Raw genomic sequence first — 55,869 nt, 5'->3', positions numbered from 1 at the left:
TGTGTGACTGTACGAGTGTGTGTGTGTGACTGTACGAGTGTGTGTGTGTGACTGTACGAGTGTGTGTGTGTGTGTGTGACTGTACGAGTGTGTGTGTGTGTGTGACTGTACGAGTGTGTGTGTTTGACTGTACGAGTGTGTGTGTGACTGTACGAGTGTGTGTGTGTGTGACTGTACGAGTGTGTGTGTGTGTGACTGTACGAGTGTGTGTGTGTGTGTGTGTGTGACTGTACGAGAGTGTGTGTGTGTGACTGTACGAGTGTGTGTGTGTGTGTGTGACTGTACGAGTGTGTGTGTGTGTGACTGTACGAGTGTGTGTGACTGTACGAGTGTGTGTGTGTGTGTGCGACTGTACGAGTGTGTGTGTGTGTGACTGTACGAGTGTGTATGTGTGTGACTGTACGAGTGTGTGTGTGACTGTGTCTGCGTACGTGTGCATGTGTGCGCGCGCGCGTGTGTGTGTATTGTAAATTGACTCATTTATCACTTAATGTTTCTGCAACGTAATCAACAACTGTCGTCTCTAGGATGGGAACTGGTTATACGGAGACCACATTACAGTACCAACAAGGGACTGATTTAACCAGACTGTACTAACAGTGAGCGTGCATCCTGGCTGCTTTCTGAGTTATGTTCTGGGTCAAGATTTACACGCACTCTGGGAAATCACAGAGATATTTCAACCAATTGTGACCCAATTCAATTTGCAAGTAACATGTTTCTTGTGTAGGTGGCCATCACTTGCAAGCAAAAGATAACTATCACAATACGTGATATATTCTATGTTCAGTAGTTGTTGAAGATTATTAATCAAGCTAATTTGGCATAGCGTCGTAAATCGTATTAATAAGCCATATTGCAAATGGTTCCCCTGTCATTGACGGGCAATGAGCACGAGGTATCAGTTTGTTAATGAATGTCACTGGTGCGAAAGAACCTCATTTCAGAAGCATGTTTCCTCTAATAAATTTGGGCGAGACGTAGCTCAGTGCTACAGCGCTCGCCTGATGCGCGATCGATCTAGCATCGATTCCCGTCGGTGGGCCCATTGGGCTATTTCTCGTTCCAGCCAGTGCTCCACAACTGGTGTAACAAAAGCCGTGGTATGTACTATCCTGTCTGTGGTATAGTGCATATATAAGGTGCCTTGCTGATAATAAAAAAGAGTAACCCATGAAGTGGTGACAGCGGGTTTTCTCTCGCAATATATATGTGGTCTGACGCCATATAACCGTAAATAAAATGTGTTGAGTGCGTCGTTAAATAAAATATTTCCTTCCTTCCTCTAATCAATTTATTTATTTATTTATTTAAATTTATTTAAATTTATTTATTTATTTATTTACTTATTTATTTATTTAAAATACTAAAGTAAGTGACAAAAAGAAAAGAGAATATAACTACAGTCTTGTAATATAGTCTTCACCAGCTACATAAAAAGGACATTTTCAAACTAAAATGGGGATATTTTTGTATTTCATGAATGCAATTCCTTCTTTTAATTCGGTATGCGTGACTTTATTGCTGTAGAATACCACACCAGGAACGAAGATAATAACTGGTGTTTTATAGCGTTATCTAGTCTCCCGGGATCCACTGTTAGTCCGTACACTACAGCAGTCACAATCATGATTCTCATTGTGACCTTGTCCGTACTTCTCATAACCACACAGGTAATGTAATTCGTCTGTATGTTAACAAATGATCTTTCAAAATTGGTTAGCGTATCCAAAAATCGTCCTTTATAAACCTTTATAATTAATGCTTATATCTATCAAAGGTTCAAGCACAGTGTTCTGAACACGATTAAAAAATTGTAATGCAATTGTCGTCTATTTAAAGGGTTTGTTTTTTCTTATCCTTTAAAATTAGTTCTCTTAAATTTGAAAAAAAAAATATTCAAGCACACTACTCTAGGCACGAGACATTGTAATGCAAGTGGCGTCTATTTAAAGGCTTTGGGTTTTTTTGTTTGGTTTTTGGTTGTTGTTGTTTTTGTTTGTTTTTTTGTGTGGGTTTTTTTTTTTGGGGGGGGGGCGTTCTGATCCTTTAAAATTAGTTTGATTAAATCCAATAATGGTTCAAGTACGCTGTTATGGGCACGAGTCATCCTATTGTATTTATCGTTTATTTAAACAGAGTAGTCATCTGATCCTTTAAAGTTAGTTCTCGTATCCGATAATGGTTACACGGCGCTGTTCTGGGCACCAGACTTTGTAATGTAATTCCCAAATGTTTAACCAGTAGTTTGCTGATCCTTTAAGATTAGTTCGCACATCCATTAATGGTTGAAGCGCGCTGTTTTGGTCACCAGATGTTGAAATGCAATTCTCATTTGTTTAAACATGGGGTTTTTTAAACTGATCATTGACGATTAGTTGGCATATCCATTAATGGTCCAAGAACGCTATCCCTTCCGTCACTCTCCGAGCTATGGAATGAGCAATATCTTCCACAAACAGATTTGGTGGGTGCAGTATTTTAGTTGTGTATTTGGAGCTTATTCAGAGTCCCAGCTAGTGCCATTTTCGTCTAGCCTAAGAAGATCCTATATCACCGCACTGTGAGCCATCTCTTGCAGTGCACCCTCAGGCACTTTACTCTTGGATGGGGGCGGGACGTTGCCCAGTGCTAAAGCGCTCGCCTGATGCGTGCTCGGTCTAAGGTCGAACCCTGTCGGGGGGCCCATTGGGCTATATCTCGTTATATCCAGTGCACCACGAAAGCCGTGGTATGCGTTATTGTGTCTTTGGGATGGTGCACATAAAGGATCCCTTGTTACTAATAGGAAGAAAATGTAGCAGGTTTCCTCTCTAAGACTGTATGTCAGAATTACCAAATGTTTGACATCCAATAGCCGATAATTAATAAATCAATGTGCTCTAGTGGATCTTGCTATTGCTACATAATAAAGCAATGATTATTTCTAGTGTGATAGTCTTACTCTTCGTGTCTTGTGTGTACCAACCCCACCCTCCCCAGTGGACACATATTAGGCTACCCTAGCCTACCTTAGCCTACCTTGAACAAACAATAAAATATATGCAAAACAAAAGCCAGTTCAGTGTACAGTGGATCTAGATCGTATGTTAAATGCTTACTGCTGTGTTCTTTAAACACTATTTTAAATATACTCTTCAAAAATCCTAGTAAAGAACGTTCAGGTCTGTTTTTCAACACACTGAAACACATTCCATAATTTGCACCTGCATCACGCAGTTGCCCCGTACCCGTGCGTGGGGTTTCATTCCAATCTAATTAAAATTAGCTCCACTATTACATGTGGATCTAACACCAGCCAGTTGGAGCTCATGTCCACCAATCAAAACCTTACTTGCAGAATCCCAGTGATTTAAAACTAACAACACTGTGTAGTCCCCAATGTCCAGGTAACATTTCGTCTGTAAATAATAATTTAAATATTGACCAATCACACTTCGCCTTTTATAACGTTATTTGGGAGCATACAAATTATAAAAATATCGGGCGAGTCTATATTAGTGGCCGCAGTACAGCGAACCATACCAATACGTACGGGGTGGGTTATCAGTCTTCAATTTTACATTAAAAATTATTTATTTATTTATAAAAAAAACCCTAACTAAATCAGTCTTCAGTTTTACATTACAAATTATTTATTTTATTTATGTTTTAAGGCATTCGTAATTCACACGAAACATGTCTATACCCTCAGGATAATTCGGAATGTTTTCAAATTATTTTTAAATCACTGGCAGGATTCTGCAAGTAAGGTTATGATTGGTGGACATGAACTCCAACTGGCTGGTGTTAGATCCACATGTAATAGTGGAGCTAATTTTAATTAGATTGGGTTTCATTCTTGATTTTGACAATTTTCAGGAAGGTCCATTAATCACTGTGGCAATCTGATTAAAATTAGCTCTACTGGTTCTGCCAGTAGATCTAACAGCATTGATTGGTTTAACAATAGATCTAACAGCATTGATTGGTTTAACAATAGATCTAACAGCATTGATTGGTTTAACAATAGATCTAACAGCATTGATTGGTTTAACAATAGATCTAACAGCATTGATTGGTTTAACAATAGATCTAACAGCATTGATTGGTTTAACAATAGATCTAACAGCATTGATTGGTTTAACAATAGATCTAACAGCATTGATTGGTTTAACAATAGATCTAACAGCATTGATTGGTTTAACAATAGATCTAACAGCATTGATTGGTTTAACAATAGATCTAACAGCATTGATTGGTTTAACAATAGATCTAACAGCATTGATTGGTTTAACAATAGATCTAACAGCATTGATTGGTTTAACAATAGATCTAACAGCATTGATTGGTTTAACAATAGATCTAACAGCATTGATTGGTTTAACAATAGATCTAACAGCATTGATTGGTTTAACAATAGATCTAACAGCATTGATTGGTTTAACAATAGATCTAACAGCATTGATTGGTTTAACAATAGATCTAACAGCATTGATTGGTTTAACAATAGATCTAACAGCATTGATTGGTTTAACAATAGATCTAACAGCATCTCCAGGTGACATTTCATCTATAAATAACAATTTTAATATCGACCAATTACACTTCGCCTTGTATAGCGTTATTCGGGAGCATATAAATTCTAAAAATATCGGACGAGACTATTTATGCAATAGGCGAACTTGTTGGTCTATTTCAACATTGAAAAAACAGGGGAAATGTGCAGTAATAAACTCTGGATTGTATACTAGTATAATCACTGCGTGCGTAATACTTTAACATGCTCATATACCACGAAGGTTTCGAGCATGTCCGCCCCAGGGTTCAGTCTCTGGAAAGCCAGGGGCCCAATCCGGGGCAGAATTCAAATCACTGGCATGATTTTGCAAGTAAGGTTTTGATTGGTTGAATGAAAGGTCAACTGGACATGAGCTCCAACGGGCTGCTGTTAGATCCACATGTAATAGTGGAGCTAATTTTAATTAGATTGTCACTGTGGAACATTATTTCTATCAATTTGTTTCATTCTGTTGATCATACAGTTGTTATTGTGGGGTTTTAAGTCATTTTTTATTGTTTGAATTTGCGATTTACTGATACAAAAACGTCAACTTTCAAATTTCACTTCTGACCCCATTCGTCCTTCAAGATCTTTGGTGGTCATAAAACCTACTGTAATACTGAACTACCGGTTGTAATGTTTGCCCAATTAATTTACTATTACATATAACCATTCCCCACAGCTAATATACCTTACAATTTTGGCAATTGTAAATTCTTATTAAAGTTCCCCTACTTTTGAAGGGTATATTATTATTATTATTATTATTATCACTACTACTACTACTATTTTGTATTAAGCTATGCGCTCGGGTGTCATTAAACAAATATTCCTTTCTTTTTAGATATTCGGAGCCCTGGTGGCGCCATTCCCTCACGTCCGCACGTGTTACACTAATTCTGAATGTGGACCTAACGAGTGCTGCATCTTTCCCAATCGGTTCATAGCGAGCAGGAGACGAAGAGGACTTCTACCCCTTGATGTGAACCGAGGTAAAGCTGCTCTCAGATATATACAACATATGGCGGGGGTCGGGCCTCGGTGGTGTTGGCACTGAGTGGTGCACTCGGAGGCCATTATGCCGAGATCGTACTCACTAACCAGTAACCATTAACCTTAGTCCTATTGCCTTTAACTGGCAGTCCATGAAGTGTTTCTCAGATCAGTCAGTGGCGTATCCGAGTGTGTGTGTGTGGGGGGGGGGGGGGTGTACGGGGGCCATGTCCCCCAATCAAACATTTTTTTTTAACTATTAAATTTTATAAAATCATACGTAACTACATACATAAGGCGAGTTGCCCCTCCCCTCCCCCCCCCCCCCCAATTATGTGCCCCCCCCCCCTCCCCATATAAAATCCGGGCTACACCAATGATCAGTGTTAGAACCTTAACTGGATATAACGACGAAAATAAATTGAAAGTTGCAAGGCGTTGAGTGGGGACTTGAACTGTGGATGGTAGGTGTTGACAACTTGTTACGCTTGTTACGCATTAATCTCCCGTACCCTGGTAAAAAAAAAATATCGACATTGAGTGTGACGTAGATAACAAGTAGAACAAATGCCTATCGAAGAATGGCGAATCTGATTGAAATCAGTTCTACCAGTGGAGCTAATATATTTTAATCAGATTGGAAGAAAGGCGGACGACGATATGGAAATTAATGTGGATGATCTGTTCTAAATATATTGTTGGGGAAAAAAACATAAGGGACCAAATGTAATGCACTACAAGAGTAGTTATGCCTGCATAAAACACAAAGATGTCACGTGAGATTAGTGCACGGGGCACTATAAGTCAATACTTTTCTTAACGTGCACGGCCGGCTGCTTCCCTCTACTTAGCAAATTTAAAATGGCGGGGATATTTTTTAAGGCTGTCGTTGAAGCTTTATTTTGTTAATAATGATGCAAGTACTTGATGTGAGTACAGTATTTTTATACATTTTGGGTTTGTGTGTCCATTTGTTGAACTATATCGTCTGAAAAGCGGTTGAAGCATGATGCCACAAGTTCTGAATACAGTATATATATATATATATATATATATATATATATATATATATATATATATATAGGGTATGTAACAAGATCCGGACGTAGTAAAAACCACACTTACTACGTCCCTCCGCACTAACGTGAGATTAAATTTTAGTACTGTGAAATTAACTGTCAGTAACACGGGCGAGGGTTTTAGTTGCAGTCAATATTTTCTGTTGCTAATTATGTGTTCCCTTATTTCTATCCATCAGTATAGTCAAATGACAGAGACTATTGCCGGTGTGTTGCAGCTTTAAAGCCTACACTCAAGACTCGTCTCTCCTCTCTACTTAAAGCTGCGTTTCAGATTTGATAAATTGGGTCTCACAGGGTTAACGAAGTCTTTCCCACAAATAGCGTGTAGTTGAGATCTGAAGACTCTGAAGTCTGGACTTCAAAGTTTAATGAAGAAAAGACCCTGATTAAAACTGGTAGCTGGCTGACCCATAATGAGCGGACTTCGAAATCGTGTACGTCAGTCGGACGCTCTTGATCTATCACCGAGATAAAAACGCGCTCCAATTAAAAAGAGATACGGTACTTCAACACCACTCCCCAGGTATTAATATCACCTGGTGAAAAAAAAAATCGGTATTCATTGAACAACAACAAAACAAAAAGACGAAGAAATACAGACATTGTTTGTCTTTCATAATTATAAATAGGTTGATCTTTGTAGCAGCTAAATAATCCAGTGTTTTGAAGTTATTTGTTACTGTTATTATTTTCAAATCAACAGAAACTGTTAATTTGCTATACTGTGACTGGGAATGTAAAAAAAAATGTTTTCTCTAGAGATTAACCTGGATATTGATGTTTTGCACGCCGTTTTGCACGACATTTATATTAGGAGCCACCCATATAGGGGGAGGGGCTTACACTGTTTATGAGACCTGTTTTGGGGCGACGGGCAAATATGAAAGATGATGGGGAACATTAGGTACGAATGGGGGTGGGGGACATGCGCCAGTGTTTAAAAATAAGCAAGGTCACGGTCGGGGCCTTGAATCATTGCTGTACATGGTATTATTGTATATACATAAACGATACATAATTAAAGCTATACAGTCGTATATAATGCACTTATTAGACAATATGTGTATACATATGCATCTGCGTGTGTGTGTATGAGAGAGAGAGAGAGAGAGAGAGAGAGAGAGAGAGAGAGAGAGAGAGAGAGAGAGAGAGAGAGAGAGAGAGGCAGGCAGGCAGGCAGGCAGGCAGGCAGGCAGGCAGGCAGGCAGGCAGGCAGGCAGGCAGGCAGGCAGGCAGGCAGGCAGGCAGGCAGGCAGGCAGGCAGGCAGGCAGGCAGGCAGGCAGGCACGCACGCACGCACGCACGCACGCAGTAACAGGGATGAAGCCGAAAATAGACGAAAGGGAAAGCAAAGGGCGCGAGCCGTATGCGAGTGTGATATTATTTATTATACATAATTTAGTCTGACACTGTGCACATATGAATGGTGTATCAAATTCATCGATTTGGCCTACAGTTTCTTCGAACGCAGGATTTAAACAACTTTTTAAACAATAATCTACGATCGGTTGGGTTTAATTTGATAATATAGGATCTTCTCTAGTTAGAATAGAGAGGTTTCTTTTAAGCTTCAATCACACAGTCAGGCTTTTTTACTGCCGTCCTTGGTAGGACCATTCCCGATTAAAATTTGTCAAAAGTCTGATCAAGATCCTGTGATTCGTAGCGGGAAATCACGACAACAATCAGATATTGTTCAGGAAGCGTCCCGATTCAGCCGTTTCCAGCCGAATTCGTCCCGATTCTCCAGTTCTCAATCCAATTCTGATCCGATTTGTATCTTTCGCATGGTAAAAAAAACCCTACCAAATCTGTCCCGACAGCGTCCCGATTCTCCCGAATGTGATCCGACAGAGATCAGACAGTGACTCGACAGTGAACCGACGCTGACGGAAGACATCCGTTAGAAAACCGTTAGTCACGTAATAGTCCAGATCATGCCCGTTCATCACGACAGCGTCCCGATCCACAGGACACAATCGGCTGAGTTTCCCGAATATTTCCTAACTGTCGGGAGTGCTTGGCCGACCTCTCCGGACCATTCCCGATCCGTAGGACTCTGATACGAACGTATACGACTGCGTTCAGACAATGATAGGACATTCCAGATCATTGAGGATAGTAATCCGACTTTTTCACTTTTCGTGTCGTAGCGCTGTCTGATCTCAAACGGGAGCCATAATCGGCACTGTGTGAACACCGCATTAAACCAATAAGTGCTCTTATTCGTATAAATGTATCGCTAGGTACGGGCCAGTCTGCTATCTTTCTATACTTTTCTTACGTGATTTATAGTATAGCCTCTATTAGAAACATACTTATCTGCCCTTGATTTGCATGTGCGCTAAGCTCCCAAACATGCGCTAAATTACTTCCGGCCCGTTCACGCTCCTGTCGCTTGCAACAAAGGCTCTTTGTTACTACTGAATCGTGAAGTAGCCGTCGACTTGTTCTTTTGTTTTTTGACGTTAATAAAGTTTCCTATTTCTATTATTGTTTGTCAGATTGTATGCAATCTCCTTCTTTTACAGAAAAGAAAATGTACAATATTTTTTTTTGTATGATCAACAGAAGTACTTACGACCACGTCTTAGAGAGACGAAGAAAAAGGGGCTCATTGATCAATGATTGACTCGGTAAAACGGCATCTTCATAAAGTTTTGATATTTGCAATTAATATGCATGTGTTTGTGTATATATCAATGTGCATGAACGGAAGGGTACATTAATTTGACTAAATAACTAGCTGCGAGTTTCTGTACCGCTAACTGCATTATTAACTACGACCATAATGTGTGTGTGTGTTATATATATATATATATATATATATATATATATATATATATATATATATATATATATATACCAACTATTAGTATTAGAGAGTAGTCAACATAAATACACATCACGCAGTCCAGTGTGACTGCCATTGTCAGGCAATGTGTAATGGACACAATTTTACACGTATATATACGATGCAATAACCCCCAGCAAATAATATCTATCTAGTCGAAAAGCACCATGATAACCAACGTTTTTCTCACATAATTGCCAGGATGGATCCTTTTGAAATAGTTTGCGATGTAGAAACATGCTAATGATTTGAGAAATGTCAGCGATAAATATGCATCAAGGCTAGTCCGGCCAGTCTGTCTTCTCACATGGTGTTTCGTAAATAGGTTTTGACACGCCTGTAGTCAAAAGAAAGCCCCCAAAATAATACAGATGCCATTAATGTTTGCCATTGTTACGGCGCTGTATATCACTTTTCTTCATCCAGTAGCAGCAACGATGAAATATGTACATAGATAAAAAAAAAAAAATTAAAACCCCATTTAATGTGCGTGTTCGTCTAGGTTATATTTTTAGTTGTGGTTGTGGTTTGTGGGGGCTTGTTTTGTAGGCTATTGTTTATTTGGGGGCAGACTTGTTGTTATTGGTGTTTTCTTGGGGAGGGGGGGGGGGGGGTGTTAAAAAAAAAATAGGTTTGTTGTTTTGCCTCCCACTTACGCTTATAATCATGTATACAACAATGTCTTCATTTTAACATGTTGGTCATCTACCTACCTTAAATAATCGGCGTGCAAGACTAACATAAATGTGTTTATACAAATATTTTGATGTAAATAAAACAAATACTGTTACTAGGTAGATGTGTTTAGGTTAAAGGGACCGACCCCAGTTTCAGCCTATGAAAATTAACACTAAGTTTAGTTAATCTACAAACCTGTAACACATTTGGATACAGTTACAATTGAGTGAAACATGAGTCTCTGACTTTGAAATTGTGAAATGCCCTCTAAAATAGACTAAAACTCAACTCCATAACTTTTACTTTTCAAACGCACGTGCGTTTTTTTAAATATGAGAAATACATTTTGTGATATTTAAAAACACCAGCATGACCAAATAAACTTTGGATGTTCGGAAATTGATAATCTGAACAATAAAATCTAAGTAAAGTATGATTTTAGTTATCAAAAACGGCTCTAATAGTAAAATAAAATAAAAAATATATGCCTTAGTGTTTACAAACTAGGGTGTGTCCCTTTAAATTATATATTTAGCTGTTATTAAAGCAAAATTTACACTTTATAATGCAATGTATGTAGGCCTAATTAATTTGAAGCAAACGAAATATTTAGTTAAACAGGCGCGTGTGCAGGAAATTGTGTAGAGGAAGTCTAGACTGGGTAGTACTGGCTCCAGCCCAGAGCGAGTTCTTAATATCTCAGTGGGTAAGTGTAAGGCCTCTACACCATCTTCTTTCTCACTAACCAACTAACAACTAACCCACTGTCCCTCCTATCTCCTACAAAACTGTTGTGGAGGGTTTTTTTTTTTAATAATTTCAGTTTGGTTTGACGTAAAAATAAAAATAAAAGTGTTTTGGAAATAACAAAAATATACTAATTTTGTGTGTAATTTAGAAAACAAACGACTCAGAAATAAATAACTTGTAGTAAATTCAATAGTATGAAAGCAAAATCTGTTCCCCGTGGGACGGACTATAAACATATATTTCTATTATCTAACTATTACAACTGTGTTACTGTCACACACAATTCATTAAAACTATTGGTGTGTTTGTATGTTTAAATGAAATTATGATAATTAATGTGAGGCGAGACTGCAGCTTTTAAAGAAAATCCAAAATGTCCATGCAAGAAACCAAAACAATCAAGGTGGGTGACCTTAACACATGGTTAATTATAACAAAACGCAATTTCAGCTACTTTATTTTTACCTGTATTATTCTTTATATTTAAAGCATAGCTGGGGACATTTATGATGCCATGGGCTGGCATGCATAAATCTCAGCTGAAGATTCACAAATAACTGTGGTCATCGGCCATGCTTGCTGTTAACGGAACGCTCCGGAAAATGGAGAGCGGTTAGGGGACGTAACACTGCCTAATTTTTCTCGTAATTTCTAATAGAGGCTATATATTTTACTCAATTCTCTTTTCAGGAGAATGCCGTAGGAAATCCAAACTGAGAGAGACGTGCTTGAACGTATACACCTGCGGATGTGAAGATGGACTCCGGTGTGTTCCCGATTCGTGGAAGAGAGGAATGATGCTTCCACAGCACTGCGAGCAGGCGTAGTACATAATCTGGGCCATAGAACTCTAGATATATCCTTGTACATGTGTATGTACTGTGTTTGAATAAAAACTTCTACGTTCTGATTTAGCTGATTGCCTGGTGTTTCTTTCCAGTAAATTTCGTAGAGCGCCCGTTGTAGCATTTGGGGTCTAATCTCCACTATGTCTGACTGGTTGGGTTTGTTGTTTGCTTTTGTTGTTGTTGTTGTTTGGGGTTTTTTTTGGGGGGTTGGGTTGTTGTTGTTTTTTGTCCACACAATTTGTATAACAAAGTTCGTGGTGTGTCCAGGGCCTAATTTCACAAAGCATCGTAAACCTACTTTTGCACTTAAACGTAAATCTACGACTAAACCACAATTCTTTATTAATGTTAAAAGTACAATAAATATACTATTTAAGTTTCGTTTGTCATAAAAATGCTCCATCTAAAGTAATGATGTAATGTTCTGCATGGAATAGATGCCAAACACACGTAAACGTCTGACCGGTATAATTGCTAGCTGCAGACGTAAACTTAAGATGTAATGGGAAAGTGCATATATAAAAGATTACAGTGTTTCGTCTGAGACTATCTATTTTTAACATCCAGTGGCCATGGGAATGGGGTTGTGGTATTCTTTTGTTATTGTTCTTGTTTTGTGTTGTTTTGTTTTCTGAACCGTTGGTTTTATTTTAAGACTTGCACTGTAATGTCGTCCTTTTAAATGTCATCCCAGGTGATAATGCCATGTTACAGAGAGTACATGTAACTGTAGACGAAGTCGCTCTGGCTTCCTCGTACGCTTGGAAACGGACTTTCTTTCGTGATTTGTAATGATGTCCAATTTTACTCTTGACGATGCCATACTGATCAAAGAACATCTGTCGCTATACACTTTCGGTTTCAAATTAGTGTACTATTATCTATTTCCGACAGGCTCCCTACCATCCACAAATACACATCCATACTCAGAACATTGTAGATGGCCACATTCATTAGAACAATCTTTAGCTCTGTTTTCGGCCAGCTATTGTTTAATGTTTCATATTTTTCATATTTATTCCAATTCACTTTTGACGGTGTATATTCAAAAATATAAAGTTCAAGCACTGTTAGGTCTTAAGATAATAGATTACAGCTTTGCACAGGCGCGGATCATAAGTTTGTAATGGCTGTCACAAAAGTCTAAAACGGGTAAGTTTGAGGTTGTCGAATGCAGGGCGGGATTTAACTCAGTCGGTTCAGTGCTCGTCTGATGTGCTTGCGTCACAGGATCGAACCACCTCGGTGAATCCATTCAACTGATTGGGTTTTCTCGTTCCAACCACTGCATCACAACTGGCCAAAGGCCGTGGTATGTGCTTTCCTGTTTGTGGGAAAGTGCATGTAAAAGAGTCCATGCTACTAATGTAAAAAGCGGGTTTTCTCTCTAAGACTATATGTCAGAATTACCAATGTCATCCAATAGCGGGGGAACGTAACCCAGTGGTAAAGCGCTCGCTTGATGCGCAGTCGTTTTAGGGTCCATCCTCGTCGGTTGGGCTATTTCTAGTTCTAGCTAGTGCTCCACGACTGGTGTAACAAAGGCCGTGGTATGTACTACCCTGTCTGTGGCATGGTGCATATAAAAGATCCCTTGAAGCTAATCGAAAAGTGTAGCCCATGAAGTGGCGACAGCGGATTTCCTCCCTCAATATCTGTGTGGTGCCAGTTAGTTTACATCCATAATGCTAATGATTTCTAGCGCTCCTACCCAGCCTAAGTACTGTGGGCTACCTTTAATCTTGTATTTTTTAAAATATTATTATACGTTTACATTTTCACAAAGAGAGGCGTCTGTTAACACTCTGAATGACACGAGGCATCGGTTATTGCGACAGACAGCAGCAATGTTACGGCAAACGAGTTACTGGCCAACTCCAGACTTGTTATCAAAGCATTTCAAAAAGACATTCCAATAATCCATTTGCGTTCCATTTCTGGAAACCAGACTTTGCAGACTGCGTCGTCTTGATTAGTTTCGTCTGTGCGTCTAACAAAACGAGAAAAAGAAGACAAGAAAAACCTTGTTAAGGAGAAAACCTACTTATTAAATGCGGATCTTAAGAGCATAGTGGTATAGACTACAAGGTTCGTTTTGACGTAAACTCACGGATTCTACTTACTGGGCAGTGTAATGTAATTTCATTTATTGTAGCTTTTATCGTTTAATTATATACGAGTTACAATATTTTTGCATTTGCATTTAGTATCAATGTTGACAAATCTTGTGTATGTTAGCCTATAATCCTGGTATTTGTAATACAAAATGCATTTTAGAATGAAAAACAGAAAGGTTTCTCGGCCCAAGGGGGTGAGCGTCCTACCGACTGTAATAGTCCCCACCCCCTTTAATAATGGATTGTAAATAAAATTTACATTCACTTCATGGATTTTGATTTTCTTCTGTTTACCGTTCATCGCGGTTTTGTTGTTGTTGTTTCTACGGCAGACTAAAAGTAAAATCCATACATTCCGGCTTTCGACAGGACAGGGGCTGGACGTAGCCCAGTTGTAAAGTGCTTGCCTGATGCGCGGTTGGTGTTTGATCAATCCCCGTCGGTGTGCCCACTGGGCTATTTCTCGTTCCAGCCAGTGCATCACGATTGGTATATCAAAGGCCGTGGTATGTGCTATCCTGTCTTCGGGATGGTGGGGTGAAGCGCACCTCAGTACCGTTGCAGTGGATTTCCTCCCTCCCTCTCTCTCTCTTTTGTTCGACCTTTTGTCGAAACAGCCATCATGTTAAACACCAAAGCCGTAGTTTATAATGTACAGAAGTGTCGTGAACACATAGTTATTTCCTTCCATTAATATCTTAGTATATGTAACGATGTTACAGAAGTACGTGCACACAACTCCTACGCGCAAACCATTTAATCGTATTATTAACAGGACAATCTTTGAGTTTGCAATCATTGTAATATATGTTCCAAACTAACAGACCCCTTTTAACGACGACAATCACATATTGGACACTTTTTCTTTCTTTTTTTTCTTTTTTTTAGAATATCACTATGTGTATAATTAATGTGTTTCTGGTCATGGTAATGTTTGTAATAACTAAAACTTTATTTTACTTCCTAATTAATGTATACTTGTTCGTGCGTACGAAATGATTTCGAGGTAAAATCCCGTTTGAACCACACTGTATTTACACACACCAATATTCTAAAGAAGAAATGTATTGAATGTTTATTTTTAGTCGTCAAAAAGCTCTAAAAGTAGCAAACTCAGGACAGTTTCTTTAAAAGTTTGTTTTTGTTTTTGTTTAACGATACCACTACAGCACATTGATTTATTAATCATTGGCTATTGGATGTCAAACATATGGTCATTGAGGAAACCCGCTACATTTTTCCCATTAGTAGCAAAGGATCTTTTATATGCACCATCCCACAAACCGGATAGCACATACCACGTCCTTTGATATACCAGTCGTGGTGCACTGGCTGGAACGAGAAATAGCCCAATGGACCCACCGACGGGGATCGATCCCAAACCGACCGACCGCGCGAGCGTTTTACCACTGGACTACTATCTGTGATATTTGTATTTTTGCAGTTCTTTACACTGTTTTTATTTAAATCTTGAATTTTTATATTGATGTTGAACATCACTTTATTTGTTTGCATTACCATAGTTTGACACCCAATAGCCGATGTATTTTTCGTGCTGGGGTGTCGGTAAACATTCATTCATTCATTCATTCACGTCCCGCCCCGTGTCTAACACAGCTGAAAGCATGACAGAGTGATTTGATTAATGCTACTCGCCCACTTACACGATCTGGCCGCCGATTTTATCACGATATGTGAAATATCGTAGTAGTATAGATATTATTGTTTACACAAGACACTGTAACGATGTTGTACGATCACATCACGAACTTACTAAGAATATGATACGACATTTCTGCGATGTTAATACGATAAAGAATAGTTCTGCACGTGTTGTATACGAGGTTTTTACGAGTTTACTAAGACATTAACGCGATCTCTACGAGTTTGTCACGATGTAAATACGACTCTATTGGGTACAAACCGGAAACCGGAAAACATTGTATTTTGGCGCGTTTTTCAAATCGTCACAACACCGTTAACTTTTAGCAAAATGGCATATCAACAGCAACATGATTTTCTGTATAGAAGTGTTATAGTTGGAGTAGTGGCGGCCACCACACTGGTTGTACGCAGACGTCGACGAAGGGCGGAGGGCTACCGCCGTCAAGTCCTGCGAAGGTTTTGGTCAAGGACCTGGCTTCTTCGTCGGAAAAATTACGGGTTTTATAATACCCTGCAGCAGGAGCTGGCGCGAGAAGACCATACTGGCTTCTAGAATTTCCTACGGGTGGACTCGGCCTTGTTCCAAGAGATTCTGGATCGTGTTGGTCCTAAAATTGAAAGACAGGCGACATTCATGAGGGAACCACTTGAACCCGCTCTACTCTTGGCCATCACTCTTCGTTACCTGGCGAATGGAAACTCATACAAGACCCTTGAGTACGAATTCAGGGTGGCTAACAACACAATTTCCCGCATTGTACCAGAAACACGCAACGCAATCAACAATGAGTTTGCAGAGGAATTTCTGAAGGTATGAATAAAAAGTAAAGAGTAACATGTATGCAACTGTTTAATTGATTAATATATGGCAATCTGTGCGTATACCATAATTTGGTAATTGATATGACCAGATTATACACTTTACTATTTCAGTGTCCATCAACACCAGATGAGTGGAGAGCAGTGGCTGAAGGGTTCTCAAACAAGTGGAACTTTTACAACTGTTTGGGGGCTCTTGATGGCAAGCATGTAGTGATCAGAGCGCCCAGTGCTTCCGGATCCGTATATTACAACTACAAGGGATTCCACAGTATTGGACTTATGGCTCTTGTGGACAGCCAGTATCGCTTCCTATATGTGGAAGTGGGTGCAAATGGCGGGCAAGTACAATTTACCGAATTGCATTTAGTGTTGTTTTGGTTTGTTTAATAACGCAATGGTGTATTGATTTCAATGCATATAAAAAAAAATTGTTTGACACTAATAATATTGTGATAAAGCAAAATGTTTTGTGAATGATCACACATTCTTATCGTACATTCATTCATATGATTTCAGAGCTTCGGATGGTGGCGTCTTTGCGGGGACGCCATTGTGGGCTGCGCTGGAGAACAACACCCTTGGCGTCCCCCCTCCCACACCTTTTCCCAGAGACGACCAACCTATGCCATACTCCATAGTGGCAGATGACGCCTTCGCCATGCGTACCTATTTGATGAAGCCTTACCCCCAGAGAGGAATGTCCCGGGAACAACGTCTCTACAACTACGGGCTGTCGCGCGCACGACGCGTTGTGGAGAATGCTTTTGGCATTCTTGCATATAGGTATTGTTACTACTTAATCTACATAATATGGCTAATCAATGTGTTTCGATTCTTGGAATATTCTATAATTCATTACACATTGTATGATAATAATGTAATCATATTTTGTGTTTCACTTGATGTTTTCAGATTCAGATTCCTTCTCGCCCCAATGGCCCAAAGGACTGAGAACGTAGAGACTATAGTCCTAGCAGCGTGTGTCATCCACAACATACCGAGGACTAGGTTCCCGCGCATTATTGACGGTATTCATGAAAATTAACATCAGCTCTAGAAATAGAAAATAGAAATACATATATTTCGCGGTATTTTCATTACCTGCACGCGCTCACGTGACAAATATGGCATTCGTCGTAAGCTCGTTTTCAGTACGTGGCTATCATACTAAGCTCGTGTTACTGTCGCAACTAGCTCGTGTTCTGCACGTGTTCAGCTCCTGTCATACACGTTTCAAGGACGCAGTCAGCTCCTGTCAATCGTACACAAATCGTGTCTATCGTGTTTATCGTGTTCAATAACTGATTACGTGCAAACTACGATCAATGCCGAGCACAGCACGAGCATAACACGTGAAAAACACGATGTCATACGAGCATTGCAAAAGTTTTCAACATGTTCAAAATATTTTTTCTATCGTAGAAAATCTACGACCCCTCACGAAGTGTCGCGACTACATAAGTAGCTCAGTACGAGTACGTTGCGAGTTAATGAAGAACTATGACGAGCTTACACACGATATTAATAACGTGATATATCGTAGCTCACATCGTGTAAGTGGGCGAGTAGCATAACACACCAAAAATAGCGTCATTATCGTTATCACACGGATGGTGCCACCACTTGCCTTTAACTCAAATGTCGTTTCATGTCATTTCAAATTACTTTAGTAGATATATCGAATTAAGCTTAAAGTACACTGTCCAATAAAGGTTTGCGCACGCTGTCTGGAGCACACACACACTGCGGTCACTTAGCTAGTTGACCTGAGGCCTAATTCACAAAACTCTCTTAGGCTCTGCTAGACAACAAAGCATCCTCTTTGCAAGTCTTTTAGCATTGCACTGCGATATCGCAAAGTTGCGAGAGTTTAGTGAATTAGCCCCAGGGCCCCGTTTCACGAAGCGATCTTAGCTCTAAGATCACCTATAGTGGACAGGTACCGTATGCATTTAAGGCGATCTTAGTGCTAAGATCGCTTCATGGAACGAGGCCCTGGGCGGAGGTTTGTCTAGTGGTCTTTATTAAAAGTTCAAGTTTGTTTTGTTTAACAACACTACTAGAGCATATTAATTAATTAATTAATCATCGGCTGTTGGATGTCAAACATTTGATAATTCTGACGTATAGTCTTAGAGGAAACCCACTACATTGTTCCTTTAGCAGCATGGGATATTTTGTATACACGCTCCCAGTAGTATCAGGGCCTGTCTGGGGTCATGACCTACTTTCCGTGACCTTGACCTACTTTCCGTGACCTTGATGACGTCACGTGACCTCGTCCTACTGGCCCTGACCTACTTAGACTGACCGTGACCTTGATGACGTCACGGGCGTGTCACGTGAACTCGTCCTACTGGCCCTGACCTACTTAGACTAACCTTGACCTACTTAGACTGGCCTACTGTGCCATGTGCAACGTCCTACTGACCCGGCCCTGACCTACTTAGACCGGGCCCTGACCTACTTAGACCGGCCCCTGACCTACTTAGTCTAGTCCTGACCTATTTAGCCCGGCCCCGATCCGTCGTATTTAGCAACGCCCGTGCTATCCTGTCTGTAGGATTCCTTGCTACTAATGGGAAACTGTAGCGGGTTTCCTCTCTAAAACTGTCCAAAAGTATGTTTCACATCCAGCGACTTCGCGTCTAGCGCTGAGGGTACGTCGTTCGTATCTCATGTGGGGAAATTCTAAAACTGTCCAAAAGTATGTTTCACATCCAATAGTCAATGATTCATAAATCGAGGTGCTCTAGTGGTGTCGTTAACCTACCACTTCTAAGGACTCGGCCCGACGCGAGGTAGTGTGTTTAATTTTAGCGCACTGAATGATGAATGGTTATCACTGTTTACATCCGGGAAGCGGTGGTATCCTATTTTATTGTTGGTGGCAATACTGAACTAGAAGTTACATTCTTAAAGACGTGAAATAAGAAATGATTTAAATGGTGTAAAATAGAATTCTCGTTCTACGATATCTGATAGCGCATTCACAAGATTATTATGAACTGACCTATTTCATCACTTCATTCCGCGCTTCGCCGCTCGCACATATAACGGTTTAAATGACAGATGTTGTTAACATGCGTTTAGTAGTCAAGTGCGAACGACTTCGCGTCCAGCGCTGAGGGTACGTCGTTCGTATCTCATGTGGGGAAATTATATTTTTCTATTATTTTTTAAACCAAAATAATAATTTATAGTTTGTTTTTATTTTACTTATTTACTTACTTATTTATTTGTTTATTTATTTATTATGTTACGATTTTTTTTTCAAGCAGCCTCTAATAACCCTGTGGGGACGGGACGTAACTCAGTGTTCTCTTGATGTGCGGTAGGTCTGGGATCGATCCCCGTCGGTGGCCCATTAAGCTATAGCCAACTAGTGTATTATGTCTGGTATATCAAAGATCGTGGTATGTTCTGTCTTGTACACACAGCTCTTGCTACTATAAAGTAGCGGTAGTAATATCCAATCACAAATCTAGTCATAGAGTAAAAAACACAAAAAACAAACGCAATGTTTTGGTTTTTCATTTATTTCTAAATTACAAATCACTGACACATATATAAAATGGACACACACTGGGTTACATCGAGAGGCCTTAAGGGCGACATGTGAATAATATGAGTGTTCATTTCTCTTCATCATCGTCGTCCTCCTCATCGTCGGTATCGTCGTCGTCTTGTTCATCCAAATATTCGCCGATCCATGAACGATACTGATTTAATTTAGAACGAATCTGTGGTCTCACATCTTTGTCTGGATTCACAAACTGTAAAATTTTTCTGGTGTTGGGACCTTTGTCAAAGTAATGCATATAGGTCAGGAAGCGAGAGTACGTGTCTTTAAATAACTTCCATTGCAATGTCTTCATGTTTCTTTCAATGGCATCTTGGGACATTTTTTTTTCTTCGTAGCGTTTCCTCTTGCTTTGGAGATAGTCACGATTCATGTCGAATACACGTTCCACCATGAGACGAATGCCTTCGTTTTCCAGGTCGGGCGACGGCTCTTCTTCTTTTTCATTTCCCTCTTCGCACGTTTTCACGTGTCGCTGCAAGTCGCTTCCGTCTTTAAAGACCAGACCACACACGTATCGCAAGACTGCATTCTCTTGACTTTTTTCAGATAGGGTTCTACCTCATCATCTTCCTTCGTCGTCACTTTCGTAGGCGGGTATGCCTGGTAGTTTTCTCTTGAATGCGTTTCTTTGCATGATTTGCATGTAGAGCTCTTTCTTCGTCGGTGGCTGCAACTCTTCTGAGACATTCGCCGTTACGTTCGTGCTTTTATACCATTCGGACGGCCCCGTCTCTAAACCATTAGGCCGAAGACGCCAATGTTCGGGCGTGGTCGGTTTCAAGTCCACCAAGAGATGTCCGTAGGGCCTGTGGGTAGCTTCCTCAAACTGATGCATGAAATGACGAGTATTTCCAGGATACATCTGCCGTGCCAAAGTCAGAACTTGCTGCTTGTCGATGGGGTTGTTGAACAGCGCTAGATAATGGCAGTTTCTTCTCTGTGTCGGGTCCTTGCTGTGATACAAGTTCTGGTTGATGGCAATCACAGAGAGGTTTCTGTGGTGACTTCCTTCCGTGAACAGGTCGGTGATGCGAGGGTCTTTTCCAGCTGTAGACATCAGGTCGTCCAACACGATGAGATTTCTGACTCTCGAATCCAAATAACGATCCTTTTCCAAATTCTCGGGTATGCCTTGAACAAATTTCACTCGAGCAACCATTTTGATCGTATCATAGAGGGGTTGCCATCGTGTGTAGAGCCAGATGACGCGCTGGGGAGGCGGCTGGATTTTACCATCCCTTAGCAGTTTGTACAACAAAACTGTCTTTCCACACGACGTGGGTCCCGACACGATCATGGTGAACGGATGTAACAATCTTAGGGGCTGCTGCTGCAGCGGAGCAGGAGCTATAGGAGCCCTATGAGCAGGAGCTATAGGAGCCAGAGGAGCTATATGAGCTAGAGGAGCCAGAGGAGCTATAGGAGCCAGAGCAGGAGCTATAGGAGCCAGAGGAGCAGGAGCTATAGGAGCCAGAGGAGCAGGAGCTATATGAGCTAGAGGATCCAGAGGAGCTATAGGAGCCAGAGCAGGAGCTATAGGAGCCAGAGGAGCTATAGGAGCCAGAGGAGCCGGAGCCAGAGGAGCTATAGGAGCCAGAGGAGCTATAGGAGCCAGAGCAGGAGCTATAGGAGCTATAGGAGCCAGAGGAGCAGGAGCTATATGAGCCAGAGGAGCAGGAGCTATATGAGCTAGAGGAGCCAGAGGAGCTATAGGAGCCATAGGAGCCGGAGCCGGAGCCAGAGGAGCCGGAGCTATAGGAACCATAGGAGCCTGGAGTTGAGCTGAATGGAAGGTCTTCCAATGACGTAGCATATTTGATGGTTTTGAAAAAGTCTTTGGACATACGGGACACGATCTTTTGTCCATGACATGTTCCGGAATAAACCAATTCTGATTCATGATGTTGATTGTTGAAGTGTTCGACGTGAACTGACGATGTTGAAACTGCCATGCCCCCTTTTATAGCCTTCTCAGAAATGCTTGTGCCGTTTTTGCCCAGTCTGCTCTCGTCGTTTCTGTTCCACGCCACTCTCTTGACGTTTCCGTTTCTGCTCGGCCTTGGCTTGCTCTACCACTTGTTGTGTTGGGGAGACCATGACGACTTTGGGTGTCGGGGACTTGTTCTGTTCCTCTTTTTCTTTTTTCCACGTGGGATCGTAGAGTTCTAGACATCGATCCACACTGTACATGATCTGACTTTTCCCACCACGTTGCACTGGAAAATGAGGTTGAAGTTTACCTTCTGCCTGCAGTTTATAGAAACGGGTCCACTTATCCACGTCGGGTACATATAACTTGTACTGGTCTGACATGTTGCTCCTCTGAAAGTTCTACCTAAAATGACGCGAGTCCTTAGATGTGGTAGGTTAACGACACCACTAGAGCACCTTGATTTATGAATCATTGGCTATTGGATGTGAAACATACTTCTGACAGTTTTAGAGAGGAAAACCCGCTACAGTTTCCCATTAGTAGCAAGGGATCCTACAGACAGGATAGCACGGGCGTTGCTAAGTACGACGGATCGGGGCCGGGCTAAATAGGTCAGGACTAGACTAAGTAGGTCAGGGGCCGGTCTAAGTAGGTCAGGACCGGGTCAGTAGGGCGTTGCACACGGCACAGTAGGTCAGGGCCAGTAGGACGAGGTCACGTGATGTCATCAAGGTCACGGAAAGTAGGTCAAGGTCACGGAAAGTAGGTCATGACCCCAGACAGGCCCTGATACTACTGCTCCCTCCCACAGACAGGACCGCACATATCACAGTTTTTGAATTACCAGTCATGAAAAACTGTTGGGAAAGGGAGGTGTAGGGATGGGGGAATTTCAAAGAATAGATCTACAATAGATATTAATTTCATCCTTCTACCCAGTGAGTAGCTCGTGTGTCCTTTCATTATTTTTAGTTTAGTTTAGTTTATAGCCAATTACAGTTCAAGCACACCGTCGTGAGCACAAAGCTCAGCTATGGCCAGGACAGTGGTTTAATGAATGGAGAGAGAAAAGTCAGGTAGTGGCTTCAAACCTTCCTAGTGAGCTGTTAAAACTTGCGAAACAGTACCAACCAGCCTTACGTCTGATGACATACTTATATGTGAGGATATGGTGTAGTTAGTGTATTCAGTGCTAAAGACTTGGTGTCTAAAATAAATTGTTCCTAAAGGCATCATCTTAATATACCATAATTGTGAGAGTTGCTACCCCACCCCCCGCCCCAACATGGCATAACTTAATAGTAATATCAGTTCTGAATCTAGCAAGATCACTAAGCATTACTAGAGTATTGTTAAAGCAATACATGTCCCTTCAGGGCCAAACAAATTTGCGTATCGCCAAAATTCATGGGCCATAACCGTCTAAAATAAGTAAATCACCATGAAACTTGAACTGCATCTGTAAAGCTATACAAAACATTTTACCGCAATATCTTGAGGCATTCTAAAATAAGAAGTCTGGAAAAACAAATTTGCACATCTCCTAAGTTCAAGGAACATAACTCTGTGAAAAATGGGTAAATCGCCATGAAAGTTGAACTTCATCTGTAACAGTACATGGTAAAGCTATACAAAACATTTTACCGCAATATCTTGAGGCATTCTAAAATAAGAAGCGTTTCTCCATTATCACATGTGTGTGTGTTAGCGTTTCTCAATTATCACACGTCATTGAACGAGTAGTAAGGGTTAATTAAAAATTAACCAGTTAGGAATAGAGTGTAATTCCTTTAATCAAGTTCTTCTGGAAGCGTTTCTCAATTATCACACGTGTGGGTGTTGTGTTACGGTGAAGTGATTAGCATATTGTGTAAACTAGACACCTAGAGATTAACTAATTAAGTGATCAGTTCTGGGTTGTTATTGTTTGTTGTTGTTAATTAACTACTGCGGCAGTACATTTATCAGCGTAGGTTAATACAGATTCCAAAGTGTATTGTGTTTTTGTTGTGTTTTCTAGTGAACTAAACGTGCTATAATAATATATACTTTATATAAGATCGTATCTCTGATCATACCTAGAGACGAGCCACAGCGGGTATAACTGCCTGTTACAGAGAGATCTAATAGATATACAGTTAGGAGAGATGTTTGGACAATTGTGTTTCATTCAGTTACGGGTATTATAGAATCCCCGTGACAATTGGCCATTCTCAAAGAGAATGTTACACCCCTGCACCACGGTGAGGTTACAGCACACGCAGGGGCCTAAAATAAGAAGTCTGGAAAACAAATTTGCACATCTCCTAAGTTCAAGGAACATAACTCTGTGAAAAATGGGTAAATCGCCATGAAAGTTGAATTTCATCTGTAACAGTACATGGTAAAGCTATACAAAACATTTTACCGCAATATCTTGCGGCATTCTAAAATAAGAAGTCTGGAAAACAAATTTGCAAATATCCTAAGTTCAAGGAACATAACTCTGTGAAAAATGGGTAAATCGCCATGAAAGTTGAATTTCATCTGTAACAGTACACGGTAAAGCTATACAAAACATGTTACCTTAGCATCTTCAGGCATCTAAAACAAAAAGTGAGGAAAACAATTTACACATCTTCTAAGTTTAAGGGCCATAATTTTGTCAAAAATGGATAAACTGCCATGAAAGTCAAACTTGATAATTCTGTAGCTGTACATCATAAGCTATACAAAATATTTCAGCTCAATATCTTAAGGCATTATGAAAATAAAAATGCCAGAAAACTATATGTGGGACAGATGGACAGACAGATAGTCGGAGATGAAATCTATAGTCCCCTCCGATTGGACCAGTAGAGGACTAATAAAAGGGGATCTCTTTTTAATGGAATTAAACACAAGCCAAAGTAGTGGTATGAACACTATTATGCAAACGTTTTTCGTGATCTGAATCCAATACATTTATACTAAAACCCTTATCTGTTCGAGGGTAGGACGTACCACACTGGTAAAGTGCTCGCCAGATGCACGATCTGTTTAGAATGGATCCCCCTCAGTTGGCCCATTAGGCTATTTCTCACTCCAGCCAGTGCACCACGACTGGTATATCAAAGGCCGTGGTATGTGCTATCCTGTCTGTGTGATGGTGCATATAAAAGATCCATTGCTACTAATGAAAAAATTTAGGTTTCCTCTTAAGACTATATGTCAAAATATCTAAATGTTTGACATCCAATAGCCGATGATTAATAAATCAATGTGCTCTAGTGGTGTCTTTAAGCAAAACAAACTTTATCTGTTCGTCCCCACCCTCAAAACTATACCCCGAGTCAAAAAGTACATAATACAAACAATAATGTAAAACAAAAAACAACTTTATTAAAATAAAATCTCTTTTTTTAAGAAGAATCTCCTTGATTGTGATTTGCTCTTTCACTTGTTTGACCTAAACATTTCCATGTGTTTAAGCTGGGTGTGGAAGATGATGTCATTAGGTTCCGCGTGTTTAAGCTGGCTGTGGAAGATGACATCGTTAGGTTCCGTGTGTTTAAGCTGGCTGTGGAAGATGACATCGTTAGGTTCCGTGTGTTTAAGCTGGCTGTGGAAGATGACGTCGTTAGGTTCCGTGTGTTTAAGCTGGCTGTGGAAGATGACGTCGTTAGGTTCCGTGTGTTTAAGCTGGCTGTGGAAGATGACGTCGTTAGGTTCCGTGTGTTTAAGCTGGCTGTGGAAGATGACGTCCTTAAGTTCCGTGTATTTAAGCTTGCTGTGGAAGCTGATGTTAGGTTCCGTGTATTTAAGCTGGCTGTGGAAGATGACATCGTCACGGGAATATCTTCCTCGGGAATATCTTCCTCATCGTCTGGTATCTGGAAGACATCCACCTCAGTGAGATCTCCGTGAGATATCGTCCTCGGCACCACCGCCTCTTCCTCTTGAGTGTCATGTGGCTCAGTCTGTGTACACGTGGTGAGCACGTCTGTCGATACTGGCATTTCTAACCGAGGTAGTGGGATGCTGGACATGGGAGTTGTAAACAAAACGTTCATCGAGATGAACATCGGGAACTTGAATTCTGTACCTACCGCAATTAAAACTACTGTCTGAAAAATAAGGCAGGACTATTAATTCAAACAATAAGTAACCAAAAATTTTATTTTTGAAAAAAACATTAATGTTATTAACAATTAAGACTTCATCTTAAGTCTCTGTGTACTTCCCTGCACCCACCTGGCATCCTCGTCCTCTGCCACTAATAAAACTGTCTGACCCACAGCATTAACTAACGACTGCCAGTAGATGGGGACTATAGTAGGTGGTTACAAGACTTGGTGCCTCTTAACTATACCAGAGGTAACTACTGAACACTCTCCGAAGTGTTCAGGCTAAGCTGATGGGGAATGACAGGTGTGTGGCACAGATAGCCACAAGAGACAAGCACCTATTGAGGTTGGAGAGACAAGGACTGGAATGTGGAGAGACAAGGACTGGGATGTGAAGGTGGACAGTAAAAGAAGTTGAAAGATAGGAGAAGTTGCCAGATTGAGAAGAAATGCGATGGAATTCAAGGGAGTAAAAGGAAAGGGGGCAGTGGGACCAGAAAACCAATTATGACTTTCAGAACTACAAATTCAACTTTGAAAACAAAAATTACTATTTATGGCTCAGAAGGAAATATGATTAACAGTGAGACTTGTAGAACAGAATATGACTCTCAATCAATTTACTTTTTAAATAAAACATGGCTAATAATTAACAAAACTGAAAACAAAATATGACTAATGATTTAAAATTTCATCCGTAAATAATGCTCATAATGGTAAGCTTACAATAATATTGCTTTTTAATAAAGGGAAAAAACCCCAGGGCTAGCTCTGGGTGAGCAAAACATTTTGCTAAAATGTCCATTAAACTTCAAAAATTGCAGAAATCGACAGATATTTTCTTCAAAATGTCAATTATTACATGAAACTATTTCGCCAAATTAAAATAAAATTCACCAACTGCTTTCAAAATTCACAATTGGTGATTTGGCGAGTGCCAGAGCTATCCCTGAAAAAAAGTACAAGAAACTGTCATTATGACGTTGGATTGTGAGATGAATAAAGGGGAAATAGTGAGAAAAAGTACAAGAAACTGTCATTATGACGTTGGATTGTGAGATGAATAAAGGGGAAATAGTGAGAAAAAGTACAAGAAACTGTCATTATGACATTGGATTGTGAGATGAATAAAGGGGAAATAGTGAGAAAAAGAGTTGAGGGTTGTGGAGCAGTAGATATATTAATGAAAAACTAAAGTAAGATTTCTCATTTTCACATCTTTATTTTCCTACATTTCTGACTTGTGTTTTATCTACCTGTCAATGTTCAGTTACATGAAACATTCTCAAGTTGTTTTGGGTTTTTGTTGTTTCAGTTATTTAATCTAATATTTACCTCATCTTTTTTCAGATTAATTTTCTTGAAATCTGTTGTTGTTAGATTGTGCACATGTCCATCGGATGTTAGTGATGCAAGTGTCAGCCTAAAAAAATAAAATGGCTTAAAATTAATAACCTGTTTGCAAACTTTCATTATTTTTTTAAAAGTCCAACAGAAGAGCTGATCAACGACATTCACCAATGAAAGTAACAGGATAATAACTGAGTTACCCCTCATCAACTTTAAATTCCCAGTGAAAACATTATTTTATGTTAATTTAGTAAGGAAATAAAGAAACATAAATGCATGCTTTTAAATAGAAAACATTATTTTATGTTAATTTAGTAAGGAAATAAAGAAACATAAATGCATACTTTTAAATAGAAAACATTATTTTATGTTAATTTAGTAAGGAAATAAAGAAACATAAATGCATGCTTTTAAATAGAAAACATTATTTTGCAAGTTTGATTTAAAAAAGGTAAGGACACATCTTACAATTAAAAGTTTGTTTTGCTTAACAACAACACTAGAGCACATTGATTTAATAACAATCGGCTATTGGATGTCAAACATTTGGTAATTTTGATATATAGTCTCAGAGAGGAAACCTGCTACATTTTCCCATTAGTAACAATGGATCTTTTATATGCACCGTCCCACAGATAGGACAGCACATACCACATAGATCTTCAGTATCTGAAATAATATAGAAAAGCCTGATACTTACCTAATACAGATGTTTCTACTGTACTGCGTTGTTATGGAACCTGTGTAGTTTTCACAAGTCATACTCCTTTTGATCGACAGCAATCTGAAAATACATGCTGTTTAGTCTGCAGTGATGCCTTCATTTTAATTGTTAAATTTGTAATAAAAAATGTTATTTATTACATTTCATAATAGATTTCTCCAATGGAAGAAGTAACTGATTTTTTACTCAACTATTACCTGCAGTGACCACTGTTTCATTAATCTATTATACTGCTGTGAACCAACTTAAAAAGTAATGCCCTAATGGAGAAAAAAAAAAAATCAGAGTCAAAATTTGAGGTGATCAAAGAGATCGATTGAGGAAGCCTGAATAATAAGTGAAAAGAACCATTTTTTATCTCCTCTAATAAAAGAAGGGATATATTAAACAATAAACCTACACAATATATGCACTAATATTAAAATTGGGTTACATTTTATTACTTTTACTTTGTTTCAGAACTATTCTAAGCACACTGTTAAGTGTGCACTGGTAATGGCACATATGGATATATTGTTTTAGCTGGTCAAGTTTGTTATGGTGGAGGGAATGTAAATATACTTTTAAAATCGTTAAATATTAACAATGGGTAATAAAGAGAATAACCAACTCATTACTAAGAATAACGGATTATCCGTCTATCAGATAATCCATAATTACTCGTCGCTCATTGGTTATTCTCTAAATACGTCACAGCGATATTGATATTGATTGTGCTTTTCCCCTGCATGGTATGCCTGTGGTGACTGGATCACCTAGGAGCAGCCAATCATATACATTTAGATTGATATCACACAGACATGTATTGATATTGGTGAGTGTTACCATAAATAGCAAATGATGTTCTCACCACTGGGTGTGTGAGAATTGTTTCTATATAGAGAGATAATCAAACAAACCGGTTTTGAAAGGTGATGATCAGGTCTATACCGTAGCTGTAGCCAACCCATCTCCAGCAAAACTGAAATGGTAAAACAATTTTTCATTATTCATAATGCAATAAAACATTGTTTCACACAAAAAAATAAAAGTTTAGAATAAAAATGAAAACGCAGTTTAATAAAAACGCTGACTTTGTCCACAAGCTAAGACACCATCTGACTTTCTGTCAGCCTTTCTGTCAGAAAATAATTTTAGAGTAAATAATAACAACAAAACAGACCATAAGTGCCCATACTAGGTGGTTATGGGTTAAAAATGTTTTGCAATTGGACTCTGCATTTCATGCAATTTAACAAAATCTAAACAGCTTTTCTCTTACTATAATCAGTCTAAATATTACAAAAATATATCCATTAATTTCTAAACTTTTAGGGTACATAATTATATCCTTCGTTATTCTCTTGCAGAAACCCTCTCTGTGTATTCAGTATGGGTACGTAAACTACATCGGAAAGCATCAATATCATAACAATTACAAGTTACAAACAAATCGCTGTGTTATGTGTTCAGGCACCAAGTATCTGTAGCTTGTGATATGCTTGTGATCAGAAATAGTGCATATTGTAATACTCTTTCAAAACCGATTTTGCCGTTCTTCAATTTCTAGTGGTTAAAAAACAGTATTGTAAAAGGTCTCACCGTGTCTTTTTTGGCCAAAACTCGTCCACATCGCATGGCACGAGAAAGGAATGTTTCTTTCTCCACATTTTTAGGTCTAAAATGATAAAACAGAAATATATACAATACACAACTATATAAACTGCTTGAATAGTAAGGATCTTAAGACTACTGGGGTTTTTTAGTAAAGATTATCGGAGTAAAAAAAAAATTTAAACTCTCATCGGAACAAAATGTAATATCAAACAGACCCTTGTGTCAGGTCCCCATTTAAAATACAAAATTAAATCTGAAATGGTGCCCTGCAATACCCATGGTCATAATCTAACGTTTGGTCAGCACTATGAGGAGCAATATATCACTACTGCTGCAGAATGTTTTAACTGGCAGAACTGCAGTTGCTGGGAATTTTAACATGCTCCTACCACGAAGGTTTCGAGCATGTCTGTCCCGGGTCCCGTCTCTGGATAGCCAGGGGCTCGATCTGGGACAGATCACAGTTAGCCGAGCCGAGCTGATATATTTTAACATGCTCATATACCACGAAGGTTTCGAGCATGTCTGTCCCGGGTCCTGTCTCTGGATAGCCAGGGGCTCGATCTGGGACAGATCACAGTTAGCCGAGCCGAGCCGATATATTTTAACATGCTCATATACCACGAAGGTTTCGAGCATGTCTGTCCCGGGTCCCGTCTCTGGATAGCCAGGGGCTCGATCTGGGACAGATCACAGTTAGCCGAGCCGAGCCGATATATTTTAACATGCTCATATACCACGAAGGTTTCGAGCATGTCTGTCCCGGGTCCCGTCTCTGGATAGCCAGGGGCTCGATCTGGGACAGATCACAGTTAGCCGAGCCGAGCTGATATATTTTAACATGCTCATATACCACGAAGGTTTCGAGCATGTCTGTCCCGGGTCCCGTCTCTGGATAGCCAGGGGCTCGATCTGGGACAGATCACAGTTAGCCGAGCCGAGCCGATATATTTTAACATGCTCATATACCACGAAGGTTTCGAGCATGTCTGTCCCGGGTCCCGTCTCTGGATAGCCAGGGGCTCGATCTGGGACAGATCACAGTTAGCCGAGCCGAGCCGATATATTTTAACATGCTCATATACCACGAAGGTTTCGAGCATGTCTGTCCCGGGTCCCGTCTCTGGATAGCCAGGGGCTCGATCTGGGACAGATCACAGTTAGCCGAGCCGAGCTGATATATTTTAACATGCTCATATACCACGAAGGTTTCGAGCATGTCTGTCCCGGGTCCCGTCTCTGGATAGCCAGGGGCTCGATCTGGGACAGATCACAGTTAGCCGAGCCGAGCTGATATATTTTAACATGCTCATATACCACGAAGGTTTCGAGCATGTCTGTCCCGGGTCCCGTCTCTGGATAGCCAGGGGCTCGATCTGGGACAGATCACAGTTAGCCGAGCCGAGCCGATATATTTTAACATGCTCATATACCACGAAGGTTTCGAGCATGTCTGTCCCGGGTCCCGTCTCTGGATAGCCAGGGGCTCGATCTGGGACAGATCACAGTTAGCCGAGCCGAGCCGATATATTTTAACATGCTCATATACCACGAAGGTTTCGAGCATGTCTGTCCCGGGTCCCGTCTCTGGATAGCCAGGGGCTCGATCTGGGACAGATCCTGACAGAACTGGCTGATTTACATACCACACTTTTAATTATAGTCATAGAACAGTGTTTTCAAATGGAAAAGTGCTTTTGAAATGAATGAATGAATGAATGAATGAATGAATGAATGAATGGATAGATGGATGGATGGATGGATGAATGCATAGATTAATGGAAGGATGGAGGGATGAAAAAAAAAGTTTGTTTTATTTAACAACGCCGCTAGAGCACATTAATTTTTTATCTTATCATCGGCTATTGGACGTCAAACATATGGTCATTCTGACACTGTTTTTAGAGGAAACCCGCTGTCGCCACATAGGCTACTCTTTTTACGACAGGCAGCAAGGGATCTTTTATTTGCGCTTCCCACAGGCAGGATAGCACAAACCATGGCCTTTGTTGAACCAGTTATGGATCACTGGTCGGTGCAAGTGGTTTACACCTACCCATTGAGCCTTGCGGAGCACTCACTCAGGGTTTGGAGTCGGTATCTCGATTAAAAATCCCATGTCTCGACTGGGATCCGAACCCAGTACCTACCAGCCTGTAGACCGATGGCCTGCCACGACGCCACCGAGGCCGGTTGGATGGATGAATGCATAGATTAATGAAAGGAAGGATGGATGGATGGATGGACGGATGGATGGATAAATAGATGGATGGATGTTTAACAACAACCTAGCACGATGAAAACAAAACTGGCTAAGTAAGTAAATGTAACTGTCTAACTATGTAAATATCATGATGAGAAATGTAAATACTTCAAATAGTTATTATTTCAGATACATTTATGAATTAAATAACAAGACACTGACTACAGACAATGATCATTCTTACCCATCATCTTTACCCTGTTCTAGCTGGAGGACATGCATCCACTGGTACTTGTAGAATGATTCCAGCCAGGCTGAAGATAAAAACATTGTAAAGTGTCAGTATCAGTTTGGCATTTACCCCAAGGTTGCATACCACCATTAATTTTTGCATGTAGTTCTACTATACAATTGGTATGTCAAAAATACAACACTGAGAGGGCTTCATGACTGCTATTTTTATGAAGTACAGTCGCTTGGTAACTACCAAGCACAAAATTATTACAGGCTGACCATACAAACAACTTTGTGTTAACTACTGGGGGTGAATATTACATGATAATTTCCTCCAGTGTTGATCCGTGAAGCAGAAATATCTCTCCCAGTATTCACTTACAGACATTCTATTAAGACAAAATGACCAACATGTAAAAGAAGATTATTATACAAGCTTGTGTGTCATACTGATTTTACAAAACAAGTGTCAGTATTTTGGTACTGTCCGAGTTTCGTAAAATCAGTACGACTCGCACACAAGTGTAATAATTTCTTTATTATCCATATTATTATTGTTGTTTTCTTTATGAATAACAAGACCCAACTCAAAATGTTTCAACCACAACTAGAAGAAGAGGACGAAATGACATCATATTTCATATGTACAGTCTGGGCCAGGACAGGGAAAGCGGCGTCATGTTATGACGACACTTCCCAAAATTACACCATTACACTTGTTATTACACGTGCACTTCGTATGATTATTATTAAACCGGTTATATTGAACTATGTGGATAATAAAGAAAGTTACTCACCTTTTGGAATGACTCTGTCGTTTTCTATTAGTCGGATGGACGCAATGTCCAGAACAATATGTTGCCACCTCAAAGCTTGGAATACGCCAACAAACGGTTTACCTTCCGGACACTCGAGGAAACATTGGTTACCTGTAAACATCAATACACAGTTAAGACTGGCAGATGATAAAAGGTGAATGGCACAAAGCTGACGCTATATTAATTTCTGGTGAGAATACCAAAACAAAACACCTAAGCACATTTTAAACTACACCATGTGGAAAAAACTGAAATAAATATTTTATTTAACAACGCACTCAACACATTTTAATTATGGTTATGTGGCATCAGACATAGGGTTAAGGACAACATAAATAAAAGAAATAACATGCCACCACCACTCCATCGGCTGCTCTTTTAGCAGCAAGGGGTCTTTTATATGCACCATCTCACATGAGATGAGGGCTACTGACTGGGACGAGAAACAGTCCAGTGGACCCACAGACTACATCTATTTCGATGATCGACATTGATAGGAAACCTGCTGTTCCCACAAAGGCTACTGCTAACAAAAGGCAGCAAGAGGTCTTTTTTGTTATGTATGTACAATATATAATTTTTGAAACACATATTAAATTTCTCGAGTACTCCTGCCGATAAAACAGCAGGGGATCTTACATGTACTATCCCATGGACAGGATAGTACATACCAGCCTTTAATTAAATGTACCAGTTGTAGGGCACTGGTTGAGAAAAACCTGGAGTCTATAGAGTGCAATCGATCCTGCGACTCATTGCACTTCAGGTGAGTACTCTACCGGTGTGCTACATCCCACCCACCCTCTACACTATTCTTTCCCCTCTACTACACATGGCCTCTTCTGCATGTGGCAAGAATGATGACAAACAAGAATTACATTATCAAACAAAAGGGAAAACGTTTGTAACATGATACAGAAACCTTGTATACGTGACTTGAAGAACTGTTCCGATTCATCGGCTAGGTGCTCAGAGTTACCTTCCCATGACGGTTTACAGTGCATAAACATCCACTGAAAACAAGGGAGACAATTTCTTTATATTCATATAACTTACAACATTAACGTCATTTAAGTCTCTCCTCCAAACCTCCCCCATCAATAACAAAATGAACACAAGCCTTGTCAGATTATAACTACTCGACTGGTTTAGTTGAAGATCCTATATTACTATATTCTTTTTTTTTTTTTTTTTTACTACATGTACCTCCCTCCATTATGGTTGGTTATGTACAGTGAAGATACGAGGTTCTAAATAATCATAATTTTATCCACAGTGTGTCTTGTGAATGTTGTACAGATGTTAGATACTAAACCAAAAATGCTAGAATCCAATTTAGCTATATGAAAGTTAGTGTTGTTGTTTTTTGTTTAATGACACCACTAGAGCATATTGATTTATCAATCATCGGCTATTGGATGTCAAACATTTGGTAAATCTGAGTCTTAGAAAGGAAACCCACTACATATTTCCATTAGTAGCAAGGGATCTTTTATATACACCATCCCAGACAGGACAGCACATACCACACCCTTTGATATACCAGTTGTGGTGCACTGGCTGGAAGGAGAAATAGCCCAATGTGCCTACCAACGGGGATCAATCCTAGACTGACTGCACAACAAGCGAGCGAATTACCACTGGGCTAAATGAAATGAGATGTGTCATTCACACAGATCAAGTGTCTTACAACGAACCCGTTTCATGAGGCTGTACACATCCATCTCCACCTGTAAAACAAACAGATCCGGAGAGCTGATCAACACCTCCATCAGGGTCTCACTGAAACAAAGCCAAACGGAATATTCCAGGTTAATACAGACTCAACTGAAAGTAGCACATGTAAAACAAAACTAAAATACATTAGTATTAATATTATTAGGCACGCCATGATACCTCTACTTTACAGTCATGAGATACCAAACACTCAATAATTTATGATGAATTCTAGTGTTCGAGCCATGATATGTATAACGATACCCGATTCACACAGTTTTTATGCAGAGGTCAAGTTTATCAATTCTAAGTAATTTGGTAATAACCTAGTATAACATGTAAATTACATGCTAATGAGAAAAAGTACAATAAAACAGATCAAATATTTTTTATTTAATTATTTTAATTAAAAAAATGGATGTGTCTGCTATATGTATTTTTGCACAAGTATGACAACATATACTGTGGACAGATTTGGAATGTGAAATTGATCAAAGGATCAACCAAAAAGACTGATTTATTAGCTAAGTCGTAATGAAATGGAAAGAGTAACTAAAGGCACTATATCTCCAGAGGTGATTCCAGTTGCAGGAAACAGCAGTGTTAGAACTTGAACATTATGCTCTTGACAATATCTTTATAGATTCAGCACTGTGGTCATCACGAATAATTCCATCAAAATGTTTGATACAAGTTATTCAGGCCAAATTAAAAGCAGGTGTTTAAACATGTAAATGATGTTGTTACACATGTGTAAAACTAAACCAGGCTTCGTAAAGTTGGCTGATTAAATATAACATAACACCTTCTTTCTTACTAGCATTAAAAGGTCTTTCAAGTGTACTTTCTTAGACACCCTTATATAATCAGTAGTGAAATTAGCAGTAAAGAGGAATGAACTGCCTACCAATGGGCTCAGTTCTTTGTTGACCTGTTGCAGTGCACTTCAAGTGAGCACTATAGCAGTAAGCTGCATCCAACTCGCCAAGTGAGCACTATAGCAGTAACCTGCATCCAACTCGCCAAGTGAGCACTATACCAGTGAGTGAGGCTAGCACTATAGCAGTAAGCTACATCCAACTCGCCAAGTGAGCACTATAGCAGTAAGCTACATCCAACTCGCCAAGTGACCACTATAGCAGTAAGCTACATCCAACTCGCCAAATGAGCACTATAGCAGTAAGCTACATCTAACTCACCAAGTGAGCACTATAGCAGTAAGCTACATCCAACTCGCCAAGTGAGCACAATAGCAGTAAGCTACATCCAACTCGCCAAGTGAAGCTAGGCATCACTGTATGTGAGATTAAACATTCAGTGACCTGTGAGGCTAGGCATCACTGTATGTGAGATTAAACATTCAGTGACCTGTGAGGCTAGGCATTACTGTATGTGAGATTAAACATTCAGTGTCCTGTGAGGATAGGCATCACTGTATGTGAGATTAAACATTCAGTGACCTGTGAGGCTAGGCATCACTGTATGTGAGATTATACATCCAACTCGCCAAGTGAGGCTAGGCATCACTGTATGTGAGATTAAACATTCAGTGTCCTGTGAGGCTTGGCATCACTGTATGTGAGATTAAACATTCAGTGACCTGTGAGGCTAGGCATCACTAGATTAAACATTCAGTGACCTGTGAGGCAAGGCATCACTGTATGTGAGATTAAACATTCAGTGTCCTGTGAGGCTAGGCATCACTGTATGTGAGATTAAACATCCAGTGTCCTGTGAGGCTAGGCATCACTGTATGTGAGATTAAACATTCAGTGACCTGTGAGGCTAGGCATCACTGTATGTGAGATTAAACATTCAGTGTCCTGTGAGGCTAGGCATCACTGTATCTGAGATTAAACATTCAGTGACCTGTGAGGCTAGGCATCACTGTATGTGAGATTAAACATTCAGTGACCTGTGAGGCTAGGCATCACTGTATGTGAGATTAAACATTCAGTGTCCTGTGAGGCTAGGCATCACTGTATTTGAGATTAAAACATTCAGTGTCCTGTGAGGCTAGGCATCACTGTATGTGAGATTAAACATTCAGTTACCTGTGAGGCTAGGCATCAGATTAAACATTCAGTGTCCTGTATGTGATGAGATTAAACATTCAATGACCTGTGAGGCTAATGTGAGATTAAACATTCAGTGTCCTGTGAGGCTAGGCATTACTGTATGTGACCTGTGAGGCTAGGCATCACTGTATGTGAGATTAAACATTCAGTGTCCTGTGAGGCTAGGCATCACTGTATGTGAGATTAAACATTCAGTGTCCTGTGAGGCTAGGCATCACTGTATGTGAGATTAAACATTCAGTGACCTGTGAGGCTAGGCATCACTGTATGTGAGATTAAACATTCACCTGTCAGGCATCACTGACCTGTGATGTGGCTAGGCATCACTGTATGTGAGATTAAACATTCAGTGACCTGTGAGGCTAAGCATCACTGTGAGTCTAGGCATCACTGTGAGATTAAACATTCAATGACCTGTGAGGCTAGGCATCACTGTATGTGAGATTAAACATTCAGTGACCTGTGAGGCTAGGCATCACTGTATGTGAGATTAAACATTTAGTGACATGTGAGGCTAAGCATCACTGTATGTGAGATTAAACATTCAATGACCTGTGAGGCTAACATGTGAGATTAAACATTGTGACCTGTGAGGCTAGGCATCGCATCACTGTATGTGAGATGTGAGGCTAATCACTGTATTGAGATTAGACATTCAGTGACCTGTGAGGCTAGGCATCACTGTATGTGAGATTAAACATTCAGTGACCTATGAGGCTAGGCATTACTGTGTGAGATTAAACATTCAATGACCTGCTAAGCAGACAACTCCGTACCTTATTTCTCTCAGCAGTGTGTAGTCCCTCTGATACATCAGATTGTGAAGCAGCCAGTCAAAGCAGAGTGTTTCTATTTCTGGCAGAACATACATCTGTGACGCTGTGTAATAGGTGCACACGGTTTTGACACTGACAATAAAAATATACTTTGTTACCAGGATTAGAAGGATGTGTTTTATTTAACGATGCACTCAACACATTTTATTTATGGTTATAAGGTGTCAGAACCAGAATTAAAGGACAAAACAAAAACTATCACATATAAATGAACCCAAGAACTCGGTTTGTATACACCACAACTGGTCAAAGGCTGTGGTATGTGCTTTCCTGTCTGTGGAATATGCATATAAAAGATTCCTTGTTGTATTAAGAAAAATGCAGCAGGTTTTCTCTCATGATTACATGTCAGAATTACCAAATGTTTGACATCTTATAGCCGATGTTTAATTAATCAATGTTCTCCAGTGGTGTGTCGTTAAACAAAACTACAAAATAGACTTGGTTAACAATTTAAACACATTTTGCATGACTTGTCTTTAGGATTATTGAAGATCGTTCTGCAATTCACAAGGTAATCTAATAGAACACGTATTCAGTGATAGAAATAAGAACAAAATTTCACTTGTCCACTGGACAAGTACACCACAAAATCTATTTGTCCACCAATATTTCCACTTGTCCATCTATGTAGGGTAGGAGGTGGATATGGAAGGAAAAGTTAAAGCACTTGGCTTTTCTTTTTGAACCAATTCGCTTATTAGGCCTACTCTTCACTTCAGATTGCACGTAATTTCGTGACTTATGTCACTAAAACAAATTGTAGAATGTTTTACAGTCAAGATAGTTTCAGCATGGAACAAAGTCACACAAAAAAATTGTTTTTGTTTAGGATTCAATGAAAGCCAGTTAAATTATTCTCGAGAACAATTTCCTTCAGAACATGTCACTGGTTTTTAGCTTTCACTTTCAGCTGAAGGCCTGGAAATAATTGTTTGGTAGTGCTTGTCGAAATCACTTGTCATAAATGAAAATATGCCTGTCACCAAATGTTAAAATTATGTAACTGTTGTCCTTTATTAATCATGTACTGTTACATATACTAGTACGTACAAATTTACATGATGAAGTGAATCTCCTCTAAACAGTAGCCTAAACCCATGGACCAAATTGGGCCCAAGTAAGTTCAATGGGTATCCAGGTTCCAGGGGTTTGGATTGAGGTAAAAGTCTTTGTTCTATTCTGTTCACTATTAAATATGGAAAAAGTAATAAACTGTCAAATAACAACTACAATAAAATGTAGATAAAATGATGCAATTTATAAACACATGGCTTGAGAGGTTGGGGTGCATTTTATCATCAAACAAGATGATGTTTTGTCGGACTTCTGACATGTTGTAATTTCATTTGAAAATGAAATACAGTCAACATCTTTCCACGAATCCAAGCCGAAGAATTTATTTTGTTAAACACATGTTTAAAACTTAACAAATAAAAAATAAAATTCATGATTGTCCGGTAACTGCGGAAAGGCCTACTTTTTGTAAACTAATTCCAATCACGTTCGCAACTCAAATAACTTTATAATAACAAAGCTAGTGATAAAGATGATGAATAAGGTGTACTTTACTTACTTCATAATAAAGGTTTCTATTTAACTTTGGTTGCTTAATTGACATTTGTCAAAAACACAACACAAGCTGAAGTGAAAGTACTGTAGTGACAACTAACCCGGAGCCTCGTCCAAGATAATATTCTGCCATAAATGATGACTGCTACCTGCAGGACCGTGTGCTTTCAGAGGTACAATTTACTTTAAATAAACACAATGGAACTAGATGATTCGTCCAATGATCAGTTTTAAAGGGTAGGACTAAATATTCATGTTAAAGGATGAGTTTGCAGGGCACAATATTTCATGCGAACCACCGTTCTGTTCGCGTGTCGGTTACGCAAAATTAAATTTAAGCGAACCGCAAATTGGTTACGTCATGACCTGTAAACGTTCAGAAATTAAAACTTGCAAACTTCACGATTACAGGAAGTTTATTACTCCAGACATACTACTACTAGTACCGGTACTAGTATTCCGACAAATGTTTTAGGCTGAATTTTAGATACTTGATGGGCAGCAAACCTGTAAACAACATTATATTGCAACAGTTGTAACTTGCGACCAGTCTAAACTTTTTTTAAAGTTTTAAAGAAATGTGCTCAGACCGCTAGGGACAGCTAAATTATCTACTGCTATTTTATCTCTTAAAGGTATGTATGTAGATATAATATTGGATTGGCTATAATTTTGCATATGTTAAAAACAGTTTTAATGTAAACAGGAATCCAAAAGTGTCAAAAAAATTGAAAAATACTAACACTGCATAATGAGCTTTAAAAAAAAAAAACATTTGGAACGTCACTGTAGTATAGAAGTACCATCGATCAAGTGAAAGTAGCATAGCCAATGCAAAAAGGAATCCCTCCAAATGATTATGTATATATTTCAAAGGTGATGCGCCAATTATGCACAGTACGCATGTGTAATACAAAAACTAAATCCGGGAATAGGTCGAGGCTGTCTGTAATTGTTCTATAAAATATCCTCTTAAAATTGACTCGACAAAAGATTCCAAAAAAATAAAATAAAATAAAATAATTTAAAAAATGCCTCCGAAAAGGCTCAGATTGCATCTACAGGCGTCCTGATTTTCTAAATTTTCACAGGGGGAGGCCCCCGAATATCCCCGCTCGGGCACGCCTTTGGCGTGCGTAATGCTAAGAAAATTTCTGGCTATGCCCCTGTATTTTGTTTCAGTACTGGGGCTGATATTCAGTTCTTTTATAATATTGTTAACTTTAGCAAGCATTAAAGACATTTTTTTTTTTTTTTATGTTTTCTTTTGTATTTGTTTTAACTTTATGTTTCAGCTAAAAACTATGTATTCAAAATATAATTTCAATGTAATTTTGAGGTAACCGATCAGGTAACCAACGGGTTATGCAAATATAATTCACGTAACCGAAGAATTGGTTACCCTTCCTGTTCCCTCAGATTTGGAAATATTGTCCCCTAACTTTGTTGTTGAGCCATTTGCAATGCATAGGGCTTCCTCGGGTCTATTAATAAGCACAGGAAACTATTTTCCCCAAACTTTGTCGTTGAGCCATTTGCAACGCATAGGGCACAGGAAACTATTTTTCCCCGAAAACGCAAATGCGTTCTAGTAACAATTCAAGTACATGTATAAACACGTCCATTATATGGTAAAAACAATTTTTAAAAACCCTTTAAATATGCATTTTAAAACATACTACATATATTGCACTGCTTCAACACAGAAATATTTACTCTTCATATTAATTAAGTTTGTGGTTACCAAAGCCTGGCAAATTACACATTAAAAAACATTTGTACTGGGCTGTCCATGACCCAACACTTATTTAGGCCCATAGTAACGATATCTGGAGTGGGGGATTGAAACCTCTATGGTGGGGAGCCCAGCCATATTTTTACTTTTATTTTTTTTAATGACCGGTGTCCTGTTATTTTCAGACTTGTTCTGATAACAAATCAACAAGAAACCACATATCAGGCTTATCCCACTTTTTCACGGGTTTGTTGATCGATCGTAATTTTGTTTTGTCATACAAAATTATTTTTAAGTAACTTATTTCATAAAATTCACTGCAGAGATATATGTAAATATAACATACACCTAAATAATAAAATAATAAATGTTAACTAATGTGTTTTTAATCTTGGATTATCCCATCTAACAGGTTTTCGTTTTATCACATTACCGATGATGTAATCAGTAATTCACAAAAAATCTAAGGAAAACTAACTTTTACATTTGTGGTAAACAGGCAACTACTTCATTTTAAACTTAAACAACTAAACTATAAACGTTGTTTTGGGGTTTTTTGGGGTTGTTGTTTTTTTAAAATACAAATGGTATCGAATATAATTTATCAATCAAATAAATTATTCATATCAGCCGAGACGTTCCAAGTGGGGAATTCGGAACTCAATCGCAAGTCCAAGGTATTCTGAATATTCACGAGTTAAGACCATTATGTTATCAAAACCATGTTTATTTAACTCTCAAACCACGATATTTGTATAATACTGTTATTAACAGTTTGCAATGAGAAACCGCTGATTTCGGTGGGTTGTTTTTTTTGTTTGTTTTTTGGAGGAAGTACAACAATTGTTAAAAATTCTGATACTGCTTTGTAGAAAAACATTTTACTTGTCCACCGGATAACCACTACGGCAAATTATGCTTGTCCTAGTAAATTTTCACTTGTCTGGACAAACGGACAAGTGCTTATTTCGAACGCTGGTATTACATTGTTTTGATATAAACTGCTTCATTCTTCTTGCATTACTTTTAAATGGCAAAAAAATTAAATCATTAATCAAGTTTCATTGTCTATAACTGTCCATGATCCATGTCAAATGTCCATACCTGTAACTTTCCAGGACTGAAAAGGGAATGGACACTTTTACATTCTGTTACTATCTAAGATTTTCAAAACATAAATACAAACAGTGATGTCAGTTAAAACATGAACTTTACTTTCATACAAAATAAAAAAAACTGAGGGTAGTGTTAAAAGGTATTAAAAAATAATAATAATAAAGTTCCTAATTTACTGCACAATTATAAATCCTGCCAACTTAAAATCAAGTATATAAATCTAGATTCTATATATTTGGATTGATGGTAAATAAAACAGAAAAACACTTTTAAAAATTGAGCAATATTTTGTAAACAATAAAACTTCATCTGACCTCAACAACATACCTTATAGATTCTTTTATCAAGCTGACACACTGCTGAATTAAACCATCCTGCAAGCAGAAACGTATTGAAGAAACATACCACAAACAAATGTGTATTTACATGTTCGTATATTACAGGCAAATATTGTTTTAGTGTTATTATATATTATTTTTCAACATTTATTACTACTAAATTTTTTGTTAGCTGTAAGCACCAGTACATACTCATCATACGTGGTCTTGTGGTATATATTATTGCGCAAAATAAACATATTTATTGCACGAGTTTATTTTGTGTAGGAATATATACCACGAGTGGTATGTTCTTTCGCAAAATAAACAAGTGCAATAAATAGGAAGTGAAAACAATGTATGTGAAGTTCTGTATTTATTACATACCTTCTTTATGTTTTACAAAAATGGTTTTTAATTTAATGTCATAAAAACACTTTGTTAAATCTATGATCAAAACTCCTTTCATGGATTCATTTAACATTAAGAATCATACCCTGCGGCAGCCTTGTGTAATATTTCAAATATGATATGACATCATTTGTAAATCATATATGACGTAAGTAAATAAAAGGCACTAACTGCAGTAAAAAGAAAAAGGGAATTTCCCATTTAAAAGTTCCGGTCCAGATTGCACATATGTGCGATACAGGATAAATTTATTACACAATTTCAAAAGGCCGTTATCACTATAGTAAGATTGAATAGGTATGTAATAAATAGGAAGTGAAAACAAAGTTCTGTATACACATTTATTACACACCAGTAGAGGCACTGATTTTCCGTTTCAGATTTTTCCCTTTTCCGTTTCATAATGTTACAAATTCTGTTTTTTTCCGTTTCAGTATTAAACAAATTCTGTTTTTGTTTCACACACACACACACACACACACACACACACACACACACACACCGCAATTAATTGCTGGTATAAAATAAATAAATATGCAATGAGGCAAAACATGTCAGTAGTTTGTATTTATTTTTGGTTTAAATTTAAACACGAATACGCCACGACACAGACTTCGGACATTTTCGGTTTTCTTTACGATATGATCGGGAAAATAACTACAAACGATCACACTATAAACCACTTCCCTTGTATAATTTATTTTGAACAAAGCCTGGCATACAATATGCAATTACTGCATTCCTTTGTAATGTCACAAATGTTAAAAATTAATAAGTAAACATAACTTAATATCTTTCACTTGAGTAAATATCGGACAATTTTAGCTCACAATGTTCGGTTTTTTCCGTTAAATCGCCGGGAATAAGCGAAGAAAACACGACTGGTAAAACGTCTAGATACTCTACATTAAACATTTGGCATAACATACAAAGGTACTAGTGTCGTAGCGTAGCACAGTCAGCTGTCGGTGTCCATAGTTTCTAGTTCGAAAAATTAATTTTAATTAATCAAATGCGCTATTTAAAGTTAAATAATGTTTTGGAAAAAAATCGGGAATTCCGTTTCAGATACGTATTTCCGCGATTCCGTGATCGCGGAAAATCAGTGCCTCTACACCAGTGTAAGATATTGCTCGTGACATAACAATCACTCAATATTTAACTAGTGTAATATCGGTGTGATGTGAGCGTGATGTAGATCACTTGCTAACCCAATTCGCAGAAAAATAATGTGTAGGTGGTTTCGACATCTGCTTACCGTACTTCTGCGTTGCATCTTGTTTGCAGTTGGTTTGTAATAAATAGAATACTATACTCACTTGCCTGTCATACCATTTTTATGAAACTCGTGAACAGTTTTGGTATGTGACTCACTTTCGCTCGCAAGATACCAAAAACTGTTCACTCATTTCATAAAAATGGTATGACAGGCAAGCTCGTTTAGTATTCTATATGTATGTTATCCTTAATATTACTCTTGAAAATAGTGTAATAAGAATGTCATGATAAATCACTGAACTTACAAGTAGGAAGAGTGAGGCCGCCGCTAACACGTTGATCACTTCCACCGGCTTCATGATCACATAATCTTTGTACAGAGAACCAAAAGCTATTTTCAGACCTGAAAATACATACATTTATAATACAGGAAACATATAGCAAGAGAACACAATCAAAATTTTATAACAATTATAGTTAACTGTATACACGGCTTACAGGTTCAGCCTGTAGGGAACATTTTGTTTTCAAAATCTTGATTAGCGATAATTCTAGTCAGTTGAAAATTGATTAGTAACTACTGTTTAATGTTTTAAAATTGTGTAGTGATCTTTGAAACTTGCATAGTGAATTGCAATGCAATACTGAACAAAATGTTCCCTGGCCTGGCATTAAATTTGATCTGCACCCTAGAGCTGGGCAATATACCATATATACTGTTTGGTATCGGTATCATGTCAATACCAATTTACTGTACCAAGCAAATCTCAAAATACCAAAATTTTGGTATTGATAAATGTTTTATGCCACTTAGTAAAGCACTAACAATATATCTGACAAACCCAAAATAGCTGAAAAAAACATAGATGAAGGCCTTGTGTATGGAATTTTATTTTATTTAGATGAAATTAATGGGTGAGATTTAACTCGGGCATGCATTTAAAGCAGAGTATACCGAAAATACCTCTCAATATCAATATTGTATCAATACCGAATACCGTAACATAACTGAGGTAAATCACTCAAAAATACGGATACTGAAATGTCAGGTGGTTGCTTAACATAAAATGCCACTTATATATATGCATGTAAATCATATGCCCTCCTATCATTCTTTTACATGTGTAATTAATCTCACTTTTCATATGCATCCAGCATGTTTTACTAGTTATCAATTTGGGTTTACATTTGAGGAATTTAAGCATAGATATATGTGCATTTAAAGCTACTTGCCACCATCAACACCTAAAAGATTTACCATTTTCATTAATGTTTTGGTCAGTGATGTCAATATGAATGGTATTCTGGGAAGATTCACTCCATGGGCCACTGAACATGCTCGAGAAGTAGCTGGACTGAAAGATAAAACAAATAAAAACATGATACTATAACAGCACTGGTACCAGGGGTGGGGAAAAGCCCTTTCTTCCCAGTCTGGGACCGATTCTCGATCTCTGAGACCGAAATTATTTTTTTAAAACATGCGTTTGCCGGTCCCACTTTTGTCATTTTGGTCGGTCCGAAGCACCTGTCCATTTCTATTATTGGAACAAATTCCTATCGTCAAGTGGACCAGCCTGCCCAGATATCGGTATCTCGTGCATGATTTAAAATAATAAATAAATAGTGGTCAATATGGCTGGTGTTTCAGACGTTTGTGATTTTAAAGTCTGCCTAAGTATATTGCCAGTCACTGAAGTCGGACCTACAGTAGTGTCAATCGACTGCCACTGACTAGGCTACACATTAACATTTGTCGCTGAGCTGGTCAAGAGATTAAACAAGACGTTAACAATAGCACCATTCTTGGTTTAGAGAGCCATCAAGGTATTACACTCCAATTAAAACAAAGGACCCAGAATTTGCGACTGGTTACAATCAACACCTGTCAACACTTATGTACGGAGCTCTGTTGGGTCGAATGTCCTAGTCCGAAAGCAAGAGGCTTTTGTGCAATACAAACTGCTTAAAATAGCATAAAATATACTGAAATAATCTATAAATGTATTTATTGTTGACTGTTCAGTGTAGTGTATCCAATAATTATAAAGGATTTTAAAATTAACAAAAGGTTTCCACCTTTCTTTTTAACAAGTGGGAGTAAGCAGAACAGCTACATGTACTGTTATCTCTAGAGCCAGTAGAGGTCAAATTTCATCCAATCAGTGATGACGTTATTACTCTCTTTGTCTAAACATGTGCTAGCTCAGGCTGTCAAACGCTTCAACTGTGCCATCTTTTATTAATTTTCAGGACACAGTACTAGGTCAAGGTCAAGGTCAAGGTCAAAGGGTTTTACGTGCACGTTCAGAGCAAGCTGTTGTAGCGCACGCCTGTCGTGGGCACAGTTGCCGGCCTTGGCCGGCCTCTCTGTCCAAGACAGGAAATACACAGTACTGAATACTCGTACTTTTTATACATATATGGGAATTAAAATTCATAACTTTTATTCCTTTTTTATATTATTTATTCCATAATGTAAAATATATACAATTTGGGGGGGTTTTCACTGATGTGATAAAAAAACAAAACAAAAAACCGTTTCATGTTTTCATGTTTATGGTTTCGCATTCATGATTAAAAGATAAAACTGTACAAATGTCGCTATGATTTTTTTTTAAACTATTTGGCAAATAATGTTTTTAAATGTTCTTTTTTTTATTACTTTCTTTACCAACACCCCCCCCCCCCCCACCCACCCCCCACCCCCGTAGTGACTACATCAAGTGGGACCAATTGACAATTTTATTTTTCCCCACCCCTGACTGGTACTCAAGGAACATTTTGTTTTCAAAATTTTGAAATAAATAGCGATATTTCATGTCAACTGAAAATTGATTAGCAACTACTGTTTAATGTTTCAAAATTTAGTAGCGATCTCTAAACTTGTGTAGGTCTACATTCAAACAACAGCTGAAGTTTAATACATGAGACTGTCAAACAAATTCTACCAGAACGTTACTTCACAGGAATCGTCTAGAACCCAAGAGTTTCACAGATATCTGGGGATTTTTTTTAAGTGTGCTTAGTGACTAATTAATTCACAATTCGATGTTAATATAGTAATTAATATTTTAATTATTACTACCTGAACATGAAAATTAAATTTTTAATGGATGTTGCCTGAACAGATGGTGTGTTTATATAAATACACATTTTTTAAAATCTAATCAGATTCAGATGATTTTCATTCACGGGAATATTATTCAAATTGGATTCCTCAATTATCATGGGAAAACAAGATCTGTATATAAATGAAGAATACACTCCTTTTCAGGAAAGAATATGTATGTCCAATCTGAAAATGTACTTGGGCATAAATTACACATGTGTGTTTTAAAAGAACAGAAAGAAAAACTTTACCTTTCATTTGTTGTGTTACCGTTAACAGTTTTGGCTATATTGGAGTTGATTTATAACCTTTTGTATTTAGACGTAAAAGTGCTAGGTTATTCTACCATTTTCTGTTGGCATAGATATTTGATTCGAAACTTACATGTTTGTTCCTAAAATGCCATATACAATGAATGCCGTACCTGTGATAGGTACACTTTATGAAGCAGCCATTCCCTTCCAAGGGCTACGATTTTGACATCACTATTTTGGCTCTTGAGAAAAAGAGTGTCGTAGATGTACTTGGATGTTGACTGAGACCGTTTCCTATACAAGAAAAATTCACAAGTTTATAAGACAATAAGTTTACAAAACATTTAAATTTCATTTTGGCAAAATGTTCTGTAAATTCTATTAAGTGGTGTTTTACTATAGATAATTTCTCACTACATGTACATGTGCATGTAAAGTATTTACTCAGTTTATTGTATAATATATAATATATACATGTACACAATGTATATAATTATATATATTTTGGTTTTAGATATATTCTAATGAACCAAATAATGATACCTATCATGAAGAATGGAGTTTGTTTTGTTCAACAACACCACTAGAGCTCATTTATTAATTAATTATCAGTGAATGGATGCCAAACTTTTAGTAATTCTGACAGTGTCATGCGTATTCTTCAAAGAAAACCTGCTCCATTTTTTAATTAGCAGCAAATTAACATGGTTATGCCAGAGGGTAAAATCAGATAATCAATGGATATATTTTTATGACATTTAAGTAGATTATAGTAAAAGAACTGCTGTTAAACATTTGTTAAAGTGCATGAAATGGTTAGAGTCCAATTTCAAAACATTTTCGACCCATAATTACATAGATGGGAAACTTATACATGTATGGTTTGTTTTTTCGTTTTAAAATAATTATGTACCCTCAAATTATTTTATGGCAGAATGCCTGTACACGAAGAAAAACCCAACACCCTTATGCAAAACAAACCAGCGCTGTACTTTCATGTAATGATGTATACGGGCGTTGGGTTTCTTTCTGTAGCTTTATCACTGGTTAACAACATGTAAATTTAATGTCATTACTGGACTCGAGGATAATCAAACTAAAGCTCTGTGGCATCAGATTTAGGAAACAATGTGTATTTTAAAAACAGTAGCTTGCAACCATTTGGTTGTCGACAATTGCCAACGCATTATATAGACTTTCCTCTAGCCTTACCCAACATATCAATATCAATAAGGGGTAGGGCTGGAGGTGACTCAAGCTAACCAGTCGTGGAGCACAGGAAATGGTGAAAATGAAATAGTGGATTTTTTTAGGTGCTTCTATCCTATGTCCCAAGCAGCTCGGACAAGTGCTCTACCACCTAAGTTAAATCCTGCCCAAACCAAATAATGAAGGTCAGAACTTGTGCCCAGGTAGAATGTAATACCAATTAGCACATTCATTTTTTTTTCATCATGTGACCTGCCAGCTACTGGAACTTTCAAGCTACAGACGTAGTTGGTTTTATTTTGCATTAATAAAATGTTACAAAGCAAAGGTAGGACTTCCCTTTGGCACTGTCATTTAGATTTTAAAAAATAATAATAATAATAATAATAATAATAATAATAATAATAATAATAATAATAAAATAATAAATAACTGAAATACCGCTACGTCGAAAACATGTATAAACAGCACAACACATTTGAACTGCAAACAATTGCACTGTGAACGCCGTTTCCATACTAAGGAATTTACAAGAAGTTATTTATTTCTGAGCCGATTGTTTTTTAAACTGCATATAAAAATAGTTGCTGTTTTGTTTCTTTATTTCCAAAACACTTTTATTGTTCTTTTGTCAAAACAAAGTTGAAACCGAAATCATTTACACAAACAAATTAATTGTAGGATAGGACGGCCTTTAAGTCACCATTATTTTAGTTTACCGTTTTGGAGTGTGCAAATCGACTGTATTATTGTCGTTGACATTTTGGTCATCTGGTTCTCGTTTTCGTTTCTGGCCCCTGTCCAATCTTTCATTGACATTTTTAGACAATGTTTCAAACGAATTTCCCATTTTGAAGTACAATGAAATGAGAGTAGTTTCCCTTTGCAATGTTAGAGCCAAATGAAACATTGGTGAGACCTAAAACCCGAACTTTATTTGATATATCAAATATATTGAGATGCTCCACTCTGTGACACGTGCTTGAGGGTAGCACTGTACACAGCAATAGAAAACAATTTTAAACAATAAAAACATAAGTATAATGTGATGTACACAATAGAAATATTATAACAGTTCTGTGAATTCTGGGACGGTTGTTTAAACAGTAGTTAGCTTAACCAAGGACTGAATCGATACAAATAATAATTGAAGGCATAATGTTGAAGCTTGGTTTAGGATAACCAAAGGTATCCATACATAATCAACTCTAAAGTTTATTTTGTGTTTGTGCAAAAGTAATTAAAAAGAAAATATTACACAAACCCATGATTACTTTAACTATGCTTTGAACTTCAACTGGGCTGGGCTCTGATCTTCAACTATTCATGAAGTGCGATGATCATGCACCAAGCATACTGGCATCGTTGGAATATATTTGAATTATTCACGAAGCATGATACTGTATCTAGCACACTGGCTTCTCTGGATTAGGATACTTGAATTATTCATGAAGCGTGGTGATCTCGTACCAAACATTATGTGTTCTCCAGGATAAGTGCAATGATCCTCTGGCATGTAGCCTACACCTGATTCCCTAGATAAAATAATTACATCAAAGATAATTGTGCACGAAACACGTAGATTTCTTTAGGATGTGATATTCAAGTGTGATGCTCATCTGCTATATACTTGTGTGTATATATATATATATATATATATATATATATATATATATATATATATATATATATATATATATATATATATATATATATATACTAGCTTATTAAGCCCACCAATTTCTCTAGGGTTAGGATTGAGTTTAAAGTTTGGAATCCAGGTCAAAACCCCCTCCGGTCAAAACCCCCTTAGTCAAAATCCACTCCAGTCAAAACCCCCTACAATAAATAGTCAAATGGTCAAAAAAACCTCTTATTTTTGTTTGTATTTATGGTGGTAAAATTAGTATAATGTTGATATAGATGGATAATTGTTTTAATTTTTCATAAATAATTCTCTGAAATATATTTAGTTATGTTGTTATTTAGTGTATGTTACACGACATAGACTTCAAGGCTTTAAATGAAGCTACTCATAGACTTGGAATTATAATGTTTGTAAAATGTTTGATCTTAGAGCCATGTTTGATCTTAGAGATTAATGTAATTGGGAAGCCTTGGAAAAATCCTTAAATAATAAAATAATATAATGAAAGAACTTGATAGTAATTAACAATATTTATAAATTGTTTGATCTTAGCTACTGAAAGGCATCGGACACTGCATCAGATGGAAGTAGATCTAAATGTGATCTAATGAACTGTGACCTATGCAATTATATGAAATTCTATGCAATTAAATTATATCATATGCAAGCGTGAATAAACTCCAATACTTTATATTTTTGGTATCAATTATTTGCATTATTTTTTATTTCTTATAACATAACAGTTATAAGAAACTCGGGTTTATTTTCTAAATAGGGGGTTTTGACTGGAAGGGGTTTTGACTGGAGGGGGTTTAGACTGGAGGGGGTTTTGACTGAGGGGGTTTTGACCGGTTACCTAAAGTTTGATGTTCTTATACGAAAACACACCAATGCGCATCAATAGACCAACTTTAAAAATTATTCCACTTCTTTAGGCTGTACACATTTTTATATTTGTTAATTCTGCATCATACTGGGCTTTCTAGGTTGTACGAATACACCAAGGTCGTACTGTAACTGTGACACTGGCTTCTCCGGGATCTACTGTTCTAGCAATATTGTTGATCCTGTATCAAACATACTGGATTCCCCACAACGACATCGACGTTTATGATTCTGAATCATATATTGGCAGGTTAGATCGGGTCAGGTCATAAGGCTTAACGTGCACATTCAGAGCAGACTGCTGTAGCACACACCTACCATGGACACAGGTGTTGACTTGCATAGGCTCTTTCGTCCAGGACAGGATATATAGACAATACTTTGCTGTACTATTATACAAAAGTGATGTACTATTACTCCAAGGAGTATCAAATATCAAACATGCTAGCAGCAGCAGCTACAAGACAGTATCCACCATGTAGGCCTACCCACCAAATGATGTATAAGACGTCGACTTTACTATGAAGTATCAAGAGTGGATGGACTATGTGTACCACACCAAATGGGACGATCCTGTATCAAGACGTATTGAATGTATTTCCCAGACAAACCTTTAAGAAAATGTGAACATCATGACTTACAAGCAGCCACCGGCCTCGGTGGCGTCGTGGTTAGGCCATCGGTCTACAGGCTGGTAGGTACTGAGTTCGGATCCCAGTCGAGGCATGGGATTTTTAATCCAGATACCGACTCCAAACCGAGTGAGTGCTCCGCAAGGCTCAGTGGGTAGGTGTAAACCACTTGCACCGACCAGTGATCCATAACTGGTTCAACAAAGGCCATGGTTTGTGCTATCCTGCTTGTGGGAAGCGCAAATTCGGGAAAAACAGTAGGGAAAAATTCGGGCAGTTTTTATCTGGGTAAAATTTCGGGCAAATCAACCCCTCCAGCCCCCCTAAATCAATGAGTACCCATACGCCCATGACTATTATTACAGAATATTGCGATGCATTCGCAAAAATCAGGTGTTTTGTTTCTTCATTTCGAAGACTAATTCCTGACGTGATAGTATACGTTAGGTATTACGTAACCACCAGCTCGCGAGAGGGCGTATTCACTGGGATGATACAAAATGGCTGCGCCCGTTATATATAATAGCCGTCACATTTAACCGTTTTATTAATCAACTATACGATTATGCGTGTTGATATTTAGCAATAATGTGTTATATAGCGTTGAATATGCATACCAGGTCAAATGCCTTGATTGTCCCTTCCTTTAAATAGATTTTTTTTTTTTTTTTTTTTTACAAGCAGCCATAATATATTAGTCACGTATGCAGAAGGGTTCCATGGACTGAACCACCTTGCCAAAACGAATTGCAGTTTATTTTTTTAATACATATTGTATAATATAAAGTTTTTTGACAACTAGTATACATTTTCTAGACATTATAATGCTCACCTCAATTTAGACCTCCAACCACACCCTTAATTTTGCAAACATTCTGGCATGCCTGCCTGAATACAAGTAAAATAAATGAAACAGCAGATATTATTGTTTGCATCACGGTCAACTGCAGTTTTCTAAGCTCAACATCTGAATCATCAGTCACTATTACTAAGGTTTGATACACAATAGATGCACCTTAACATGTGGTCTGTTGATGTTAACATTTTCTTGTCCTTTTTTGCCCAACAGTACGGATATTACCACAAACAATGATGAATGCAGGGCACATAAAAAAAAAAAAAATATATATTCTCACCTCGCTAAAAATGGAGATAAGAAAAGAAAAGAAAAGAAAATATTAATCTCAATAATTAGGAATTTATTTCCACTGATTTTTAAAGCTGGATCACCAGGTACAAAATACACTTACACGCACAGATTTTAACAATACAATAGCACTTTTATCCAAACTGTCGAATATCTCATACATTTAACCAATGTTCTGCATAATTGTGTGTGTGAGCATGCACATATTTTTGTATGTGCATGCATTCATTTTGTGTGTGTGTATAGATATGTGTGCATGTAACTTATTGCTTCCATGATTATTAATAAGTAAATGAATTAAATGACAAAACACAAGCAAAAAACAATTTGAGGAGAAAGGTACACATGGTTAAGTATTAAAAACCAAACACCAAAATCAAAAATTAATAATATGTACATTGTACCAACAAACATCTGATCATGTCAAAATAAATATTTAATGAAATGTCATGGATTAGTTAAATAAAGGGGGGAAGCTGTTTCCAGCATAAATTTTAGTTAATTCTCCAAATATCTACTCTTTTCAAATATTAGACAGCAATTATCAATAATTCCTCTTATTGTCTGAATAGCACACAGGTGCTAATTTACCAACAGTGTAGCATGGTCAAAAAAGGTAATCAAATTGGAATATTTTTCTAAAAATAAATAAATAATGTAAAAAAGGTAAATAAGTAATAATTCGTGAACCCACAGGGAGCCATACTATACTGACCCAATTTGCTTAGTCCTGGTTACAATCACCATTTCATTTTACATCAGACTAGTAGTATCCAACAATAATTGTGCTCAAAAATCTTATTTGTAACAAATACTAGAGCTTATGGATAATTAAAAACAATTAACATTAGTACACTAAAATGAAAACGTAATGAGAAAACTGATTTTATAAAAAGAAGCTTTTTTTATTGGTAGAAATGCATGTACTAATAGTTTATTTCAAGTAATTACAAGAGAAAAATAATTTCAATGCATGTAATGCATGATTTGTATTACTACTCATTTGAACAGTTGTACAACAACCACAAAAACTGACACTACATCAGGTAAGCAAAATCTCTTCCTCTCCAACATATATTCCCTCCCCCGTCCTTCCCTCTCTCCATCTCTCTCACACACTCACAAATAAGAAGCAGATGTACTGGCAACCCAAAATGAATTCAGATCTCACTATATCAATAGATAATTCACAGTATAAATAAGAAATTATATGGGACCAAATATACTGGAATTATTTTGACACTCCCCTCCTCCATCCCACCCCACCCCATTACCCCCCTCACCCCCAATGGGAGGATCACATGTACACACTCATGTCTCCTAAACCCCATTTCTGAGTATGAGCTTGCTATAAGGCAACTAACCCTTTCTAGCAGTACTGGTTGGTAAATAAGCAATTTTTTCTCTTATTTGTTATTGTAATGAAAAACTAAAAGCATGGAGGAAAGTATGGAACCAAGGAGAGATCGATTAAGTTTATGCAAGTTTTAAGAATTGGTTCTATTACAGTATACACTATTTTGTTTAATGTTGACCATTAGCAAGGTTCACCATGTTCATTGCTAAATTAGTTAATATATGCTAATTTTTGTGCAAAGTGTTTGGCTAATATTTTATTTTTTAATTAACCAATTCTGAATAATTTTCAAGTAAAACTATACGGATGTGAAAATTGGCTAAAACACAATGTGTTCCAGTGTGAACCCTGCACTGGTTCTCTATACATGATCACAGGTATCCCCAAACAATAACGTCAGATATGTTATAGTAACATTATATAATAAAGAGTGCTCTATATATGTAACTATAGTATTTGTATTAGGGGTTTCTGTTCGGAGGTACCTGTGTACATGATCTACAACAACATGACAAGAGATTATATAACAGCGCGACACACCTATAAAAACAAGTTTAACATGCTGACATTTATATTCAAATTTGTTTCTAAAAAACTGTCACAGTAGTAATAGTTTTAACCAAAGCATTTCAACCTTCAAAAATATATTATTAAACAATGCATCATTGTTTGTAACTGAAGTTGAAAATGTTTGACATATCAGTAAAACATACACACACACAAAAATGTGACATAACAATCAGACAACTCCATGGATTAAACAATAAAGGCAGTGATTCAGTTGCACTTAATACTTAATAGCATATATATGAAGCATGCCTCAGGCACGCATACAGGAGTGTCTGGACTGTGATAAGCTATGTTTTTAGGATGGGTCGAGTCATGCACCCTCAGAAAATACATTGAAAAAAGAAAGAGAAGAAAATTCACTTGGAGCAGGGGGCTGTTTCGAAGCTCCATCTCCTGCACAAATGCCTGATGCCTTCGTGAAAATGAGTTTTAGGAACTGGATACTTGCAAGGAAGATTTGTGGAAAGTGAGAGGGGGTCTATCAAAAAGTATACCTATTTAATTTGTTCTGAAAAGTAAATTACTCATCCAGCTATGTAATCATCATACCAAACTTGTATTTTAGTACATAACTGAATTATGGCTACAATTAAAGGTTAGCCATAAAAGGAAACAAAATAACTTTCTTCATTTTTAATGATACACTAGTGCATAATAATAATATTTACTGTGTGACACTGTGGCTCTTAACATCTTTCTATCAGACACAATATTAGGCATGCTTCTCCAGTTCCCAAAACAAACTTTTACTTCTATACAGGTAATAATATGGCTCTGGAATTGTGTACAACATATGTACCCCATGCATTTCCATTACCAAAACCCCCCGAAATAAAACCAACAAAAACACAACAAAAAATATATTAAATACAACAGTCATGTTGACAACAATGAAAACAAAACAAAACAAAATAAAATTTACAATTAAAAACTAAAACTCAACACAACCACTGTACAAACAATTCAACAACATAAACTTTTGTTCATCAGCTAGAATATGAAAACGAATGAATAAAGTGTGATTAATGACATCCTAGTTTAATGCACAGAAGAATTCAAAACACTGATATTAACAATGTCAAAAAAAAATGCAAAAAACAACAACAAAAAAAGAAACAAAAGAAGCAAAAAAGCATGTTCACAATGTAGCATACAGTATTAATCACTTTTATTAC

The 55,869-nt window shown here is 37.9% G+C and overlaps 3 protein-coding genes across 4 annotated transcripts in view; 2 read left to right on the top strand and 1 right to left on the bottom strand.

Annotated features, from left to right (window-relative positions):
- LOC121378327 overlaps positions 1 to 11,810 on the top strand; it is a 17,019-nt gene extending 5,209 nt beyond the window's left edge. The window contains exons 1-3 of one of the 2 annotated variants that reach the window (XM_041506444.1): positions 1,593 to 1,673; positions 5,388 to 5,535; positions 11,591 to 11,810. In XM_041506444.1, the coding sequence (XP_041362378.1) occupies positions 1,629 to 1,673; positions 5,388 to 5,535; positions 11,591 to 11,727 (330 nt within the window). In that variant the 5' untranslated portion in view covers positions 1,593 to 1,628 and the 3' untranslated portion in view covers positions 11,728 to 11,810. Of the gene's footprint in view, positions 1 to 1,592; positions 1,674 to 5,387; positions 5,536 to 11,590 lie in introns of those variants that run through there. The other variant, XM_041506445.1, reaches the window with a different exon arrangement.
- Positions 11,811 to 16,164: 4,354 nt separating this feature from the next.
- On the top strand, positions 16,165 to 17,397 carry LOC121379470 (putative nuclease HARBI1). The gene is made up of 4 exons (XM_041508115.1): positions 16,165 to 16,341; positions 16,464 to 16,690; positions 16,869 to 17,135; positions 17,265 to 17,397. The coding sequence occupies exons 1-4, from the start codon at positions 16,165 to 16,167 to the stop codon at positions 17,395 to 17,397; spliced, it is 804 nt and encodes a 267-aa protein (XP_041364049.1).
- A 7,814-nt stretch (positions 17,398 to 25,211) lies between these two features.
- Positions 25,212 to 49,328, bottom strand: LOC121379990 (germ cell-less protein-like 1). Its single transcript, XM_041508698.1, has 15 exons — positions 49,175 to 49,328; positions 47,417 to 47,540; positions 45,139 to 45,235; positions 44,186 to 44,283; positions 42,262 to 42,308; positions 37,452 to 37,583; positions 34,579 to 34,663; positions 33,804 to 33,894; positions 32,861 to 32,992; positions 32,074 to 32,143; positions 29,612 to 29,687; positions 28,930 to 28,991; positions 28,007 to 28,090; positions 27,292 to 27,379; positions 25,212 to 25,956 (listed from the first exon to the last, which is right to left on the bottom strand). Exons 1-15 carry the CDS (start codon positions 49,303 to 49,305, stop codon positions 25,252 to 25,254), a joined length of 2,022 nt encoding a protein of 673 aa, XP_041364632.1. The 5' UTR covers positions 49,306 to 49,328; the 3' UTR covers positions 25,212 to 25,251.
- Positions 49,329 to 55,869: the final 6,541 nt, after the last annotated feature.

The sequence above is a fragment of the Gigantopelta aegis genome, chromosome 8 (genome assembly GCF_016097555.1).
Source record: "Gigantopelta aegis isolate Gae_Host chromosome 8, Gae_host_genome, whole genome shotgun sequence".
Taxonomy (NCBI): Eukaryota; Metazoa; Mollusca; class Gastropoda; order Neomphalida; family Peltospiridae; genus Gigantopelta; species Gigantopelta aegis.
The sequence above is the reverse complement of the archived record's forward strand: the minus strand, read 5'-3'. Positions and strand labels throughout refer to the sequence as shown.

What these genes read in the sequence shown, in the direction of transcription:
- LOC121379470 (XM_041508115.1), top strand. Translation starts at nt 16,165, where the DNA reads ATGAGGGAACCACTTGAACCCGCTCTACTCTTGGCCATCACTCTTCGT. An exon ending in GAAGTGGGTGCAAATGGCGG is followed by an intron (nt 16,691 to 16,868) that starts GCAAGTACAATT and finishes ATATGATTTCAG; the next exon opens with AGCTTCGGATGGTGGCGTCT. An exon ending in TTTGGCATTCTTGCATATAG is followed by an intron (nt 17,136 to 17,264) that starts GTATTGTTACTA and finishes TGATGTTTTCAG; the next exon opens with ATTCAGATTCCTTCTCGCCC.
- LOC121379990 (XM_041508698.1), bottom strand. Translation starts at nt 49,305, where the DNA reads ATGGGAAATTCGTTTGAAACATTGTCTAAAAATGTCAATGAAAGATTG. An exon ending in CGGCCTCACTCTTCCTACTT is followed by an intron (nt 42,309 to 44,185) that starts GTAAGTTCAGTG and finishes TTCTGCTTGCAG; the next exon opens with GATGGTTTAATTCAGCAGTG. An exon ending in TTGATAAAAGAATCTATAAG is followed by an intron (nt 37,584 to 42,261) that starts GTATGTTGTTGA and finishes TTTTATTGTCAG; the next exon opens with TGTCAAAACCGTGTGCACCT.